This window comes from Coregonus lavaretus, assembly GCF_964263955.1.
Source record: "Coregonus lavaretus genome assembly, chromosome: 6".
NCBI lineage: Eukaryota > Metazoa > Chordata > Actinopteri > Salmoniformes > Salmonidae > Coregonus > Coregonus lavaretus.
Window position 1 is genome coordinate 55226373 of NC_139993.1, and position 60254 is coordinate 55286626.

General features: G+C 44.3%; 3 protein-coding genes and 1 pseudogene across 5 annotated transcripts; 1 reads left to right on the forward strand and 3 right to left on the reverse strand.

Moving 5' to 3' along the window:
- Positions 1-13172: 13172 nt before the first annotated feature.
- Positions 13173-22251, reverse strand: LOC311131081 (annotated as a pseudogene). The gene is made up of 12 exons: positions 22188-22251; positions 21840-22036; positions 21626-21759; positions 21305-21499; positions 20615-20761; positions 16095-16102; positions 15835-16045; positions 15350-15572; positions 14981-15090; positions 14680-14737; positions 13509-13693; positions 13173-13388 (listed from the first exon to the last, which is right to left on the reverse strand). The product of its transcript is annotated as an uncharacterized misc_RNA (transcript).
- Positions 22252-22424: 173 nt separating this feature from the next.
- On the reverse strand, positions 22425-43313 carry LOC311131301 (vasculin-like protein 1). Its single transcript, XM_084164199.1, has 11 exons — positions 43067-43313; positions 41593-42719; positions 41117-41231; positions 28305-28431; positions 27853-28127; positions 27590-27668; positions 27306-27505; positions 26394-26537; positions 25985-26232; positions 24543-24645; positions 22425-24058 (listed from the first exon to the last, which is right to left on the reverse strand). Exons 3-11 carry the CDS (start codon positions 41174-41176, stop codon positions 23891-23893), a joined length of 1404 nt encoding a protein of 467 aa, XP_084020325.1. The 5' UTR covers positions 41177-41231; positions 41593-42719; positions 43067-43313; the 3' UTR covers positions 22425-23890.
- Positions 43314-43515: 202 nt separating this feature from the next.
- LOC311131325 (transmembrane protein 69-like) lies at positions 43516-45543 on the forward strand. Of its 2 annotated transcripts, none has more exons than XM_084164234.1 (3): positions 43516-43617; positions 43817-43866; positions 43971-45031. In XM_084164234.1, the coding sequence occupies exons 2-3, from the start codon at positions 43822-43824 to the stop codon at positions 44676-44678; spliced, it is 753 nt and encodes a 250-aa protein (XP_084020360.1). In that variant the 5' UTR covers positions 43516-43617; positions 43817-43821; the 3' UTR covers positions 44679-45031. The 2 variants fall into 2 exon arrangements, with proteins under 2 accessions (XP_084020360.1, XP_084020359.1); XM_084164233.1 differs by having other exon boundaries at positions 43518-43617; positions 43968-45543.
- On the reverse strand, positions 45031-58136 carry LOC311131324 (mitochondrial adenyl nucleotide antiporter SLC25A24). Its single transcript, XM_084164232.1, has 10 exons — positions 57412-58136; positions 55973-56099; positions 55774-55861; positions 54750-54861; positions 49543-49701; positions 49058-49210; positions 48758-48865; positions 48415-48582; positions 48017-48167; positions 45031-45894 (listed from the first exon to the last, which is right to left on the reverse strand). Exons 1-10 carry the CDS (start codon positions 57589-57591, stop codon positions 45713-45715), a joined length of 1428 nt encoding a protein of 475 aa, XP_084020358.1. The 5' UTR covers positions 57592-58136; the 3' UTR covers positions 45031-45712.
- Positions 58137-60254: the final 2118 nt, after the last annotated feature.

Consider the following 60254-nt stretch of genomic DNA (forward strand, 5'->3'; position numbering starts at 1 on the left):
CAGGCCCGTCTGAAGTTTGCCAATGAACATCTGAATGATTCAGAGGAGAACTGGGTGAAAGTGTTGTGGTCAGATGATACAAAAATTGAGCTCTTTGGCATCAACTCAACTCGCCGTGTTTGGAGGAGGAGGAATGCTGCCTATGACCCCAAGAACACCATCCCCACCGTCAAACATGGAGGTGGAAACATTATGCTAAGGGGGTGTTTTTCTGCTAAGGGGACAGGACAACTTAACTGCATCAAAGGGACGATGGACGGCGCCATGTACCGTCAAATCTTGGGTGAGAACCTCCTTCCCACAGCCAGGGCATTGAAAATGGGTCGTGGATGGGTATTCCAGCATGACAATGACCCAAACACACAGCCAAGGCAACAAAGGAGTGGCTCAAGAAGAAGCACATTAAGGTCCTGGAGTGGCCTAGCCAGTCTCCAGACCTTAATCCCATAGAAAATCTGTGGAGGGAGCTGAAGGTTGGAGTTGCCAAACGTCAGCCTCGAAACCTTAATGACTTGGAGAAGATCTACAAAGAGGAGTGGAACAAAATCCCTCGTGAGATGTGTGCAAACCTGGTGGCCAACTACAAGAAACGTCTGACCTCTGTGATTGTTTTGCAGAGGGGTCAAATACTTATTTCCCTCATTAAAATGCAAATCAATTTATAACATCTTTGATGTGTTTTTCTGGATTTTTTTGTTATTCTGTCTTTCACTGTTCAAATAAACCTACCATTTAAAATTATAGACTGATCATGTCTTTGTCAGTGGGCAAACGTACAAAATCAGCAGGGGATCAAATACTTTTTTCCCTCACTGTATAAACCCCAGTCGTACTTTATCAAATGCCTTTTCGAAGTCTGCTGTGAATAGCAGGCCTGGTTTCCCAGATTTTTCATAGTGTTCTATTGTTTCCAGTACTTGCCTTATTATTTTACTTTTACATTTTAGTCATTTAGCAGACGCTCTTATCCAGAGCGACTTACAGTTAGTGAATACATTATATATTTTTTTATACTGGCCCCCCGTGGGAATCAAACCCACAACCCTGGCGTTGCAAACGCCATGCTCTATCAACTGAGCTACATCCCTGCCGGCCATTCCCTCCCCTACCCTGGACGACGCTGGGCCAATTGTGCGCCGCCCATGAGTCTCCCGGTCGCGGCCGGCTGCGACAGAGCCTGGATTCGAACCAGGATCTCTAGTGGCACAGTTAGCACTGCGATGCAGTGCCTTAGACCAATGTATCTTCCATGTAAAAAACCTGTCTGATTAGAATGAATAATGTCTGACAATACCTTTTTAATTATATGAGCTATACATTTTGCTAGGATTTTTGCATCACAACACTGAAGTGTAAGGGGCCTCCAATTTTTTTAATGGACTGGATCTTTATATTTTCCACTTGTATCCTGTTTCAGTAATAATGAAATCAGACCTTCTTGAGTGTCTGATAATCTACCATTTACATAGAAGTGGTTAAAACATGCTATATCAAAGGTTTGGTGTACCTTGACTGGTATGCCATCCAACCCTGGAGTTTTCCCGGACTTAGTCTTTAATTGCATCCAGAAGTTCCTCCTCTGTAATTTTACCTTCACATGAGTCTTTCTGTATGGCTGTTAATTTTACATTATCAATAGAAAAAAAATCTCTACAATTTAGCTTCAGTTAGAGGAGATGGAGGCGAAATATCCTTCAAAATATCATTTGGTGAATCATGGGTGACTCCATTTGTAACCAGTTTCAGTAAAGATTCCATCCAGTTTGCTTTATTTTTATAATACACTGCTAAAAAAAAATAAAGGGAACACTAAAATAACACATCCTAGATCTGAATGAATGAAATAATCTTATTAAATACTTTTTTCTTTACACAAAAATTATCAATGGGAATCAAATTTATCAACCCATGGAGGTCTGGATTTGGAGTCACCCTCAAAATTAAAGTGGAAAACCACACTACAGGCTGATCCAACTTTGATGTAATGTCCTTAAAACAAGTCAAAATGAGGCTCAGTAGTGTGTGTGGCCTCCACGTGCCTGTATGACCTCCCTACAACGCCTGGGCATGCTCCTGATGAGGTAGCGGATGGTCTCCTGAGGGATCTCCTCCCAGACCTGGACTAAAGCATCCGCCAACTCCTGGACAGTCTGTGGTGCAACGTGGCGTTGGTGGATGGAGCGAGACATGATGTCCCAGATGTGCTCAATTGGATTCAGGTCTGGGGAACGGGCGGGCCAGTCCATAGCATCAATGCCTTCCTCTTGCAGGAACTGCTGACACTCCAGCCACATGAGGTCTAGCATTGTCTTGCATTAGGAGGAACCCAGGGCCAACCGCACCAGCATATGGTCTCACAAGGGGTCTGAGGATCTCATCTCGGTACCTAATGGCAGTCAGGCTACCTCTGGTGAGCACATGGAGGGCTGTGTGGCCCCCCAAAGAAATGCCACTCCACACCATGACTGACCCACCGCCAAACTGGTCATGCTGGAGGATGTTGCAGGCAGCAGAACGTTCTCCACGGCGTCTCCAGACTCTGTCACGTCTGTCACGTGCTCAGTGTGAACCTGCTTTCATCTGTGAAGAGCACAGGGCGCCAGTGGCGAATTTGCCAATCTTGGTGTTCTCTGGCAAATGCCAAACGTCCTGCACGGTGTTGGGCTGTAAGCACAACCCCCACCTGTGGACGTCGGGCCCTCATACCACCCTCATGGAGTCTGTTTCTGACCGTTTGAGCAGACACATGCACATTTGTGGCCTGCTGGAGGTCATTTTGCAGGGCTCTGGCAGTGCTCCTCCTTGCACAAAGGCGGAGGTAGCAGTCCTGCTGCTGGGTTGTTGCCCTCCTACGGCCTCCTCCACGTCTCCTGATGTACTGGCCTGTCTCCTGGTAGCGCCTCCATGCTCTGGACACTACGCTGACAGACACAGCAAACCTTCTTGCCACAGCTCGCATTGATGTGCCATCCTGGATGAGCTGCACTACCTGAGCCACTTGTGTGGGTTGTAGACTCCGTCTCATGCTACCACGAGTGAAAGCACCGCCAGCATTCAAAAGTGACCAAAACATCAGCCAGGAAGCATAGGAACTGAGAAGTGGTCTGTGGTCACCAGCTGCAAAACCAGTCCTTTATTGGGGGTGTCTTGCTAATTGCCTATAATTTTCACCTGTTGTCTATTCCATTTGCACAACAGCATGTGAAATGTATTGTCAATCAGTGTTGCTTCCTAAGTGGACAGTTTGATTTCACAGAAGTGTGATTAACTTGGAGTTACATTGTGTTGTTTCAGTGTTCCCTTTATTTTTTTGAGCAGTGTATATTACACTTGATTTTTCTTGAATAAGTTTCTCCATTTCTTTTAGTTTTTCCTCTAATTTATTCTGAGCCTCTGTTACAGTTTTTATTGCCATCTATCTGTTCTGTTAGACCTTCTATTTCCTTTGTTAGTATGGGAGTCTTCTGACCTAAATTGCTTTTGTTTTCGAGATGAGTACTGAATTGCATGGCCTCTAAAGGCACATTTAAAGGTGTCCCATATAATAAGCGGATTTGCTGTAGCTATGTTATGTCGGAAAAAATCAGTTATAAATTCCTCTGTCCTAGTTAAAAACAAATTATCATCCAATAGGCTTTGATTACATTTTCAATATCCTCGCCCACGTGGAAATTCAGTAAGAGTAATGTAATATTCAATTATATGATGGTGCAACTGCATTCTGTCCCCTATCAACACTTTTTAAACTTTTGGTGCCAACGAGAATGACATAAGAAAGAAGTCAAGACGACTAGCTTGATTGAGTCTCCGCCAAGTATATCTCACTAGATCAGGTTATTTAAGCCTCCATATATCTACTAGTTCTAATGTATCCATGACATCCACGATTTCCTTAAGAGCATGAGGGTGATTGTTTATAGTGTGATTTCCTTTACGGTCCATTGAGCTATTTAAAACGGTATTATAATCTCCCACCATAATAATAGTCTTGAATTGCTTGCAGGGTTGATAATTTATTATATATATTGTCAAAGAAGTGTGGATCATCATTATTTGGTCCGTAATGGTTAATGAGCCATATCTGTTTATGTTCAAATAACATATTTAAAATCATCCATCTACCTTGCGTATCTGTTTGGACAATTTGCACATTCGGATTGGAATTACTGTTAATATCATCACACCTTTTTGAGTTTCTTTGCCCATGAGAGAAGTATATTTTGCCCCCCATTCCTTTTTCCATGCAACTTCATCTAGAATTGTTGAATGAGTTTCCTGTAAACAATAGATATTATATTCCTTCTCTTTGAGCCATGTAAATATTGTTATTATCTGCTAAGCCATTACAATTATAACTGGCTATACTTATTTCACCATATACCATAATGAGATACAAGTTTCAAATCTATGTATCATTATATATGTTTGTAAATTTACCAATAAAAAATACCATAGTGATTGAGTGTTCATGTACCATGATATTTGCATTGCTACTAAGTAACCCTCCAATTGTTCTCCACTAATTCCACCGCTAAAGCCCCTCCCCATCCCAAGTTGGGCCGTCATCCCAGTTATCGGCATACCACCCCCGTCCCTCCAGATCCCTAGGGCCCCGAGAGGCCAGGACCAATCCATCGAAAACAGCACACAGTGCCACCCACAAAACAGAAGCAGGTCAACCGCCAAAAGCATTTCCAATGCCCTCACCTCATATATATATATATACAGGGGCGGCCTGTTCAATAGGGCGATATGGGCGACGCACTGCCAAACGGGAAAAGGAAGGGATTTTTTTTCTAATCAATTATATCACGGCAACAGTAGTTATCAGTGTTGTAATCTATACGTCTGATCTGCCACAGTGCCACACTGCCACTAAATGTCGAATCAGGCTAAAGTCGTGCTTCAAATGGCTCCCCCCCCTTTTGGGGCGATTTCAGTCAGGTTGAAAATCGCCCAGAAGTCTCTCATAGCCTCTAATGTAAAATCTATTTTTTTCAAATTTCAGAGCCTTCAATACAATCTCTATGGGTGTCTGAGGGCTTGCACTTACGCGCTTTCGTCATACGTAACGTAACGTAACCATGAACGTAACTGAGAAAAGAGCGGATTGTGTCTTTGAAAGAAGTTCCTTTTTGTCGGCGAACAAATGAAGATACATTGGCAACGAAACAATTAGGACCTCCCAGACCAAATTTAATAATTCAACAGGTTTCTACTAAAGGCGGAAAGTCCTACACCCGAGGATTTTCCAAAAATTGGTACGAACGGAAAAATAACATTGCCACTCAACTTGATGAGGGATACAGGCTAGCTGTCCGCCGCCACAACGATGAGGTTAGTGTTGATAATCACAAGTTTACTGGAGAACTGAGACCAAGTAGAGACTTTGGACAGGGTGGATATGGTATAATAAAGGCAGTTTATTCAGAGGTAAAGATATCTGGAATCGCGTGCACGGACCCGTTCGTCAAACTCTTAGGGAGCTATAAATTAAGCCCCATTACTTACCATATCAGATAAGAGAAATTGCTGCAGCTACATATATTTTACATCCTGGCCCTACATAGTTCACTATTTGCATCACTTACCAAAATATTACATGTGGTCATATATGCTTGGAAAGTGGAGATGCCATAGAACGTCAAAAAAGTAAACATTGCTGGAGACACATTGCCGTTTTGGAGAAGACATTGCGTTTGCTAGCGAAGAGATTTGTTGTGGCAAATGAACTTGGGCTGGGAATTGCCAGGAACCTCACGATAAGATATATGCATCAGCATTGCGAGTCTCATGATTCTATACGTATTGCGATTCGATACTGTGATTTTATTGCGCACCATATGTCTGTTGCAGAGGGATCAGAAAGCCATGAGAACGAGTTTTGATCAGTCATGGAAATAAAAGTGCTGAAAACAAATTGGCTCCCAATGTGAAAAGATTGAGAACAAGCTATGAAGGAACAATAATGGTGTTTTGGTGCAGGTACAGCCAACTAGCGCTAAAATATTGCGATATTGTCAATACAGTATATCGTAAAGTATCACTATGTAACTCGATTTCTTTCACCCCAATCCCTCAAATTAACGGTAAATAACTGAATTGTTTGCCCCACATTTAGCTAAGATGATTAGCTAGCCAGCTAAAATGTTTTATTTAGTTAGCAGTCGCATCTACAATAGTTTACTGTCAATAACATGTCTCCAAAAATGACGTGGTGTCTCCAATTTTGTTGACATTTTACAATTGCGATGCGCATCCATGAGTATCCACTTTCTGTAGCTCAGCTGGTAGAGCATGGCGCTTGTAACGCCAAGGTAGTGGGTTCGATCCCCGGGACCACCCATACACAAAAATGTATGCACGCATGACTGTAAGTCGCTTTGGATAAAAGCGTCTGCTAAATGGCATATTATTATTATTATTATTATTATCTGAAGAGAGCCCCGAAACATTGTGTGCAGACATTTTATGCAATAAATGAAGTAGGTTGAATCTAGTAGTTCTGATCTTCTGATTGGTCCTGATGAGTTGGGCGAGGTCCCCTCCAGGCTACTGTCACTGTTGCATTGGCTCTGAGTCGGGTTCTCTGTCTTCAAATGTTCAGCCTAAGAGAGGGGATTTTTGTGTGTGTGTGTGTGTTTAACAGTGATGATGTGTGTGTGTGTGTGTGTTTAACAGTGATGATGTGTGTGTGTGTGTGTTTGTGTGTGTGTGTGTGTGTGTCCTCAGAGCAAGAACTCGTGAGTTGGAAGAACTGAGAGGCCTATGGCGTGGGTGTTGTCCTTGGCCACCTGCTGACAAGGCTGACAAGATAGGACCCTTTTGTCCATTGTTATTGGATAGGAACAGAACTTATAACCAGCTCCTGACCTAAATAGATCTTAGCACAACATTTTACTCAACATATCATATTCCATATTCACTATAACAAATATATTTACTACGACATTAGCAAGAACCGCCACATCCTCAGCCGGCTAATCCAGTGTGTGAAGTTTTGCGGAGTGTTTGAGTTAGCTTTGCGAGGCAAAGATGAAACTGAGGGCTCCACCAACCCTGGTAAGCCAACACTTTTGAGATCAGTCAATAAATGCTTCTGGTATTGACTTATATGCTGCCCCTGTCTTCATGTTGTTGCTGGACATATCTTTTTTAAAATGTGTGTAGGTCACCTAAATCATCAGAAAAATTGCCCCCCCTGAGAATTTTTTCAGGAGCCGCCACTGTATATATATATATATATATATATATATATATATATATATATATTCAAATATCTTGCATATCTTATTTTCCATCATCAATTAATATGCGTAATAATGTCGGCAGTTCATGCGTAGGATTTTAACCTATAACCCGGATTGCCATTGTATTACATTACATTTTTGACAAGCAATTATTATTTTAGCAAACAATTATTGTGGTACATCCTATATTCTCCCTAACATCCTTACCCCCTTGCAACAGATGTGGGATAAACACACACGCACATACTCTAACACACTCAACCCCTTTCCTCCACAATCAACCATAAAATCAGATGCTCAACGGTTGTTACATCCCAGAGCCCAACTCAAGAAAGGACCTGATTTACGAATGCAAATACAGTTACAGCTGTTTGAGAAAGCATGCAAGATTTAGCAAAAATTGACAACAATGTGAGATTTGATTAATCTATTTAATCTACAGCTCTGGAAAAAAAGTGAGAGACCACTGCAAAATTATCAGTTTCTCTGGTTTTACTATTTATAGGTATGTGTTTGGGTAAATATAATATTTTTGTCTTATTCAATAAACTACTGACAACATTTCTCCCAAATTCCAAATACAAATATTGTCATTTAGAGCATTTATTTGCAGAAAATGACAACTGGTCAAAAGAACAAAAAAGATGCAGTGTTGTCAGACCTCGAATAATGCAAAGAAAATAAGTTCATGTTCATTTTTAAACAACACAATACTAATGTTTTAACTTAGGAAGAGTTCAGAAATCAATATTTGGTGGAATAACCCTAATTTTCAATCACAGCTTTCATGCATCTTGGCATGCTCTCCACCAGTCTTTCACATTGATTTTGGGTGACTTTATGCCACTCCTGGCGCAAAAGGTCAAGCAGCAAATGGCTTGTGACCATCCATCTTCCTCTTGATCACATTCCAGAAGTTTTCAATGGGGTTCAGGTCTGGAGATTGGGCTGGCCATGACAGGGTCTTGATCTGGTGGTCCTCCATCCACACCTTGATTGACCTGGCTGTGTGGCATGGTGCATTGTCCTGCTGGAAAAACCAATCCTCAGAGTTGGGGAACAATGTCAGAGCAAAAGGAAGCACGTTTTCTTCCAGGACAACCTTGTACGTGGCTTGATTCATGTATCCTTCACAAAGACAAATCTGCCCGATTCCAGCCTTGCTGAAGCACCCCCAGATCATCACCAATCCTCCACCAAATTTCACAGTTGGTGCGAGACACTGTGGCTTGTAGGCCTCTCCAGGTCTCCGTCTAACCATTAGAAGACCAGGTGTTGGGCAAAGCTGAAAATTGGACTCATCAGAGAAGATGACCTTACTCCAGTCTTCTACGGTCCAATCCTTATGGTCTTTTGCAAACCTCAGCCTGGCTCTTCTTTGCTTCTCATTGATGAAGGGCTTTTTTCTAGCTTTGCACAACTTCAGCCCTGCCCCTAGGAGCCTGTTTCAAACCATCCTCGCCGTGCACTTCACCCCAGCTGCCGTTTGCCATTCTTTTTGTAGGTCACTTGATGTCATCCTACGGTTGTTGAGTGACATTCGAATGAGTTGGCGGTCATCCCGGTCAGTAGAGTCGTTTTCGCCCTCTGCAGCTTTGTTGTCCCCAATGTCTGCTGCTTGACCTTGTTCTTATGAACCGCCGTCTTTGAAATTTTAAGGATGGAAGCAACCTGACGCTCACTGTATACCTCTGCCAGTAAAGCCAGAATTGAACCCTTCTTTTCCTCACTCAACTTTCCTTTTCAACTCTTTTGGCATGGTCAATAGTTATTTTTTGATTAATATTACTTTGAGGTACTATTAGCACTGTTTTTGCCATCCAGCTGGTCCTATTGCAAGAGGATAGTGATGACCACAGCAGTGGTTTTTATACTTTTCCTCGTTAAATAAGATTTGGTTCAGGTGACACCTAATCAAATCAAATCAAATCAAATTTTATTGGTCACATGCACCGAATACAACAGGTGCAGACATTACAGTGAAATGCTTACTTACAGCCCTTAACCAACAGTGCATTTATTTTAAACAAAAAAAGTAAGAATAAAACAACAACAAAAAAAAAGTGTTGAGAAAAAAAAGAGCAGAAGTAAAATAAAGTGACAGTAGGGAGGCTATATATACAGGGGGGTACCGTTGCAGAGTCAATGTGCGGGGGCACCGGCTAGTTGAGGTAATATGTACATGTGGGTAGAGTTAAAGTGACTATGCATAAATACTTAACAGAGTAGCAGCAGCGTAAAAAGGATGGGGTGGGGGGGCAGTGCAAATAGTCCGGGTAGCCATGATTAGCTGTTCAGGAGTCTCATGGCTTGGGGGTAGAAGCTGTTGAGAAGTCTTTTGGACCTAGACTTGGCACTCCGGTACTAATCAGTACCTAATTCAGTAGAATGAGGTGTGCCTGTGTTGGAATTCAAGAGACACTGGAATGGAATGGCTGTCATACATGTAGAGATGCTGATTTAAGAAAAATTTGCAATGGTCTCTTAATTTTTTCCACAGCTGTATGTCAAGTCCTAGGTGATGGAGATCAGATCCACCCTCTTCACCTGAGACAAACACTCTGGTCCCCCGTTGTAACCATTTTCCCCAAGCATCTCCGTGCAGTCAGACCTTTGATTATTTTGTGCCACCTGGACCACAATGATAAGCCCCCTCTCTGATTGTCCGAGTGTGACCCCCTCCCCATGGGTTACTGCAGCCAGTGTTGCCAGCACTGCCACTACCTGGGTGGGGGTACCCCACCGGAATCCCCACCGGCTAGGTACAAGGTCGTCAAGGTTCTTATAAGCAGCTTTGAGATGTTCCTTGTATATTATGCTCTCCCATCAGGGGGCTCTGGCTTTGTAGGACCAACCCTGCCAGGCAGGCTCAATCTTGAGGGGGCGGTGCTGCTGAAGTAGGTCTCTGACCACATTTATTTTTCTGTTTTGGCTGCATGTAGGCAACTTACAGCAGGTCCATAAAACAGATGGGGACTTCTCTTTGGTGTATGGGTCGCTCAGGTGGGTGTCTAGGATATAGGGTTGGGGATCGTTCCATCATGATAGGACAATAAAAAAATATATTAGATGTATACTATATTTTAAAATGTATATCCTTCATCTGCACAAAATTGAAAGCTCTCTCTCTCTCACAACCCCTGCTCACAGACACACGTTGGTTCTGGGATATGCAACCATTTCCTTTCTCACTCAACGCCACACTTATTCAAACACAAAAACGCACACCACACCTTCCATCACAATTCATCCACACATACCCAAATACTGTGCCTTCTATGTCTTCTGTTTGCTATGTTATTATCTCAACTATGTTGATTGAGTATGATAAGTTGTGTCAATTCAAATCTGGTATTGGAACAAAAAGAGGTCAATACACGTCTTCTAAAATAGACTAGTATTTTAATTAATGCAAAACACTTCAATGGTAAATATGATGTTTGTATATACGGGTCCACTGAAATACCACACAGGGCACTCAGAGAACTGGTCCATTGTTATAAGTTCTTCTTTAAATACTCTGACAGAGATAGTTCCCGCTCCCTGTTGGCCTATCAGAGTAGAGACTGAGTGTGGTTTAGACTTACTCAGCCTATCGTTGGCGCACAGGCTGGTCCCAGCCCCTTGGCGCTTCACTGTTGCCAGGTGTTTAGTTGTTTTCTCCACAACTTGTCCAGAGAGTCAGCAACCTCAGACATCTTTGTAGCAGAACACATGTCCTTGAGCGTTCTAATAAAGAGGCTGTGTTTGTGTAAGTGAGACACAAGCCTTATCTCAGCCTACCCCCTAATAGTTCCCCACATTAATCACAGCTTGTTATGTTAAACAGTCTATATCAGTACAGCACAAACCTATTATGTTTAATCATTAATGTATTCTTTCTAAGCTAGGCATCACATCTAGTTATAAGAAAATAGATCCCCACAAGTACATGTGTTCTAATTTAGTTGTATTTGAAGATGAATTATTTTGCTTGTTATCTTTTCTTGTAAGACCGTTTTATCCCTTTATAAAATACTATACCTACTATAAATGTGCTTTATTATTACAATCCCTACCATGGCTAGTATTGGGTGTTCTATTATTCGACTCCTCTATTAGAACTTTCAGAATAGCCATGGAGTAGTCTTTGTGTCGCGGAACATTTGGTTGTCAATATACAGTTTATCGACAACAAGAGCAACACACTTCCCTTTTAATCTATTTTCCTTGAAGATTGGGTACAGAACTTTGCGCTGTTCTGCAATCTCCATCGGGAACTGATCATTCATGCCTATTTTCGTGCCAGCAAGTCTTTAACCATTACTTTATCCTTAAAAAAAGAAAATTTGGCAATGATTGGACGCTCATATCTCTGTCCTCTTTGTCCGAAACGGTGTACACGTTCAAGTTGGATTTTGTCGACAGCCTTGAGTGGAATTTGAAGCGCTGTAAGAAAGAAGTCCTTCACATGTTTTTCTGTAATCTCTCCCTCTTTTTCCTGGATACCCGTAAGTACTAGATTTTCTCTCATCGATCTAGTTTCTATGTCTAGTAATGCTTCTCACAGAAAGTTGTTCTCCTTTTTAAGTTCCTTAACGTCCGTTTCCATCCTAGTGACTGTCCCTTTTAGTTTTTTTGTATCGTTCTCCATTATCCCAGCTTTTCAGTCACTCATTTCAAGACTCACCTTCAACTCTTTTACATCATTACTGACCAACTCTAGTATGCCCAGTTTGTCATTTATCGACTTCAACAGGTCGCTTTCCACACATACCAGTCCCAGTGGTGAAAAGCATAAATCATCTGTATCAGTCGAGGAGTCGCGTTTTCTATTGGAGATTGATTCTCCTCGTTTATCTTCCAGCATGTTTGGGTGTTGCGTGTTGTTGTAATATTTGTCGATACATTTCTCTAGCCTTATAATTTGTTTTGTGTTATTATCCAGATTGAATGTTATTACCCTCGAATATATGAAATGTTAATATTTAGTCTAAATATTGAATATCATGTTTTTATCTTGAGGTGATTTGTACCGCTGTGTATTCAATACGCCATCTTGTATACCTGCCCTCTACCGGAAGCTCCCTACCATTCCCAGACATTTTTTGGTACGCTTCCCCAGATCTGTGCCTTGACACAATCCTGTCTCTGAGCTCTACAGACAATTCCTTCGACTTCATGGCTTGGTTTTTGCTCTGACATGCACTGTAAACTGCGGGACCTTATATAGACAGGTGTGTGTGCCTTTCCAAATCATGTCCAATAAATTGAATTTACCACAGGTGGACTCCAATCAAGTTGTAGAAACATCTCAAGGATGATCAATAGAAACAGGATGCACCTAAGCTCAATTTCGAGTCTCATAGCAAAGGGTCTGAATACTTATGTAAATAAGGTATTTCAGTTTTTTTGCAAAAATGTCTAAACCTGTTTTTGCTTTGTCATTATGGGGTATTGTGGGTAGATTGATGAGGAAAATGTTTAATTTAATCAATTTTAGAATAAGGCTGTAACGTAACAAAATGTGTAAAAAGCCAATGGGTCTGAATCCTTTCCAAAAGCACTGTATAAAGTGGGTAAAACAGTATGTAAACATTAAAGTGACCAGTGTCCAATGACTATGTACATAGGGCAGCAGTCTCCGGTGCAGGATAGAGTACCGGGTGGTAGCCCTACAGGTTCATTCATAGGAGCAGATTGAGTGCTGTGGGGGCTTTCAGAATATAGGTTGTCTTTTCTTAGTCTCAGTACAATTGGTTAGTATAATTGAATAACTCACTTATGTTTGACAGGGTTGAATTGAGTAGAAGTTGTTCTCTGTAACATATGGACAGTAAAAAGTTGTATTGTACCCTTCTCACCCAGTCCTCAGATGTGATATGGTCATTACAAAGTGCAGTTCAAGGATGTGACCAGAGCCTAACCCTAGTAGGACTGCGATTAGTAGCCCACCAGAAAGATGAGTCTGGCTACCTTGAATCTGTCTGTCCATTGGGGTGCAGTCAGGCTGCTGCTGGGGTCCGGGTGGAGGATGGGTGTTGGGGGACCTTGGGCCACCCAGCGGGACCCGTGGAAGAATGCTCCAGGGGGGCTGAGGGACCAGAGACCTAGGGTATAGCCTGACCCTGGCAGGTCCAAGGCTCCATCCACAGACACCTGTCACAAAACAGTAACGCATAACTGATACAGAGGCCCAAAGATGGTCTACCAGACATAGTGTAATAATTGATTGATTGATCAATAAAATCAAAGGAACACCAGGTGGAGAAGGCTGACCTGGAAGCAGTCCTTAGAGGGGTAAGAGTGGTTGTGCCTAATCTCCACTGTAGATTTGCAGTCTGGCCACAGCATCATCACCGTATGGCTCAAAGGGATTCCCCAAAGATGAAGTCGCCATATATTATGGAGTAGCATGCTGTGGAAGTGAAGCAGTGTAATCCTGAGTCCCCACACATTAGCACCTGTGAGAGGCAACAATTAGGGGAAATAAAGTCTGATGAGGCTCTCAAACCTGCCTCACAGATAGACATACACTGTCTGACCAGAAGATTGATAGAGACAAATACTTACATAGAGATTAATAATCCCACACCACTACAAACTCCAGCATTTAACACACATAATTCCCCGGGCCTTGGCTCACCTTTCCAGTCCTTTGGCTGTATCCCTTCAGTCGAAGGCTTCCCTCTCCCTGAGGTGCCCCCCTCACCCTGTCCACAATGACACCCAACACTTCTCTACCTCCTCTTCCTCCAAGAAGCAAGGGATCGATCTCACTGGAAATGTGTGTGTTGTGAAAATGTATTAGAGATTAGAGCTAAATTAGATACTACCTGTACTTGAGCTATGTTAACTGTCTTCATCATTACCATAATAGAAAACAAACAATGAAAAATGTATTTATTTGTAAAATGAACAAGACTTCCAGACAACTACTGCCCTATGTACATAGACATGGAATCACTGGTAACTTTAATAATGTTTACATACTGTTTTACTCATTTCATATGTATATATCTACTTTATTCTAGTCAATGCCACGCCGACATTGCTCGTCCTAATATTTATATATTTCTTAATTCCATTATTTTACTTTTAGATTTGTGTGTATTGTTGTGAATTGTTAGATACTACTGCACTGTTGGAGCAAGGAACACAAGCATTTCGCTACACCCACAATAACATTGCTAAATATGTGTATGCAACCAAGAACATTTTATTTGACTTACAACAATCAATGGAAGAGGTCAAATGAAGTCACACAACTCTATGGTCTGAATTAGTATTCCTTTACTGATTACCAAATACTGCAATCATCAAAGTCATCATCATCATCAGAGGTGAGGAAGAGATTCCATCCCACAACATCTCTCTTTTTCACCTCTGATTGTGTTCACGGGGGGATGGTCCTTGTGATCAGTGTAGGGAAGGAGAGAGAGAAAGTAACTGGCTGCTGGCATGGTAAGGGGTGTGTTTCCTTGAAGAGTTGCAGGGAGATTTGAAACCTGGAATGACAGAAGAACTGCTATCAACAGAAGAAACTCTGAAGCTTTATGATGGACTGAACACCCCAGGTCAGCATCTACAGCAGTGATTCCTACCCCAGTCCTCCTGAGCAAATAACTAAGTACTATAGTTCAGACCCATTTTTGGAAGGTTACCACACTCTACTGGCTAACAGTCAGGTTGAAACAGTACAATGATGCGGTCAGAGAAGGTAGAGTATTTGGCAGTATCATGAACCGCACCATGGAGGGGTACTTATACTGGCTGGTGTTGCTAGGGTCAATCTTAGCGAGGGACTGAACGTCCCCGTCCCAAGCATTGACCACCCGTAACACAGCTCCATGTTGCCCATCTAGAGGAGACAAACAGATACACATCTTAGACTTTGACCCCTTCATGTGTGTTTCATCATGTGTGTCACGTTATTTCACATGGGTTTCACAACTCATAACTTCCTAACACATAACAGCATTGCATTTGTTGGATTTTTTTTTATATGTATCCCATGTCATCATTCTTTGTCATTTTAAGCCATCATTACATATAATGGATATTCCAATCCAACTTAATTCTAACCACTAGCAGTCAGCCAGACAGGTGTCTTCCCTCACCTGAGGGACTGAGTTGAGCTGGCCTGGGCTGAGGGAGGGTTTGACGGGGAGGGCACGTACTGGAACCCTCCATTACCCGCTCTGGAACTGGTTGTGCTGGTCGAAGAACTCCAGCCGTGCCCAGCCCTGGGACACCAGCCTCTGGACCTCCTGACCATAGGCGTCCAGACCCCCAGCAGCCTGGAGCTCAACCACCAGAGACAGGGAGGGAGACGGCTGCATCCTGAAGGGAGAGAGTTTTGTCTTAGACAAATGTAACAGAGTGCATTTTGCTCCACCCCGAGTGGACACGAACGGCGAAACCAGCAACCTTCTGAACAATACACACAACTCAAAGTCAACCTGAGCTAACAGAGCAAGAGACAAGTCTGTCACTCTGTGAGTAACAATTGCCTTTTGATCTCAGGGAAGGTGTGATGTCACTGATGTACTCCAGCCATCATGCTATGGTTGAGTTTCACAGTTACTTTTTCTTCTCAGGGTGCCTGGGCATAGGCTGTTTGACTGCCAGTGGGGCATAGTTCCTGAGGGGCACAGTGTGGGAGTAAGGAGAAGCCCCTCCAGGCTGGCACTGCACAGGGAGCAGTGGGGTAGGCCGCCCCACCTCCTGGCCCCCAGAGTAGAGACCAGACGCTAGACGCAGAACCCTCAGCATGGCATCTAACCCCAGCACCAGGTCATAGAAGACCACGAAACCAGCATTAGAAACCAACAGGGTTTAGAGTAGTTTAGAGGTATTTCATACCTGTACACCTGTAGAGAGTTAGAGTTAGAAAAATGTGTTAGAGGTAACAAAATTGTTTCTAATAATTGTAAGTAAAGGTAGGGTTAATACTAATATATAAACTCAAATTGCCTTAAAGACAACATAGATGTCATAATGGACTCACGCAGGGTCATAGGGAGAGGAATGGGGCCTGGGCTGGGTCTGTAACAGGAACATAGGGTGGATATACTATATGGGTCTAATGTCTTCTTTTGTTCACATCATTTTCACTGATCAGAGAGAACTGGATAGATGAAAGCAATATTGATGTCACAGCTTTACCAGGGCTGGAGGAGCATGCATCTGGGCCAAGGGATGATGCATGGCTGGCGGGGCAGGGAACAGGGGTTAAGGTGGAGGTGGAGGGGGTGGGAGCAGCCTCCGGTTCCTGGGGGCTTCTCTGACCCTCTCTACCTCCCTGTGAAGGCTCTCGATCTCAGCCTGGATGCTGGCCATGTGGTGGGTGTGTTCTCTCTGGATCTTATGGAGCTCAGACCCCACTGCTAGTGGATCAGGGGAACATAGAATCCTATCAAATTGCAATGATTCTAGAGTAAAGTAAAAAATAGATAAGTAAAAAATAAAAATAGCAGCAGTAAAATAAAATAACAGTAGGGAGGCTATATACAGGGGGTACCGGTACAGAGTCAATGTGCGGGGGCACCGGTTAGTCGAGGTAATATGTACATGTAGAACCTGTTAAGAAGCCTTTTGGACCTAGACTTGGTGGTCTGGTACCGCTTGCCGTGCGGTAGCAGAGAGAACAGTGTATGACTAGGGTGGCTGAAGTCTTTGACAATTTTTAGGGCCTTCCTCTGACACCGCCTGGTATTGAGGTCCTGGATGGCAGGAAGCTTGGTCTCAGTGATGTACTGGGCCGTACGCACTACCCTCTGTAGTGCCTTGCGGTCGGAGGCCGAGCAGTTGCCATACCAGGCGGTGATGCAACCAGTCAGGATGCTCTCGATGGTGCAACTGTAGAACTTTTTGAGGATCTGAGGACCCATGCCAAATATTTTCAGTCTCCTGTACACCAAGGAACTTGAAGCTCTCAACCTGTTCCACTACAGCCCCGTCGATGAGAATGGGGGCGTGCTCAGTCCTCTTTTTTTTCCTGTAGTCCACAATCATCTCCTTTGTCTTGATCACGTTGAGGGAGAGGTTGTTATCCTGGCACCACACGGCCAGGTCTCTGACCTCCTCCCTATAGGCTGTCTCATCGTTGTCGGTGATCAAGCCTACCACTGTTGTGTCGTCTGCAAACTTAATTATGGTATTGGAGTCGTGCCTGGCCATGCAGTCATGGGTGAACAGGGAGGACAGGAGGGGACAGAGCACGCACCACTGAGGGGCCCCCGTATTGAGGATCAGCGTGGCAGATGTGTTGTTACCTACCCTTACCACCTGGGGGCGGCCCGTCAGGAAGTCCAGGATCCAGTTGCAGAGGGAGGTGTTTAGTCCCAGGGTCCTTAGCTTAGTAATGAGCTATGAGGGCACTATGGTGTTGAACGCTGAGCTGTAGTCAATGAATAGCATTCTGACGTAGGTGTTCCTCTTGTCCAGGTGGGAAAGGGCAGTGTGGAGTGCAATAGAGATTGCATCATCTGTGGATCTGTTGGGGCGGTATGCAAATTGGAGTGGGTCTAGGGTTTCTGGGAGAATGGTGTTGATGTGAGCCATGACCAGTCTTTCAAAGCACTTCATGGCTACAGACGTGAGTGCTACGGGTCGGTAGTCATTTAGGCAGGTTATCTTAGTGTCCTTGGGCACAGGGACTATGGTGGTCTGCTTGAAACATGTTGGTATTACAGACTCAGTCGGGGACATGTTGAAAATGTCAGTGAAGACACTTGCCAGTTAGTCAGCACATACTTGGAGTACACGTCCTGGTAATCCGTCTGGCCCTGCGGCCTTGTGAATGTTGACCTGCTTAAAAGTCTTACTCACATCGGCTACGGAGAGCGTGATCACATAGTCATCCGGAACAGCTGATGCTCTCATGCATGCTTCAGTGTTGCTTGCCTCGAAGCGAGCATAGAAGTGATTTAGCTCGTTTGGTAGGCTTGTGTCACTGGGCAGCTCACGGCTGTGCTTCCCTTTGTAGTCTGTAATAGTTTTCAAGCCCTGCCACATTGGACAAACGTCGGAGCCGGTGTAGTACGATTCAATCTTAGTCCTGTATTGACTCTTTGCCTGTTTAATGGTTTGTCAGAGGGCATAGTGGGATTTCTTATAGGCGTCCGGGTTAGAGTGCCGCTCCTTGAAAGCGGCAGCTCTACCCTTTAGCTCAGTGCGGATGTTGCCTGTAATCCATGGCTTCTGGTTGGGGTATGTACAGTTGAAGTCAGAAGTTTACATACACCTTAGCCAAATAGATTTTAACTCAGTTTTTCACAATTCCTGACATTTAATCCTAGTAAAAATGTGTTAGAATCACCACTCTATTTTAAGAATGTGAAATGTCAGAATAATAGTAGAGAGAATGATTTATTTAAGCTTTTATTTATTTCATCACATTCCCAGTGGGTCAGAAGTTTACATACACTCAATTAGTATTTGGTAGCATTGCCTTTAAATTGTTTAACTTGGGTCAAACGTTTCGGGTAGCCTTCCACAAGCTTCCCACAATAAGTTGGGTTAATTTTGGCCCATTCCTCCTGACAGAGCTGGTGTAACTGAGTCAGGTTTGTAGGCCTCCTTGCTCGCACACGCTTTTTCAGTTCTGCCCACAAATGTTCTATAGGATTGAGGTCAGGGCTTTGAGATGGCCACTCCAATACCTTGACTTTGTTGTCCTTAAGCCATTTTGCCACAACTTTGGAAGTATGCTTGGGGTCATTGTCCATTTGGAAGACCCATTTGCGACCAAGCTTTAACTTCCTGACTGATGTCTTGAGATGTTGCTTCAATATATCCACATAATTTTCCTTCCTCATGATGCCATCTATTTTGTGAAGTGCACCAGTCCCTCCTGCAGCAAAGCACCCCCACAGCATGATGCTGCCACCCCCGTGCTTCACAGTTGGGATGGTGTTCTTCAGCTTGCAAGTTACCGATGGTCATTATGGCCAAACAGTTATATTTTTGTTTAATCAGACCAGAGGACATTTCTCCAAAAAGTACGATCTTTGTCCTCATGTGCAGTTGCAAACCGTAGTCTGGCTTTTTTATGGCGGTCTTGGAGCAGTGGCTTCTTCCTTGCTGAGCGGCCTTTCAGGTTATGTCGATGTAGGACTCGTCTTACTGTGGATATAGATACTTTTGTACCTGTTTCCTCCAGCATCTTCACAAGGTCGTTTGCTGTTGTTCTGGGATTGATTTGTACTTTTCGCACCAAAGTACGTTCATCTCTAGGAGACAGAATACGTCTCCTTCCTGAGCGGTATGATGGCTGCGTGGTCCCATGGTGTTTATACTTGCGTACAGATGAATGTGGTACCTTCAGGCGTTTGGAAATTGCTCCCAAGGATGAACCAGACTTGTGGAGGTCTACAATTTCTTTCTGAGGTCTTGGCTGATTTCTTATGATTTTCCCATGATGTCAAGCAAAGAGGCACTGAGTTTGAAGGTAGGCCTTGAAATACATCCACAGGTACACCTCCAATTGACTCAAATGATGTCAATTAGCCTATCAGAAGCTTCTAAAGCCATGACATAATTTTCTTGTATTTCCCAAGCTGTTTAAAGGCACAGTCAACTTAGTGTATGTAAACTTCTGACCCACTGGAATTGTGATACAGTGAATTATAAGTGAAATAATCTGTTTGTAAACAATTGTTTGACAAATTACTTGTGTCATGCACAAAGTAGATGTCCTAACCGACTTGCCAAAACTATAGTTTGTTAACAAGAAATGTGTGGAGTGGTTGAAAAACGAGTTTTAATGACTCCAACCTAAGTGTATGTAAACTTCCGACTTCAACTGTACGTATGGTCACTGTGGGGATGACGTCATCGATGCCCTTATTAATGAAGCCAGTGACTGATGTGGTGTACTCCTCAATGCTATCGGAAGAATCCCGTGCTAGCAAAACAGTCCTGTAGCTTAGCATCTAACCTCTCACCATTACAATAACAGGGAATGTTAGCATTTTTGAGGGGATATGATATTTGTGTGTCTAACTTTCTCACTAATCATTATTCACGATTCATTCAGGATTATTCTTAACATGGTAGCACCCACATGAATGTAAAAGTGTTTAGAAACATATGTGTGAGTCAGACCTGACCTCTTTGACCCTATGAAGAGCACAGAAGAACATCTTTCTTTCTTTTTCTGACAGACATCTATAACTCATCAGGGTCATGGTCATTAGCCACCAAACAGGAGGTAAATGGACTGAAACAGGGAGGGACTACCTCCATACCCCAATGAGAGACCATGCAGGACTGACACTCACTCTTCCTCCTGCCCCAGGAAACACCCATTTTCGTTTTCCGTTGTGTGCCCTGTTGTTAGAGGGTCCTCTGCTGCCCTCTAGTGGCTATAACTAACTCACCCCGGGTGCAGGGTGGTCATGTGGTCTGAGCTGCTGTAGAACCTCCTCATTCCGCTCCTCGTGATCCCTTAGCTCCAGCAGCAGAGTCTCCAGGTGGGCCGTGCTGCCCTGCCCTGCCCTGCCCTGCCAGGGCCCCAGGCTGCCGCGCTATCTCTGACCAACACACACAAAGTGAACGTCTCCTGAGTGGCGCAGTGGTCTAAGGCACTGCATCGCAGTGCTAACTGTGCCACTAGAGATCCTGGTTCGAATCCAGGCTCTGTCGCAACTGGCCGCGACCGTGAGACTCATGGGTGGCGCACAATTGGCCCAGCGTCGTCCAGGGTAGGGGAGGGAATGGCCGGCAGGGATGTAGCTCAGTTGATAGAGCATGGCGTTTGCAACGCCAGGGTTGTGGGTTCGATTCCCACGGGGGGCCAGTATAAAAATAAAATAAAAAATATGTTTTCACTAACTGTAAGTCGCTCTGGATAAGAGCGTCTGCTAAATGACGAAAATGTAACGTGTGTTGAATTACTCACACTGTTGCTTGCTTTGCATACCGGTGTCTTGTTTTTTTTCTGTGTTGTATGGTGTCAACCTGTCTCCATATTAGCTCATGTTCTACATGGGAGAACAGCAGCATCAGATCAATCTACAGTATTTATTTGTGTGTAAACTCTCTATCACTACGGCCCCTTACTTACCCACTCTCTGTTGCTCCAGGAGGGGGTTGTGGGCCTGTATCTCTGCCAGCTGGCAGTCGTGCTGCTTTGCCATCTTTCTCAGTCTCTCCCTGTGGCCCCACTGCCTCCCTAACACCTTGACCTCCAGACCCTCTGCCTCAGTGGGCCATTTAGGCAGGTTGGGCATGCTCTCCTCAATCGACATCCTCAGCTTGTGAAACTGTAATTTAAAGCATGACATTTGTCTAAGGTCTGTATGTTAATATTCTGTAATATTAAAGGGACTATCAAGGTGACTATGTTGTATTGCATGTCTAGATGGGTGGGATTGAGCGTTGGTAGGCACCTCTTCAGTGAGGTTCCTTAAGGCTAGACTCTCTGACACACTGCCTGTAGGTTGTCTTCTCTCCCAGCCCTCCATACTGTGGCACTGGTCCTCCCCTGCATGTTCTGGAGGGGCATACTGCTCTACTCTCTCAGCTGTCAGAAACAATCAATGTTAGACAGACAGACACACACACACACACTACAAGGGCCACTATAAGAGCCAACGCACTTACCCTTATAAGATCAGGGGTGTGTGCCGGTTCTGGATAGATCCCCGTGCGCTCTGGCTGCCCTTGTCTTAGCACCACGGGATCTCCAATGCTGTTCCCGATACAGAACAATGCTTTATGTTTCTCCAGGAGTCGGAGGGAGCGGAATCCCATACGACACGCCGGACAGCTGAACTCTCCCAATTTCTCCATCACTGCCTCTGTTTAACCAAGTTCACTGGGCAACAACAAAAGCACACACCACGTATCACAAAAGAGTGAAAATTAAATATACTCCTAAATGAGCTCAGCTATTATCATTAATCTATTTACCACTTTCTCCAAATCAACATAGGTATAAGGTTAGCTTACTCTTGTGCATAAAGGATTGGTTATGCTTCTGGTGAGGTCTATGTTTGTTGGTTACAGTCACCATGTTGATGGCTGTGTTGTGGGGGAGTGGAGGGCCTCAACACAGACTTCTCAAATCAGCTCTATAATCTTTGACTACGCAAATTGATTTTACAGGTGTCACTGGATAAATCTAGTACTAAACGAATCACTTGTGGATAATTTTTGATTCTTAGATAGAGAAGCAGACAAATGTTTGGCAAACTGATGCAAAATATTTATTACAATTACATTTTTCCAAGATGCAGTAGTTTATTTCTCATACAGACAGTCCCATTCAGGATACCTTATCTTTAAAAATATGTAAATAATGTTATCAAAATAATCTTACATTTTTCAAAACTCACAATTTGTATTATATATATTTTTACAATCCACCCTGAATATCAAGGCTGCAAGAACAATATGCAAAAAAAAATATATCAATGTGGGATTTACAGCTGTACCAAATTAGAAAATAAAACAAAAACCCAACAAAGAGCCTTAAATCTGTGGTAAAGCCAGCTGAACATTCTACCAGTCAGGAAAATAGCTGCAATTTCAAAATCTGGTAAATGCATAATTTACAAAAGCAGTCCCTTATGTAAGAAAGAAAACCAGGTTGTATCTTAATACAAGTAGGAATATTTGGGGGGCTGTAAGTTTACAGTCTCTATTTTTACATTTTAGTCATTTAGCAGACGCTCTTATCCAGAGCGACTTACAGTTAGTGAGTGCATACATTTTTTCATACTGGCCCCCCGTGGGAAACGAACCCACAACCCTGGCGTTGCAAGCGCCATGCTCTACCAACTGAGCTACAGGGGACTCAACCACAGAACTTGGAATTTTGCACATCTGAAAATGATGGCGGTTGGTGAACTAAGAACAGATAATCAGCTTGAACAGCTACAATGGGATAATTTAGTTTGTCTCCAGAATAAGTTTGGTAAATTGGCATTTCCATTACTTTGAAACTTTGTTTTATTATTCTTTATGCCCTTCCTGGCTACATTCAATCAGTATTGCAATAAAAGTAATGGTGGTCCATGACTGTAAATGACTGTTCTCCTACTGCTTAGGAGAAAATATAATGATGAGCAAACGCATGCCTTACACTGTTCAAATAAGACAAAGACATTACCATTTGTCGGCTTTAAATGGACCAAAACAAAACAAACCTAAATACATCCAGAAGGGTTATTTAGGGGACTGCAATGTCAATATCAACTGCTCACAATGATTGTTTCATCTCAACACAAATGCTACAAATTGTTTAAGCAACAGCAGGTGTCAAAGCCATATTTCAAAAGAATGTATTGATCGATGAAGTCATTTGCAAGTAAAATCATTATTGGTTTGGTTGATGTCATCATGGGTTAGCTTTTTTCATCACAAAATCAAAAGAAAAATGCTGATGGGTTTTGCTTTCAATAATCATTTTAGCTTCTAGTAAAATACCAAACAAACAGGGGTCAAAAGAAAGAAAAAGAAAGGAAAGAAAAAACAGAATGAAAACCAAGCAGAAAGACCCTCAGGCAGGCAGGCAGGCCTCACCTCTGACCTCTCTGTCACCCCAGTGTCTGAATGAACAGTCTCGTGTGAACGAGGAAGTGTAAAACAGACGAGTGCAATGAGCGAGGGAGCGTGACGTGAGGAAGAAGAAGAGGAGGGGTGTCTGCATGTTAGGTGTCTGCGTCGTCTGATGTCTGGCTGCTGCTAGTGCTCTCGGACTCTGAGACCTCTTCTAGTTCAGGCTCAACAGGGTTTCTCCAGGACAGCAGGGGCAGGGGCGCACCCTTGAGAAGAGGCTTCAGGAGAACACCGTTCTGGCCCAGCCCGTTCCTCTTCAGCTAGAACAGACAGCTAGATTAATAACAACACTAACCAGGTTTCCAAACGTTTCATGCAGACCTGACACATAAGAAGTCACGACAGGGCTATTGGAAACAGGAAATGTCGGTCCAAATTCATAAATGTCGACAATTTGTTTGTTCGACATGGTGGGATATGGTGAAATGGAGGTGAAAATGCCTTTATGCGCATATATTGATATAATAGCCATCGTTTTGAAGTAAACTTGGGAGTCACGCCGCAATGATATGTCACATTGTAGGCCTACCACAGTCTATGGCCTTCCACCACGACATGGAAAAGCATGAAAGGTTTATAGGCAGACAAAATAAGTTATGATGAACTTCACATGGTGCTAATTTTTTAATATTTGCTTGAAAATCTGTCGCCAATTGGATGGAAACCTAGCTATAGAGAGAGACCCACGCACAGGCTCACAGTAACACATGTATACACAGATAAATAACTATGTATAGCTTTTACCTTCTCAGTTTTAGCTTGAAATTCTTGGAGCTCGGCATCAGTGATGGGCAAGAAGTTGTCATCATTCTCTGGGTACTCCTGCCAGCCCATAGCTTTGAGCAACCTACCAGAAGAGGAGGAGATCACTGGTTGATATGATGTTTTTATGGTATAATTATTATTTGATACCTGAGAAACTCATCATAACACTGGTCAAACAAGCTTTGAAGTGTCTGTCCTATATCTAGGAGAAAAAAAAAAAAAAAAATGTAATGAAGCTCAGGAAATATTGTTTTTTTTGGACACATATTTAACCCCTTATTTTTGTTGGCACAAAACTACCTCCATACTTCCATTTGTTTGTATGGGTTACCTTCTGACGAGTTCCGTGACTTGTGGGAGTCGTAGAGCAAAACGGAGAACACCATCGTGTTAATGAGTCTCCCCATCCACATTGGGGTCATATTAGTTTGAAGCCCAAACGGTTCGGACGCTACAGACAAAAGTTGGCACATCAGCATTACCGACTTCAGACATGTCCCGTGACACTTGTGGGGGTCGTAGAGCAAAACGGAAACCATTTGGACGCTACATGCGTTTTCGTGAGAACTGATTTTCGGGATGACTCATTGTCTGGCAAACACCGCTGTAGCTCGGCCACCTTCCACTGCAGATGCCTAAGGCCGACATAGGTGGATGCGGTGGATTGAGACGCAGCCCATGCAAAAAACCTGATATCTCTATCTTAAACTAACAGATTTTGATGGGGATTTTGTATTATGTTACTCAGATTCTTAAGTATTAAATCCACTTCAAATAGTGTAGATGAAGGCGAGGAAACAGTTAAAGAAGGATTTTTAAGCCTTTGAGACATGGATTGTGTAGGTGTGCCATTCAGATGGTGAATGGGCAAGGCAAAAGATTTAAGTGCCTTTGAACGGGGTGTGGTAGTAGGTGCCAGGCGCACAAGTTTGAGTGTGTCAAGAACTGCAACGCTGCTGGGTTTTTCATGCTCAACAGTTTCCCGTGTGTATCAAGAATGGTCCACCACCCAAAGGACATCCAGCCAACTTGACACAACTGTGGGAAACATTGGAGTCAACGTGGGCCAGTATCCCTGTGAACGCTTTCGACACCTTGTAGTCCATGCCCCAACGAATTGAGGCTGTTCTGAGGGCAAAAGGGGGTGCAACTCAATATTAGGAAGGTGTCCTTAATGTTTTGTACAGTGTACATGCATATACATAAAGCAACAGCAAAGCCTCCATAGAATTCATTTCATAATAATGTAGGGCTCTCGTTACTTTCACACAAAATAGCTTGGTCGCCCCACCCTGACCCCAGGGGTCAACCGCTCTACAGCGCCCCAACCCAACACACCCCACTCAGCTTCAAGATCTTACTGTTTGAGTCACTGAGGGGTGTGAAGGAAGAGAGGGTATGTACATGTGGGTGCAACTTACCTGTGTTCTGCCTCCAGCGAGCTGGAAAGGTGATCTGTGTCTGAGTCGCTGAGAGTGTGAGGGATCATATTCTCCTGTAAGTCTCCTCTGTTCTCCTTAGGGTCTGAGGGACTGGTAGAGGTGGGCCCATCCCCGTTCCTCTCATCCTTCAGGCCTCGCAGGAACTCACTCTTCCGGTCGGTGCTGCGACGCATCAGCTTCAGACGAGGAAGGGTGACGTCGATGGGAGAGGTGATGCTGGAGGGAGGCTGGGGGGAGAGGGTCATATGAAATAAATTGTAAGTCTTCAGAAATAAATTGTATCATATCAAGGGTGGGTCGGTGGTGGAATGCTAAAGCAGTTTTCAGACTCCCACTCTTGTTGGCTTAAGTAAGTTGCCCTCTGGTCCCTGTCAGAGGTCAGACTCACCTCCTTGGGGGTTCCGTAGGTCGGGGGAGTGACAGGCGTAAGAGGTTTGGTCACAGAGGCAGCAGGACTGGTGAAGGCGGAGTCCCAGCCGGATAAATTAAAACTGCTTTTGGTTTCTCTCCCGCTTGGCTTCCAGGGACCAGCCTGCAAAGGGAAAAAATAAAGTCAAGTAGTGATTCATTATTTTGGCTGAGGATGTGACTAGTGATTATACCCGGTCCTGGTTGAGGAGATGGCAGTAGTGAGGTCCTACCTTGGCTGAGGATGTGACTAGTGATTATACCCTGTCCTGGTTGAAGAGATGGCAGTAGTGAGGTCCTACCTTGGCTGAGGATGTGACTAGTGATTATACCCTGTCCTGGTTGAAGAGATGGCAGTAGTGAGGTCCTACCTTGGCTGGGGATGTGACTAGTGATTATACCCTGTCCTGGTTGAAGAGATGGCAGTAGTGAGGTCCTACCTTGGCTGAGGATGTGACTAGTGATTATACCCTGTCCTGGTTGAAGAGATGGCAGTAGTGAGGTCCTACCTTGGCTGAGGATGTGACTAGTGATTATACCCTGTCCTGGTTGAAGAGATGGCAGTAGTGAGGTCCTACCTTGGCTGAGGATGTGACTAGTGATTATACCCTGTCCTGGTTAAGGAGATGGCAGTAGTGAGGTCCTACCTTGGCTGAGGATGTGACTAGTGATTATACCCGGTCTTGGTTGAAGAGATGGCAGTAGTGAGGTCCTACCTTGGCTGGGGATGTGACTAGTGATTATACCCTGTCCTGGTTGAAGAGATGGCAGTAGTGAGGTCCTACCTTGGCTGAGGATGTGACTAGTGATTATACCCGGTCTTGGTTGAAGAGATGGCAGTAGTGAGGTCCTACCTTGGCTGGGGAGGTGACTATATTTAGGGCTTACCTACCTTGGTTGGGGTGATAGCTGGCTTGGGCACCAGGCTCTTGTAGACACTGGATGAGGAGATAGGGGTTTTGGTGCCGTTGGTTAGGTGGGGTACCGTCGTGTTGGCGAAACCAGCAGAGAAAGCAGCGTTGGGGTCTTCCTTGGAAACCTTCTTGATGACCAACATCTTATTCATGGTCTGCTTGGCACTAGGAGGGTGCTCTGTGGGGGAAGGATCGACCAATCAATCAATCAATCAGGCATGCTCCCCTTCAAAGCCAGTCACTGGCAGAGCTCCGTACTCACCCCAAACTCCTACAGGAGTCCCTACGGCATGAGGCTGGGCCACCGGCTTCCCACTGCTCTCTGATTGGTTGAGTGAGGGCTGAGGAAAAAAGCAAGAACACCCTTAACTTAACAAACGTTGTCTGAAGTAATTTAAACATAGTAATAACCCAGCAGGTCGCTAACAATTTTAAAATTCTCTGCAACAGCCTGATAAACCAAAGCTTTGGAGTTGTTTTAAATTCAAGCAAAGACAATCTAGAGAAAGATGAGAGGGCACCCACAAAATCCTCCTCCACAAACTTCAGCTTGTCCTCATGGCCTCCCTCAACTGGCAGGAAGCCTCCTTTCTGGGGGTGGAAGGTCCCGTTGCGCTGGTGGTGGGGCCCTGGTCGCTTCCTGTCACTCTCCCTATCCCGCACAGGGCGCATGGGGTGGCGCCCATGGTGGGGTCCCTCCTGCCCCCAGAGACCGCTGCCCAGGCCCCCCTGCCCTCCCTTAGCCACGCCTGAGTCCACAGAGTCATGCCGCAGGAGAGAGGGATGGTGCCACCCATCACCTAGCAACCAGAGGAGGGGGAAAGGAAAATCAAGGTTAAGAACTGATTGGACCACATACATCCAACACACACACATACTGGTCAACTCTGCTTTAACATCTGTATATCTGTGGCTAATAAACTTTGATTTGGGTGTTGGGGTCAGGTAGGGTGAGTCCGTGTGTGTATGTGTGCTACCTGCAGGTGCTCTGAGAGGGTTGTTGTTGAAGAAGCCATCCGAGGAGTTATGGCGGCGGCGGCTCACAGCGGGCCGAGAATCACCGCGGGCAAGACTCTCTCCATGCCTCTCAAACGCTGCAAGGGACTGAGAGATACAGAGAGGGAAAGAGAGAGATGTACAGAGAGAGATAGAGAAAGAGACAGACAGAAAGAGAGACAGAGGGGCACATTTATAAGAGCCTCAGTAACCACTCAGAGCAATACCTCACAAGCTATTTCAATATACCAAATAGGGGTGTGAACGTAAACGTTTAAATTAAGTTGGGATCCTTAACGTTAAGAAAAATCCCTAACCGAAAAACAATGTTTTTCTTAATTAAAATCACAGTTCAATTATCACAAAACATATTATTTTCCGTGTTATAACCGATAGGATATAAAGGCCTGGGGAAGTTGTGTAATTAAAATAAAACCACAGAGGAAGAGGCTTTAGGCTACTTGAATTTGCAAGGTATGCAAAACAAGACATTGCGAGATGCAGATTACCAAAACATACAGTGGGGAAAAAAAGTATTTAGTCAGCCACCAATTGTGCAAGTTCTCCCACTTAAAAAGATGAGAGAGGCCTGTAATTTTCATCATAGGTACACGTCAACTATGACAGACAAATTGAGAAAAAAAATCCAGAAAATCACATTGTAGGATTTTTAATGAATTTATTTGCAAATTATGGTGGAAAATAAGTATTTGGTCACCTACAAACAAGCAAGATTTCTGGCTCTCACAGACCTGTAACTTCTTCTTTAAGAGGCTCCTCTGTCCTCCACTCGTTACCTGTATTAATGGCACCTGTTTGAACTTGTTATCAGTATAAAAGACACCTGTCCACAACCTCAAACAGTCACACTCCAAACTCCACTATGGCCAAGACCAAAGAGCTGTCAAAGGACACCAGAAACAAAATTGTAGACCTGCACCAGGCTGGGAAGACTGAATCTGCAATAGGTAAGCAGCTTGGTTTGAAGAAATCAACTGTGGGAGCAATTATTAGGAAATGGAAGACATACAAGACCACTGATAATCTCCCTCGATCTGGGGCTCCACGCAAGATCTCACCCCGTGGGGTCAAAATGATCACAAGAACGGTGAGCAAAAATCCCAGAACCACACGGGGGGACCTAGTGAATGACCTACAGAGAGCTGGGACCAAAGTAACAAAGCCTACCATCAGTAACACACTACGCCGCCAGGGACTCAAATCCTGCAGTGCCAGACGTGTCCCCCTGCTTAAGCCAGTACATGTCCAGGCCCGTCTGAAGTTTGCTAGAGTGCATTTGCATGATCCAGAAGAGGATTGGGAGAATGTCAGATTAAACCAAAATAGAACTTTTTGGTAAAAACTCAACTCGTCGTGTTTGGAGGACAAAGAATGCTGAGTTGCATCCAAAGAACACCATACCTACTGTGAAGCATGGGGGTGGAAACATCATTTTTTCTGCAAAGGGACCAGGACGACTGATCCGTGTAAAGGAAAGAATTAATGGGGCCATGTATCGTGAGATTTTGAGTAGAAACCTCCTTCCATCAGCAAGGGCATTGAAGATTAAACGTGGCTGGGTCTTTCAGCATGACAATGATCCCAAACACACCGCCCGGGCAACGAAGGAGTGGCTTCGTAAGAAGCATTTCAAGGTGCTGGAGTGGCCTAGCCAGTCTCCAGATCTCAACCCCATAGAAAATCTTTGGAGGGAGTTGAAAGTCTGTGTTGCCCAGCGACAGCCCCAAAACATCACTGCTCTAGAGGAGATCTGCATGGAGGAATGGGCCAAAATACCAGCAAGACTTACAGAAAACGTTTGACCTGTGTCATTGCCAACAAAGGGTATATAACAAAGTATTGAGAAACTTTTGTTATTGACCAAATACTTATTTTCCACCATAATTTGCAAATAAATTCATAAAAAATCCTACAATGTGATTTTCTGGATCTTTTTTTCTCATTTTGTCTGTCATAGTTGATGTGTACCTATGATAAATTACAGGCCTCTCTCATCTTTTTAAGTGGGAGAACTTGCACAATTGGTGGCTGACTAAATACTTTTTTTCCCCACTGTATGAGCAGGCTTCTGCCTCTCTCTCCCTCACGCTGGCCTGCCTGCTCTGTCTCTTCACTAATGATGCAAGTGTGTGTTCAGTCTTCGGTCTGTTGCGTGTAGAATATCCTAGCCTATTCATGGAACCGATGTCTTCGGGCCAGTCTTGCGAGCCTACTTTTCGTTTTACCCTCATATTAAATTACAGTAGCCTGTATCGATAATGTTTTTCAGACATAATGGAATGTGTCCCCTTGAAAGCGACTCAGGCTACGGCATGTTTGTTAGTCTGTCTATTAGGGTAGACTACACTACATTTTTTAAAATGACGACACGAAACCTTATCTGGTGATATGAACAGACATTTTCACTTGTGTGTAATGAAGGTTTGCCGCTTCTGAAACCTGACAAAAATCCATCACTAGGCAACCAGAAGTGTCAATCAAATAATCTCGAGCTGCTGCAAGCAGGCCACTCTCTCCTAGAAAAGTACTTTAAAGTTTGTTAAATACCGTGACTTACCAAGACAATTTGTAGAAATAAAACACATCTAGCTACCTTCCAATTAAAAAATATATATACAAAAACAACATAGCTGCACATCAATCAGCAACGTGTATTGTTGTCAGGGAAAAAATACATTACATTTTACCCCGGAGCAGAATTCTACTGTCTGAAAAGGTACAGACCTGATGCGTAACTTTATTTGATTTGTCTGAAAAGTTAACAATTGTCGCTATCGACATGTTACTGTAGATGCGTTCTATGTCTGTTTAGGGTTACGGTAGACATACACCACATGGCCAAAAGTATGTGGACACCGGCCCGTCAAACATTTCATTCCAAAATCATGGGCATTAAAATGGTCCCTCCTTTGCTGCTATAACAGCCTCCACTCTTCTGGGAAGGCTTTCCACTAGATGTTGGAACACTGCTGTGGGTACTTGCTTACATTCATCCACAAGAGCATTAGTGAGGTCGGGCACTGATGTTGGGCGATTAGGCCTGGCACGCAGTCGGTGTTCCAATTCATCCCAATGGTGTTTGATGGGGTTGAGGTCAGGGCTCTGTGCAGGCCAGTCAAGTTCTTCCACACCGATCGACAAACCATTTCTATATGGACCTTCTGCTGAAACAGAAAGGGCCTTCCCCAAACTGTTGCCACAAAGTTGGAAGCATAGAATCGTCTAGAATGTCATTGTATGCTGTAGCGTTAAGATTCTCCTTCACTGGAACTAAGGGGCCTAGCCCTAACCATGAAAAACAGCTCCAGACCATTATTCCTCCTCCACCAAACTTTACAGTTGGCACTATGCATTTGGGAAGGTAGCGTTCTCCTGGCATCTGCCAAACCCAGATTCGTCCGTCGGACTGCCAGATGGTGAAGTGTGATTCATCACTCCAGAGAACGCGTTTCCACTGCTCTAGAGTCCAATGTTGGCGAGCTTTACACCACTCCAGCTGACGCTTAGCATTGCGCATGGTGAAATTAGGCTTGTGTGCTGCTGCATGGCAACGTAAACCCATTTCATTAATTATTATTCTTCAGTGGGGTTTATCGGCGGTTGGCATCCAACGTTATGGTGCATTACCGCCACCTACTGGAGTGTAGGCCAGAGACAGGGAGAAAGTAAATCCTACCTGCCTGCCCCGGTGCTCTTAAAAAAGATAACAAAATATTTGAGACTATATCTAATGACGTTCTACTCAATATACTCTTTAAACTAATTTATTGTATCCCCTTCTCCCTCATACTAGATCTCATCCTCTCTCTTTCCCTCTGATACTGCCCACACTGTAGCAATACATGCTCCACGGTCTCTGTTCCCGGGCAATAATCACACTTTCCTGTTGGACGCTTTCCTATCACGTTTAATGTCTTATTCAACTGGCTGTGTCCCACCCTTAATCTTGTAAAAATAGCCTCCTCTCTTCTGTTGCTTCCTGCCGACCTACCCTCGCCGACTTTCCTCTGTACTTGAAATAAATGCCTGCCCTTAGTATCTCTATTCCACTGCTCCTGCCATCTCTGCACCCTCACTGTCCATATCAGGCTTTTTGCCTCTGCCTTGCTCATTGAAACTACAACATCAACATCCCCACTACTAAGTGCTTGTTTAGCCAGTACATCAACTGCCTCGTTCCCCTCCACCCCCACATGGGCTGGGACCCAAGTAAATCTTATCTGTATACCCATCTGTTTAATCCTGCCATGGGTTTGTAGCACCTCATAAAACAGGTCTTGTCTGCTATGTGAGCTTAAGGACTAGAGACTCATTAACACTGCACATGAATCAGAGCAAATAACTACTCTGTCTGGCTTGACTTCCTCCACCCACTGCAAGGCCAACAGTATGGCCATCAGCTCCGCCGTAGATACAGCCAGATGTAATTTCCTGACTTCCACCCCACATTCCTGCACTGCAAATGCTGACCCAGTACGTCCTGTCCTTAGATCTTTTGAACCATCTGTGTAAATGGCCACAAAATCCTGATACACAGTATCCAGACGTCTCTTAAAGAAATCAGATGGATCAACCCCCTCCCTATCTTTCTGTAGTCTCTCCAACACTTCTAGATCAACTACTGGAGGCGGGAGTAGCCATGGTGGATTTACAGGAATAACTACCGTTGGACTAAACTCCCTTCCATACAGCCCCATCTCCTTTGCCTGGGTATTACCCACCCACCCAAAGCTCGTGTTCTGTCTTCGCTCATGTTCCCAGCATGCCTGTAAAATCCCTTTCGCAGGATGAGACACCCCATGTCCCTGTAGGTTGACCCAATAATTCATTGCCAGCTGCTGTCTCCTAATCTGCAATGGCATATCCCCCATCTCCACCTGTAATGCAGCCACTGGGGACGTCCGAAACGCCCCACTACATATTCTGAGTCCTTGCCCCTGTATGACATCTAGCCTTTGCAATGCGGTCCGGGCTGCCGAACCATACACTATACTGCCATAGTCTATTACAGATCGGATCAATGCAGCATTCATGGTCCTCCATGAGGAATGCCCAGCCCCCCACTCCTTCCCGTCAGACAGCGCATCTCATTTAGCATCTTCTTACACTTTCCCACCCCTCTCTCAATGTGTTCTGCCCAGATCAGTCTACTGTCAAAGTATACCCCAAGGAACCTGAAGGCCCCCACCCTCTCCAAGTTTCTCCCATATAACCTCAAGCATACCTCATCCCCCACCTTCCTCCTGCTTTATCTTGGCCAGGTCGCAGTTGTAAATGAGAACTTGTTCTCAACTGGCTTACCTGGTTAAATAAAGGTGAAATAAAATAAAATAAAAATAAAAAAAGAACACTGTCTGAGTTCTCTACAGAGAACCTGAATCCCCACATTAATGCCCACCGCTCTACCTCATCAACTGCTTCCTGTACCTTCCTGACTATGTATGGCACATTTCTTCCCCTCTTCCATAAGGCCCCATCATCTGCAAATAACGACCTGCCAATATCCGGCTGTACCTGAGAGTAAACATCATTGATCATGATTGAGAACAACAGAGGACTAATCATGCTCCCCTGTGGTGTACTGTTACCCACCAGGTATCTGCCTGATAGAGACTTCCCCACCCTCACCTGGATAGACCTTCCAAACAGGAAATCCTTAATCCAGTTTTACGTTCTTCCACCAACATAATATCAAGCTTGATTAACAATCCCTCCTTCCACATCATATCATACGCCTTCTCCACATCAAAAAAGACAGCTACAACAGTCTCCTTGCTCACCTGAGCCTTCCTGAACTGCTTCTAAGCAGAGCACTGGGTCCATAGTTCCCCTACCCTTCCTGAACCCACTCTGATGTGGCGATACTAGCCCTCTGCTCTCCAGGAAGTAAATTAGCCTCTCCGTAATCATACGTTCCATAATCTTACATACATGTGATGTTAAAGCTATTGGCCGATAGCTTGTTGGCCTCGTTGGGTCCTTCCCGGGCTTCCGGATTGGTACCACTACTGCCTCCTTCCAACTGCCTGGTAGTTTCCCCTCCTCCCACACTCTGTTGTACAACGCCAATACCTTATCCAGTGCCTCATCACTAAGATGGGCCAACATAACATAGCACACCTCATCTTTCCCAGGTGAAGTTAACCCAGCCTTTCCTATTGCTCTTTTCACCTCTGCCATGGTAAATGGTGCATTCAACGCATCATTTACATCCTCCCTCCTATCCAGCACTCCAGGATGCTCGTCTCTCGTGCTCTCTCTCCCCCTCTGCCAAATTTGCCGAGCTATGCACTTGGACAAACACTTTGGCCATCATCTCTGCCTTCTCCTCATCTGCTACTACCACATCCTCCCCACTCATCAACACTGGATAATCCCACTCCCTTCTGACCCCACTCATCCTCTTAATCATCCCCCACACTTGTCGCCCTTCCAATGGTGTCACAGAACCGATGCCAACATGACCTCTTTGCCTGACGGATAGTTCTCCTCACCAGGGCCTGGGCCTGCTTATACGGAATCAGATGTTGGAAGTTATGCGTCCTTTTCTGTACTCTAAATGCCCTGTTCCTACTCCTCACCATTGTCCCACACTCCTCCGTCCACCATGGGACTGCTTTCCTCCTCCTCCCTGAACTCTTAGGTATAGCCTCAGTAGCTGCCCCCACTAACGCTGTTCTCACCCAGTTATTCATACTATCCACATCCCCTCTCATATCCACCCGAGCCATCATCTGCTCACTGAGCTCCTGAAACTGATCCCACTTTGCCCTTCCAAACACCCACCTGCCTACTCCATCCACTAACACCTCCTCCTCCCTCCAGCCTGCTGTACATACTATGGGGTAATGATCACTCCCTACTGTCAAATCCCATACCTCCCACTCACATATTCCTGCCATCGCACTAGATACCAGAGTGAGGTCCAAGGCAGACTCTTTCCCTGTGGCTACATCAATCTTGGTCCCTCGGCCATCATTCAGGCACACCAGATCTTTCATTTCTACCAGATTTTCCATCACTTGGCCATTTCCATCCATCCGTTTCCCCCACAAAGTGTGTTGTGGGCATTAAATTCCCCACACCACATTACTTCTTTCCCCATTTCATGAAGCTCCCAACAAACAGTTATTATAATGACGTTGCTTCCCGAGGCAGTTTGGGACTCGGTAGTGAGTGTTGCAACCGAGAACAGCTGGGCGGTACCATTCTGTGAGCTTGTGTGGCCTACCATTTCGCGGCTGAGCCGTTGTTGCGTCTAGACGTTTCCACTTCAAAATAACAGCACTTACAGTTGACCGGGGCAGCTCTAGCAGGGCATACATTTGGTTAACTGACTTGTTGGAAAGGTGGCATCCTATGACGGTGCCATGTTGAAAGTCACTGAGCTCTTCAGTAAGGCCATTCTACTGCCAATGTTTGTCTATGGAGATTGCATGGCAGTGTGCTCGATTTTATACACTTGTCAGCAACGTGTTGCTGAAATGGCCGAATCCACTAATTTGAAGGTGTGTCCACATACTTTTGGATATATAGTGTAACTTCATTGCCGGCCCTAGGGGTCATATATACACTCCCCAAAACACTTAAACAACACAATGTAACTCCAAGTCAATCACACTTCTGTGAAATCAAACTGTCCACTTAGGAAGCAACACTGATTGACAATAAATGTCACATGCTGTTGTGCAAATGGAATAGACAACAGGTGGAAATTATAGGCAATTAGCAAGACACCCCCAATAAAGGACTGGTTTTGCAGGTGGTGACAACAGACCACTTCTCAGTTCCTATGCTTCCTGGCTGATGTTTTGGTCACTTTTGAATGCTGGCGGTGCTTTCACTCTAGTGGTAGCATGAGACGGAGTCTACAACCCACACAAGTGGCTCAGGTAGTGCAGCTCATCCAGGATGGCACATCAATGCGAGCTGTGGCAAGAAGGTTTGCTGTGTCTGTCAGCGTAGTGTCCAGAGCATGGAGGCGCTACCAGGAGACAGGCCAGTACATCAGGAGACGTGGAGGAGGCCGTAGGAGGGCAACAACCCAGCAGCAGGACTGCTACCTCCGCCTTTGTGCAAGGAGGAGCACTGCCAGAGCCCTGCAAAATGACCTCCAGCAGGCCACAAATGTGCATGTGTCTGCTCAAACGGTCAGAAACAGACTCCATGAGGGTGGTATGAGGGCCCGACGTCCACAGGTGGGGGTTGTGCTTACAGCCCAACACCGTGCAGGACGTTTGGCATTTGCCAGAGAACATCAAGATTGGCAAATTCGCCACTGGCGCCCTGTGCTCTTCACAGATGAATGCAGGTTCACACTGAGCACATGTGACAGACGTGACAGAGTCTGGAGACGCCGTGGAGATCGTTCTGCTCCCTGCAACATCCTCCAGCATGACCGGTTTGGCGGTGGGTCAGTCATGGTGTGGGGTGGAATTTCTTTGGGGGGGCCGCACAGCCCTCCATGTGCTCGCCAGAGGTAGCCTGACTGCCATTAGGTACCGAGATGAGATCCTCAGACCCCTTGTGAGACCATATGCTGGTACGGTTAGCCCTGGGTTCCTCCTAATGCAAGACAATGCTAGACCTCATGTGGCTGGAGTGTGTCAGCAGTTCCTGCAAGAGGAAGGCATTGATGCTATGGACCGCCCGTTCCCCAGACCTGAATCCAATTGAGCACATCTGGGACATCATGTCTCGCTCCATCCACCAACGCCACGTTGCACCACAGACTGTCCAGGAGTTGGCAGATGCTTTAGTCCAGGTCTGGGAGGAGATCCCTCAGGAGACCATCCGCCACCTCATCAGGAGCATGCCCAGGCGTTGTAGGGAGGTCATACAGGCACGTGGAGGCCACACACACTACTGAGCCTCATTTTGACTTGTTTTAAGGACATTACATCAAAGTTGGATCAGCCTGTAGTGTGGTTTTCCACTTTAATTTTGAGGCTGACTCCAAATCCAGACCTCCATGGGTTGATACATTTGATTTCCATTGATCATTTTTGTGTGATTTTGTTGTCAGCACATTCAACTATGTAAAGAAAAAAGTATTTAATAAGATTATTTCATTCATTAAGATCTAGGATGTGTTATTTTAGTGTTCCCTTTATTTTTTTGAGCAGTGTACGTAATACGACCATTATTCTGCATTTTAAATTGACGTGGAATTTTTTCTTATCGTTTTAACGGAACACCAATAAAAGAAAATGGCAGTTTAAACGTTAAGCAAAATTGTCCATTTGTCACATCCCTAATACCAAAATCAACATACTACATGGCACCATGACGACACAACCAACAACACCAAATGACCAAACCAAATGCCACTGAAATCTGATAAAATCCTGCCCTGACATACAGTATTAATGCACTGGATGGCCCACCCCCAGCTGCACTAAGACATCAAATTCTTTAAACTTCTTAAATCTCCAAAAAATAAACAACTGTCTACACTGTCATCCATATTACTTTGAACCATGATTTGAACAGCTACAGCATTCCGACAAGTGCTACTAGAAAGAAGTGATACAACTGGAAAGTAGTGATAAAGACTATAGTGTATCCTCCTCTACATGTCTCCCGAGTGGCGCAGTGGTCTAAGGCACTGCATCGCAGTGTTAGCTGTGCCACTAGAGATCCTGGTTCGAATCCAGGCTCTGCCGCGACCGGGAGACCCATGGGGTGGCGCGCAATTGGCCCAGCATCTGCCACGGTAGGGGAGGGAATGGCCGGCAGGGATGTAGCTCAGTTTCGATTCCCATAGGGGGTAGGAAAAAAATAATGTATGCATTCACTAACTGTAGTCGCTCTGGATAAGAGCGTCTGCTAAATGACTAAAATGAAAATGTAACAGAGACAGGCAGCCATGACTACCTGGGTCATTCAAGACCACAACATATCTTTGGTGTCAAAGTTCAACCAGGCACAGCAGGGCAAACAAAGCTTGGTCTGTAGTAGGAATTATAGGATGCCTGTCCTGTCCTAACCCCCAGCAGCGGCCTAGGGCGAGCCGGCCCTGTAAGAGAGACCTAGAGAGGTTCTGGAACATTTCCCGAGCTAAACAGACCAAGACGAACATCCAACAACACATATACCTTACATAATTCGGCCCAAAAACAATGAACATTTATCTCACCCAGTGGCATATGGGCTATTTAGGTGAGCGCTGAGGCTGCCCCGTGTAGTACCCAGGGTGCTGTTGGAGAGACGCACCGCTGAGGCACTCCACCAACGTTTCGTCAAAAAATAATCTAACATACAGTGCCTTCAGAAAGTATTCACACACCTTGACTTTTTCCACATTTTGTTGTGTTACAAATTGGGAATAAAATTGATTTAATTGTAATTTTTTGTCAACAATCTACACAAAATACTCTAATGTCAAAGTGGTAGAAAGATTCTAACATTTGTATAACATTTATGAAAAATAAAACACTATACCTTGATTAGATAAGTATTCAACCACCTGAGTCAATACATGTTAGAATCACCTTTGGCAGCGATTACAGCTGTGAGTCTTTCTGGGTAAGTCTCTAAGAGATTTTCATATCTGGATTGTACAATATTTGAAATGGTGAAATGGTGAAATCCCTGAGCAGTTTCCTTCCTCTCCGGCAACTGAATTAGGAAGTGACTGGTTGTATTGACACACCATCCAAAATGTAATTAATAACTTCACCATGCTCAAAGGGATATTCAATGTCAGCTGTTTTTTTAAAATCTACCAATACGTGCCCTTTGTAAGGCAGTGGACAACCTATGATTGAATCTGTGTGAAATTCCCTGCTCGACTGAGGCACCTTACAGATAATTGTATGTGTGGGGTACAGAGATGAGGTAGCCTTTCAAAAATCATGTTAAACACTTATTACACACAGAGTGAGTCCATGCAACTTATTACGTGACTTGTCAAGCAAATTATTACTTCTGAACTTATTTAGGCTTGCCATAACAAGTGGTGGTCCTCTGTAGCTCAATTGGTAGAGCATGGCGCTTGTAACGCCAGGGTAGTGGGTTCGATCCCTGGGACCACCCATACGTAAAAATGTATGCGCACATGACTGTAAGTCGCTTTGGATAAAAGCGTCTGCTAAATGGCATATTATTATTATTTATAACAAAGGGGTTGAATACTTATTGACTCAAGACGTTTCAGTGTTTCCTTTTTTATGCATTTGTCAACATTTCGAAAAACATAATTCCACTTTGACATTATGGGGTATTGTGTGTAGGCCAGTTACCAAAAATCTCAATTTAATACATTTTTAATTCAGGTTGTAACACAACAGACTGTGGAAAAAGTCAAGGGGTTTGAATACTTTCTGAAGGCATTGTAAATGATGTAGCCTATAGCCTACGGTAGAAAGAGTGGTGTTTTCTGTAGCCTACAGGCTGGAGATCAACTTTATGACAATGTAATGAGACACTTTTTACATCATGCACCTTTTTCCCATCAAATAGCCTAACCCACAGGTGTCAAACTCATTCCACGGAGGGCAGAGTGTCTGTGGGTTTTCGCTCCTCCCTCGTACTTGATTGATGAATTAAGTTTGACACCCCTGGCCTAACCTAAATGGCGTTCAATCAATTAAAATGTTGAATATGACATGTTAACAAACAATACAGTATATCCTAAAAACAGGACAGGTCAAAGTAAAATGGACAATATCTGGAATGGAAAATCAGGCTACTCACAACTGCTGTCTAGGAGTTTCACCCAGTGGGCTAAATTGTCATGATAATCAGTGATTTCAAGTTTGTATTCGTACATTTTTGACGAGCTGCATCACAGCGAAAAAGAAAAGACTTCTGCATTTCCGCTGGATAAACACATGGATTCTCATTGCAAATAGGCTCAAGATAACTCCTGATAAAGGTTGAAAAGTGATATTCCAAGTATAAATACTGTAAAGTACACATACTAATGCCGGGTGTACAACACACAACTTTCAAAATCCTAACATCGCCGAGCCGCTCACATTAAACGACTGTCTTTCCTGTTGTTTGTTGTCTTGCCAACTTAGTGGTGCGCTCACTAAACGATGTGGCACAGACGGGGGTCACACACTACAAGATTCTTCACTTGGTCGTGAGGATTCTCCATACCACGCTGTCCCGTGATGATGTGAATAGATTGTTAACGCAGCCTCATTCCCGCTTGCCATACAGAGTTGAAATATCTAGCCAACATTTTGAATTAAATAACATTGCTTGTGAACTTCAGAGTTGACATGATTTGACACTGACTTTGGTTAAAGTGACTTTGGCAAGTACAAACGCAAGTAGTCATCGCTCCAGCTCAAGTCTACACATTCTGGGTGATTCAAAACAACGTCATCTCACTGGCGAGCTCTCATTGGCTATTGCTGATCACTGTTCTCAAAACTTGTCATTGCACATGTTACACTACAAGAGCATTGCAGGTTTTGTGCCGATAAAATCAAACGTTTGAAAATATTGGGACGTCTGGGACTGCTCAAAGACGGGATCGGTAGCACTCAGATTGCGTCTCTGACCAGCTCACACACCATGAGAGGGCAACGACAGGGGGATTTTGTCTCCAATCTCAAAAACTTGTCTGGGACAGCTAAATCGTGTAGTGTACACCTGGCTTAAAGGGTGTAAAAAAAAAAAACTTTTTCAGCAAAATAGTGTTTTTTAGACAACTGCAAACTTCAAGGTTTTGATGGGAAGTCGTGATGTCATCAGCCTTCCCCCTTGCTTGAGGAGCAACATACTAGGACAGCCAGTACCGGTCTTGCTCACTTACCTTGGCGGGCTGGGGAGTGGAGAAGTTAAGCCAGGCTGGAACAAAGTCATGCTGCGCCATTTAGGTCCAGTGTCTCCCGTCAGTAGAGCGTGGCATCAAACCTCATGGCCAAGATCTGGAGAGGCAAGGAAAGAGGGATATCACTGCCAGACCTCCAATAACAGACATCAGACAGAAATGAGTGTGAATCGGTATTACTTCAGAGGAGTTGGTGTTTCATGCAAGATAATCTCAGGCTGCTTATGCCAGACAATTTATGGTAGTCTTTATCCATCTTTACCCAAATAATGAAAATGAATGATTTGAATGAATTAGGATTTACATCGATCATCATTGCAGTTTCTTTGAGTGTGTGCAAATGTAAACTCTGCCAAATCACTTGGTAGTTAGTGTCATTTCACTTCAGTATAAAGAGAGGACACTGATTGTACCCACTGACAGCTTGACCAGAATGACATAACAAATCACCTTCTTACCCAGAGTAGTCAGCTCTGTAGTCCAGTGGCCCTTCTCTCTGTCAGTGTGGTATGTGTTCCGCTTGGTACCGCTGGCCCAGCCCTGGTGTGTTAAGCTGAGGCAGACCAGGAGGGAGGACCACTCTTCAGCCTGAGAGAGACAGAGCCCCTGGCAGAGAGAAACTCCAGTTTCCAGGGTGAGGCGATGAGTGAAGAAGGGTGGTAAGGAGACTGGCACAGTTATTGGTACTGCAGGTCTTGGCCGGTGTCAAGATGATTCGATTGAATCAGTCAGACATGAATGAAAAGCACGCATATGTAGTAGGGATCTGTGTCTGTGTGAGTCAGTGAGGAAAGTCAACTCAACTGTTCTATGTTCTCAAAAGGTGTATGGAAGCAGCACTTTGTGCCGGCCGGGCCCTGACACTGATTCCTCCTCACCAACACATCCTGTCTCCAGAAGTGGACACTCTCTGAAAAATGAAAATCTACCTCACAGTGCTGCTTCAAGGAGAAAACAGCGAAAAGCCTGTGTTCACCTCATCCACACAGCCTGAGGGCTACGACAGAGAGAAACGGGGGGTCACGGTTCAGTCACATAACAAAACCCAAGGGGGCCTATAGCTATGATGTGACTAGCATTGTGTTAGTTAGTAGTATCAATCAACACACACTAAATCCTGACTCTTCTGGGAAGGGGTGTGAGAAGGAGCCTGACATTCTCATTAACTCGCTATTGTAGAGGTTGTATCACTAGAGAATGTACTGGAGATTTGGTTCTGTGCACACTTGCATTTATCTTACCCTCAGACACGCAAAACCTAGGCTGTTGTGTTGGTCAGATACACCATTCATTCAAAGCACATACTCATGTAAACTGACTCACTTCTTAGCTGTAAAATTATACTCGAGTCATACAGAGGCAACTCTCCTTAATAAAAGGTCACTCATATAATTTTCAAAGTATATCTAACAACTGTCTGCCTTTTACTAGATTGTACAATCCTGACTTTGCTGTAGCATCTGGCAGAAGAGATTGTTGCTGAAGTTGTGTTGTAAGGCTTGGCATTTAACAAAACGAAGTGTTCTTCTTTACTTCTCAGCCGTCTTTTCAAATTACTTCTTCACACCTTTGCAGCAGATCAACACTGTTAAGAAACAACATTTAGGCAAGAGAATGGCAATGGGCAGTTAAGAGTTATGTAATATAGCTAGCAGCTAGCAAACTAGTTAGCAGGCTCGGTTGTAAACAAGCATTACGTACAAGCTAACGTTACTGCTAGTAGGCCATTGAATGAGTGAGACTCGCCAACAACGAACGATTACGCATGGTGCAACTTTCAATAGTATTATATTAGCTAGCTACATAAAATACAATACATGCATTACTTGACGTGATGACAAATGAAACTCAAAAAGTGTAACTGTCAACGGCCATAGATGATAAATGGAGCTAGCAGCAGACGAAATCAACGGTGTCAAAATGGCCACCTACCTAGTATAGAGATCAATGGCTCGAGCCTCACACATACCACTGTGATCGCTTGTCTCTGTCAGCTAATATCCGATATATACGTGTAAACGGAACATGCCTGTCTTGTAATTGCAAAAATATAATTTGAGGTATCGTAGTTAGTACATTTGGGTTGTGAGATCCCGCTTTATCAGACTTTCGTTTGGACTAGATAACAGTAGCTATCCTAGCTTGCTACTTGTTCCTGTTTGTCCTAGACATACTAATCGATGGAAGAGCACATGTCCGCGCGTTATAACAAGTTTATAAACAGTGGTCTCCGCTGTGCCTGTAACATGTGGTCTATTGTCTGTCAGTTTATTGGTTTAATCCAAATGATGTAGAACATATATCCACCACATTTAATTGAACAATTCATCGATACTGTTGTGGAACCAGACTGCTCATAGGTCACTGTACGGACGGAATACATATCCGTGCGCACACAAGCCAGCCGGGAGCATATCTGACATACGGGACAGCGGCTTTTTACTTATTTATGACAAACATTTTAATTCCGATTTGAAAAACAAGTAAGAATACAATAATCCGAGATAGTATAGAAATGTTCTCTGCGCAGAGACAGTGATTTGAATGAGACATTAACAATATATGACTTTCTACACAAGCAACTACGTGCGTTAGTTTTTAGCATGCAGAGATTTCAGACATTCAGATAGCACTATGCTATTCGGATTTTGGCCTATTTATTAAAATGTTCTATCTTTTCAGATAAGATGTTGGCTGGTATATTTAGAAGACACATCCTTATTGCTCACAAGGTGAGTTTACCTGTAAGAGGAGACTATAAACATTGTTTCATGTCCATCTACTGATCTTATTTAATCTCTATTTCCATGGATGGCATTGGGGCTCTCCACAGCAGATGTCCTGCCTGTCTGCTGCTGCCTCAGCCAGGGTGTCTGATGCCTCCTATGGTTCCTGTCCCCTGTGGCCTTGCAGGGGCTCCTCGGCCAGGCTGCTCCCTAAAATAAGTGATGCTGTTGGACTTGGTCTATTGAGGACCCAGTACTTCCACAGCTCTGCTGCGAGGCTGAAGAAACGACAACAACCAGAGCCTCCACCCAGAGAGTTGGACCTGCTCCGTTATGACATGAGAGACCTGGGAAAGAGCCCCAAACCAGCGCTGTACCTGGGCCTCTCCGGCCTCATCCCTTTCATCTCTGCTCCGTTCGTCATGGCTGTGACCGAGACCTACATGCCAGAGGTGGCCTTCGCCCAGGTGGCCTATGGAGCATCTATCTTGTCTTTCCTGGGTGGGGCGCGTTGGGGCTTTGCCATCCCAGAGACTAGCCCGGCCAAGCCAGACTGGATCAACCTGGCCAATAGCGTGGTTCCGTCCCTGTTTGCCTGGCTGGCCATGCTGTTCAGCGACACTATTACCCCAGCAGCTATGATGGTCATCATGGGGCTAGGTATCTCCCTACACTATGACCTGTCTCTGCTGCCCACTTACCCCAGCTGGTTCAAAGCCCTGCGTACTATACTGTCGGTGGTGGCCTTCCTCTCACTGGTGGCCACACTGGTTCTCAAGGGAGTCTACCCAGAGAAGAAGATATTCTCAGAGCAATGAATTCATGCTACAGAGTATAGACACATTTGTAATTGAACATATTTTAAGTGTGAATGGAAAGATATCTAAAAGGGCAAAGAGTGTGTTTGTGATGGCATATGTTTGATTGTGTTATTTATGGTTCTTAAAAAAGGCTGACTGATACTGAAAGTGTATCCTTTAGGCTCTGGTTCTGGCAAAACTGTAATGAGCAGGTGGTACGTTTCAGACATCTGCTTTATATCGATGTGGTGTGTCAGTGTCATGCATTATTATTGCAGATAATAAAACAACGGCGTGGCGGCGTGACCAGCCTCAGCCTACAATGAATTAATGTGTGAAAGGCTTGAAAGAATGGACTCAGCACATCTTTGTATTAAAATATTTATTTTATTTTACACAGGAGTATCTAATTTAACAAAACTTTGGAAAAAAGGCAAGACAAATTGGATGGATGGACAGGCCCACAGGTCAGAGATCTGAACAAATCACACAATAAGGCACATACTCCTTTTTCATGGACCCAAAATGTGCAAAACAACATTTGCATGACTCTGCCTTCCAACAAGACAGGAGCCATCTTCTATTTCACCCTGACACTCAAATTTAGAACGCAACCCTAATTCCCCCAGAATGTTTTATTTTATTTCTCCAGTAACTGACCTTGTCTAGTGTGTTATGTAAAAATAATATATAACTATCTCAGGTTTGTGCATCTCAGGTGAAACATCTTACCTCTATCTTTCTTTGGTAACTGGGTATACTTGGGGAAACTTGGAATACGTAAACCACCATAGTGTTTGACTGATGACCATTCAGACTGCCTTGGGAAGTTTGTGTGCGTGGTTGTAATAAAAAAGGTCCCAAGACAATGGACTAACACCCTAGCAACAGCTAGATTGAGTCCAGGTTTTGGTGGAACAGGTAAACAGTTATTTTTATTTCACATGCAATTTCCAACAACAAATGTCACTGAAAATATGGAGGGAAATGGTTTCAAATAATCTGACTGACACACATATGTGAACCCACACACACTAATACAATTCCACTCCTCACTTAGAGATGCCCAGCCCAGTCCTCATGTACTCGTACACCACATAGCTGATACTGACAGCTGGGATGACTTTCATGAAGTTGGGCAGGATTCCACGGTACAGTCCAAAGAATCCTTCTTTCTCCAAGATCTTCTTCACCAGATGATTCATGGTCATCTGCTCCGAGCCCTCGATGGATGCTGAGAGAAAAGGGAAAGATAGGGAGGAAATTAAGTTGGTATTACCATGGACTAATTTGACATGTTAAATCAATCAGGAGTTGTTGCTACAGTTATATATTTTGAAGACTTCGGTTTAGTGGATATAATTCAGTCAGTCATCTTGGCCATGATAATACATCATGTTTGAGACCGGAGTGGGATTTGGTTTTTCTCTCAACGTGGTCTCAGAGTATTTCGTTTTCTGTACATAAATCCGAAACACTCCATTTAGTATGATATTTTACGTTTCGTATGGTATGGTATGTATTAATTTGTGGATGTCCTGTTCCGAATTTAAATTCGTACAATATGTTATGAATTCCAATTTGAGGCTAACGTTAGCTAGGCTAGGGGTTAGGGTTAAGACGTTGATATGAAGAGTGTTTGATCCAATATTATAAAGATTGTAAATTGTATGTGAAAGCGAGGAAAGCCATGTGTTCGTAGTATCACGAGTGAGTACTAGAGGGTCGGTGTGCCAAGATAGATTGGGGGGCCACTGGTGCTAATCTTAGGAATGGTGCGTGATGAAATGTCATGACTAGTGTGCCACACGAAACCAAGGATAGGAATGATATGGGCGTAGTTGAGTGACAACTCAATTATGGTTAGCAACTGGATAAGACAAAAGTAGACTGGAAGAGCACTATATAGGCTGAGAGAGAGTCTATGTAATTCCGTTACATGATAAGAGGCAAAGCACATTCATCTTATTATGTGATCCAGTACTGAATAAATGTAGAGTCAAACTTCCATCTGAGTGTCTGCTGCTTTCTCTTACATCCTGTACTTATTCATACCCGAAACTCATCATAACAGACGTCCGCATGTTTTCTAGCTGAAACAGTTTGGAAGTGTTTCTGCAGATATTATGACGACATGTTGATGTTTTTATTCGTTTTGGACTTCGGTAAGTGATTTTTCGGCTGTTCGGGCACACACATTTTTTTTCTCAAGGCCAGCCGAAGTTCAGGAGTTTAAGTGTACGCCCCTTCGTCCGTCAACTGTAGGGATTCTTTGTTGTCATTCAACGAGAGACAACTCGTTTTCATGCACATTTTTAAATAGAGAAATACTGCACCAAACATCTTAGTTAGATGTAAAATTGCGCAACTAAGATCTCCTTTGCCAAAAAGTCCAAATTAATGACAGATTTCTTGAGTTATCTTAGATTAATTCTGACTATTTTGAGGAAGTGTATACTGGCTATGGCATCTCAAAATGGCCAAACAGTACTATTGCCGCTTTGTTCTCATTTTTTTAAGCGAAGGTCTTTTAAGGGAGTATGCGAGCACACTCGTTCGGTTCGCCTAGCCGACTTCGGCTAGCTGCCAGCCGAACTGAAGCTTGCTGATGCTTTTAGGGGTTAAGGATAGGTTTAAGGTTAGGAGTTAGGTTAAAAGGTTAGGGTTAGGTTCAAGGGTTAGGGGAAGGGTTAGCTAACATGCTAAGTAAATTAGTTGCAAACCAACTACAAGTAGTAACTAGTTTAAAAGTTGCTAATTAGCTAAAATGCTAAAGTTGTCCATGATGAGATTCAAACACGCAACCTTTGGGTTGCTAGACATTTGCGTTATCCATCCATCCATCCATCCATCCATCCATCCATCCATCCATCCATCCATCCATCCATCCATCCATCCATCCATCCATCCATCCATCCATCCATCCATCCATCCATCCATCCATCCATCCATCCATCCTCCTTTGCTTTTGCCTTAAGTAACCTTCTGTCTTATGTAACCATACCATAGGAGCGTTGGGCCAGTAACCGAAAGGTTGCTGGATCGAATCCCCGAGCTGACAAGGTAAAACTCTGTCGTTCTGCCCGAGCAAGGCAGTTAACCCACTGTTCCACGGGTGCCAAAGACGTGGATGTCGATTAAGGCAGCCCTCCGCACCTCTCTGATTCAGAGGGGTTGGGTTAAATGTGGAAGACACATTTCAGTTGAATGCATTCAGTTGTACAACTGACTAGGTATCCCCCTTTCCCTTACTATGTTACGTCTAGTCTATGAGACCAGTCTGTTTCAATATGTGACAGTGTTGTAACACTTTGTGCAGTCACAGGTTTGGGTTTTGAGTGATCTCTGAGGTTTACCTGCTGCCTGCATCCTGGTTCGGATCAGAGCCAGGGGATAACTGGCCAGCTGGCCACAGGTGCTGGAGATGGTACCACAGGCCAACAGCACCAGGATCCCAGGATTAGCTGTGTCTTTGGCATAACGGGCCAGCCACGCATTCTTCAGACTCTGAGGTAAGAAGGGGTAGAGTAGAGCACAAAGAGAGAGTCAGGAATCATGATTAGGCCAAGAGGTCACAATCACCTACATTTACTGGTAAAACTGGGTTGACATCTTCAAAGGTTTCTGCTGTATAACCAACAACCAAAGAAGTACAACACCATACAGCACACATAGATCTGGGACCAGACTACATCAATGACTTGTCCAAACCCTTAAAAAACGGTTTTATCCAGTTAGAAATGTTTGGACACACCTCGTACACTGCCAGGTCTATCCCAGCATATGGAATGATGCCCAGGATGTTTGGAACGTAGCCCTTATAGAAGGCCTTCACTCCCTCCTTCTTCAGGATCTTCTTGGCACAGTCAAACATTCCTGAGTACTGTCCAGTCTTCCTCAGCGTAAGCCTTGTCTTCATTACCTAAAAGGACAAAGTAAAAAGAGACTTTAGCTGGTTATAAAACTACACCGAATATATTCTCTCTCTGCGCTCCCCTCTTCTCCTTCCCGCTCATGTTTATCCCCATTTCTTTATCTCTCTACTCCCCTCCACTTCTCTCCCCTCCCATTCCCTTTCACTCGCATCCTCTCCTCACCTCCATGGGGTAGATGGCCGTCTGAGCGGAGGCCCCGGCCAGTGATCCAGCAATGAACCTCTCGTGGGTCTGGACCTTCCCTCCCTCTGACGACAGCATCTTCTTATACTGCCAAGAGGAACAGAGCCAGCAAAGTGAAACTGTGCTGATGGCCCAGAGACATACAGAATACAATTACAGTAGACATAATGCCCGGTCTATGTGGCTACATGGTTAACCAGATAAGAAAAAAGTAACTCGAAATAGATCTGATCCACAGGTCTTAAAAACAACAAAGATAGAATTTTGATTGTTTCTCACCTGTTCGTAGGCCATGAACTTGATGGCAGTCTCAGGGGCGATCTTCAGGACGTTGGTCCCGTTGCCCCTCCACAGGGAGCTGACACCCCCCTCCTTTATCATCTGCTTGAAGCCCCCTACCAGACTGATCTTATTGGTCTTGGAACCGTGCACCTGAGAAAGAGAAATCACAGATAATCAGGGTTCGAATTACACATTGACTCTTGTGGGTGCCAAATACCTCTTGGTGCCTGTTGTCGGTATCATTTGTGGGGGGCACATTGATATTTCAATTATTGTGAGGGCCACCTCCTTAGCTCCCTGTAATTCGATCCCTGCAGGTAGGATCTCCCCATGTCCTCCAAGCATCACAAGAAAGGTAAATTAATTTGATATGGTCTTCACATTTACTGTATACTGCATCTAACTTTACCAAGAAGGACATACACAATACATTTCTTGGACTATGCTTAATAGAGTTAGGCATGTTGGCCCACAGTACATACCTGCATGAACACCTTCATCCTGTCCAGAGGGGCGGTGCCTGTGCGAGAGACCGCCCCAGCCATGGCGCCGGCTGCCAGCTGTTTCCACCACACACCGGTTGTCTTCTCCTCCTCTGTGAACTCATCAGGGATGGTGAGGCTGTCCCCAATATCCAGCACCTATCACAATACACAGAAACACATGCATACTGTTAACGAATATAGCCAACATTTTGAAACACTGAGTTTGCCCCCAATAAAGTCTTAGCACGCTTGTTCTCACGCACCCCCAATCAATACTATTGATTTGCAGGTCGAAGAAATAAGTAGTTCATTCAAAAACATTTTTTACCAGTAGCCTACACAAAAATGCAATTATACATCGCATAAAATGCATATTAATGCATAAAACTATAGAAGCGCGTGACGTGGAACAGGTTTAATTCTAGGCCGACAACAACATTGAGTGGAAAGACGGTTGCGCCTCCATACTAAACTTGATTCGATCCATTTTGGTTCAAAGTGTGCTGAAATATTCTAGTAGCGAATTAAAATATATGTGGGTCTGGGAGTAGCAGAGCGCATTGGTCGGAAAAGCGCGAAAAAAAAGAACGCACATCGAAAGAGCGCCAAGCAGAACAAATGCTGATAACATTTGATTATGAATATTTTGATGAATGATGAGACGATGGAGGATCAGTTATGAGCAGCAAGATCAGCTTCATCAAAAGCAACAGGGTGACCCACATGTAAAGGAGATGGGGCCTATTTGATCACATCTCACTAAGATCTTTAAGTCCCACTCCCTAATTACATCCGTCCTTCACCAGAGACCTGAACCCCACAACACCAGCACTGCACAGCAACAAACCCTTTCACCTCCCAAGACCTGTGACATAACACCAGAGGGGTATACTAGCAGGATGAATGAATTAGTCAGCTAACTTTGATGAACAACCTGAAATAACTATAGATTTTTTGGTTCAGTAGAAAGCTAAACTTGGATATGTGTTTGTGGTTGTTGAGACAATGAGAATATGCCCATTTCAAGCTTATCTTTCTAAAAATTCAGAACATGTAGGAAAGTTAGCTGGCTAACTCCTTGATCCAGCTTTGTAGTATACCTCTCAGTACTGCCCAAACACCCTGACCAATCATAACCTCACGCCAACCTTGAACCTAATCCTACCGAACCCTTGATGTTTTACCTTGGCCTAATTCTCACTTTATGTAACATGGTGTGTCTATGTGTGTGTCTACATGGATGCCACTGATGCCAATTACAGCGTATTAGCTCAACATTGCAAAACACTCATTTAACAAAATGGTACAACGGAAACAAATGTCCCATTTCAACAATTACATACCAGTATATTATTACTGTGGTATAATTGTGTTATTATCGTGACAGCAGATTGCTCCAATTTTCGAAGACAAAAATGACTGCCTTCAATGTAATGCAAATTCAATACACTATTTTCAATACAACAACAAAAACAAAACAACTCAGAAGACAACTCTGGATGCAGTAATAAACATAATCAACAGATGTCTATGGGCTTCCATAAGTAAAGGCATCTCACTATAATAATAATTTGCCACCAAAAACATATACAAACCAAATAATTCATCGGCATACTGACTTCCAGGTCCAATACGATCTCCTCAGTGCTCAGTGTTGGTAAAGAAAGATACTTTATCATGGACAAAATAAAGTCTAAATTCACTTAATAGAGGACGGAGGAGTGAACCTACCATAGAATTAGGAATTTGTAATTTAATAGGATCTCTATGGAACCTACCACCTCAATCTCCACCTCACAGATATTTCCATCATCCTCAAAATCAATAATGAACCACTTTTCTTTGGGATGCTGCAGCAGTGCCATGTCGCCCCAGCCCGAATCTGAGCCGTGATACTGATCCTGGTACTGGTCGGTCTGTCGGTTCAGAGCCATGCAATAGCCAGTTGTATGTACTGGGCCAGCCAGTCAATGTCCCAGTGGCACTGTAGCCTACTTCCGCCCCAATAACAACCAGATAAAACCCTCCTCTGGTCCTATCCCGCCCAGACTCACATCACATTGACTTCCTTACCTCCCACACCGTCCCAAGCCACTAACAAGCTAATCCCCTCCTAGGACAGCCTTAAATTAGCTTACCGTAGCCTAGCTTAGCTAAGTCATGCAGGTTTATTCAACATCTCTCTCTTGGGTGGATGAATGGGCAGAGGATCCAATGTCAAAGGTTACCAGTCACTGGCATTGACCGGATCTGTTTGAGTGTTGTTGTGTTGGCTTACATGCAATGCATCAGTATTACATTTCATTAAGGAAAATTGTATTAATTGATTGGTACAGTGCACTTTGACAGTTTGCAGGTGCTTCCCAATAAAATATAAAATTGGCAGATTCAATAACCTATTCAATCTAAATAACAGCTATAAAACTTGACAGTGTGAATTGACTATGAGGTTCTTGGAGTGGTTGATGTTCTTATTGTTCAGGAAGTCCTAGTTTCAGAACTTTGGTCGAGAATCCAGATTCTAGGACAGGGCTCTCCAACCCTGTTCCTGGAGAGTTACCCTCCTGTAGGGTTTCGCTGCAACCCCAGTTGTAACTAACCTGATTCAGCTTATCAACCAGCTAATTATTAGAATCATGTGCGCTAGATTAGGGTTGGAACAAAATCCTACAAGACGGTAGCATTCAAGGAACAGGGTTGGAGAGCCCTGTTGTAGGACATGAGGATATCAAAATATTCAGCAATAAAAACTGCACCCCCAGGTTGCACTGCCACATGACCTGTCAGTTTGTTGACTGTTCCTTCCTCTACTGTGACTGGCTAGTTCTCTCCACATCACTGTCTGTCTTTCATTCAGGAGCCAAAACTCCCCTATACATGAGCGTATAAACAGAAGACAAAGCCTATTACTTCACCTCTATCTCTCCTTCTCTCCCTCCCTCTCTCCTTCCCTCCCTCCCTCCCTCCTTTGCCTGTTTCTTGACTGACTCTTGACTCCGTCTGATTCCATTGACATAAAGAGGAACCATGTCATTACACAAGTCCTGGGACATCTCCAGAACCAGCAGGGAAGGAACTCTTATGCACAACTCTCCCCTCTACTGTCTGTCAAACGGTTGTGAAGGGCAGACATTGCACTGTCCTTATGTAATGACAGTTGTAGCACTGTTACAACAATAGTTACTCTATTCAAGCAAGTGTTGTTACAAGTTGAGCTTGTATGCAAGGTGCAAAATTGTCACCACCAATCTTTTGATATCTGATTGTGATATTGTTGAGCTCATTTGTCACATGCGCCGACTACAACAGGTGTAGACTTTACTGTGAAATGCTTTCTTACGAGCCCTTTCCCAGCAATGCAGTTAAAAAGTAAGTAAGTTAGCAAATAAAAATAGAAAAATAGTAACACAATAAAAACAATAACGAGGCTATATACCAGGAGTACAGGTACCGAGTCAATGTGCAGGGGTATGAGGTAGTTGAGGTAATATGTACATGTAGGTAGGGGTAAAAGTGACTAGGCAATCAGGATAGATAATAAACAGAGTAGCTGCAGCATATTTGAAGAGTGTGAAAGTGTGTGTATGTGTGTGGCGTCAATATGCATGTGTGAGTGTGTTTTGTGTGTGTGAGCATGTGTAGTGTGTGTGTGTGTGTGTGTGTGTAGGAGTGTCAGTGTAAGTATGTGTGAGTGTGTTGGTAGAGTCCAGTGAGTGTGCATTAGAGTCTGTGTAAGGGAGTCAGTGCAAAAAATGGTCAATGCAAATAGTCCGGGTAGCCATTTGATTAACTGTTCAGCAGGGGTAGAAGCTGTTCAGGTGCCTTTTGGTCCCAGACTTGGCACTCCGGTACCGCTTGCCATGCGGTAGCAGAGAGAACAGTCTATGGCTTGGGTGGCTGGGGTCTTTGACAATTTTCCGGGCCTTCCTCTGACACCGTCTGGTATAGAGATCCTGGATGGTAGGGAGCTCGGCCCCAATGATGTACTGGGCCGTCCGCACCACCCTCTGTAGCACCTTGCGATCGAGGGCGGTGCAGTTGCCATACCAAGCGATGATGCAGCCAGTTAAGATGCTCTCAATGGTGCAGTTGTAGTTTTAAGGATCTTTTCAACATTCTGAGGGGGAAGAGGCACTGTCGCGGCTTCTTCACGACTGAGCTGGTGTGAGAGGACCATGTTAAGTCTTTGGTGATGTGGACACCGAGGAACTTGGAGCTCTCGACCCGCTCCAGTACAGCCCCACTGATGTTTCCTGTAGTCCACGATCAGCTCCTTTGTCTTGCTAATGTTGAAGGATAGGTTATTGTCCTGGCACCACACGGCCAGGTCTCTGACCTCCTCCCTGTAGGTCTACCACCGTTGTGTCGTCAGCAAACTTAATAATGGTTTTGGAGTCGTGCGTGGCCACACAGTCGTTGGTGAACAGGGAGTACAGGAGGGGACTAAGCACACACCCCTGAGGGGCCCCCGTGTTGAGGGTAGCGTGGCAGATGTGTTGTTCCCTACCCTCACCACCTGGAGATGTGAGTGCTACGGGATGATAGTCGTTTAGGCAGGTTACCTTTGAGTTCTTGGTGGTCTGCTTGAAACATGTTGGGATTACAGATTGGCACAAGGAGATGCTGAAAATGTCTGTGAAGACACTTGCCAGCTGGTCTGGGCATGCTCTGAGAATGTGCCCTGGTATTATGTCTGGCCCAGCGGCCTTGCGAGTGTTAACCTGTTTAAAAGTCTTACTCACATCGGCCATGGAGAGCGAGATCAAACAGTCGTCCGGGACAGCAGGGGCTCTCATGCCTGGCTCAGTGTTGTTTGCCTCGACGCGAGCATAGAAGGCATTCAAGCTCGTCTGGGAGGTTTGCGTCACTGGGCAACTCACGGCTGCGTTTCCCTTTGTAATCCGTAATAGTCTGCAAACCCTGCCACATCTGACGAGGGTTAGAGCCGGTGTAGTATAATTCTATCTTTGTCCTATATTGACCTTTTCCATGTTTGATGGCTCGTCGGAGGTCGTAGCAGGCTTTCTTGCAAGCGTACATGTCCCGTTCCTTGAAAGCGACCCTACTGTTGACTCCGATGTAACAGGTTGTAGTGATGTGTAGGACAACTCAGCAAGTACACACTCCCAAACAGAGACAAACAAACTCAGTCACACAAACATGCAATCCCTGTCTCTCTCTTTCACACACACACACACACTCACCGTGGAGTGCTTCCAATAGCGGATAATGTCCTGCAGGTTGGTGGCAGTGTTGAAGAGGAAGTGTTCCCTCCATTCATTCCAGTCCACAGTCATGGTTCCATCCACATCAATTCTGCAGGACAGAGAGACAGAAGGGAGACACTGTCATTGGGTCAGTACAATGGGGAAAAATAACAATAATGGTGCAGCAAATAGAGGACATTCAAGTATTGGTTGTGTATTTTGGATTTACTCCAACAAAGTGTAAGAAGGAGAGTGAACATTTTTGTTTTATTTTGCAGACTGCAAAACAACTAGTGGATTTAGGATAGAAAATGACACTGATATATCTCAGTTGCCATCTCAAATCCCAACCTGGTTTAACTCCTGATAAGTTCACGGCTGCACTTCCGCTGAGAGCAGACAGCAGCCACAATAATCAATAAGTAAATGAGATTACTGATCCATGCTGTACTTTACTGGAGACCTGCTCTCCCTGCCCATCCCTCTCTCTCCTTCCACTTATCTCTCCAGTATTCATTAGACAAAAAGTGTGTCAGTCTATCTGACTGCTTTGGTTATGGAAATTAACACTCTCTGTCGTGCCCTGTCCTGTAGTAACCCTTCCAACTCAAATATAATCTATTTAAATAATATAATATTAATGATGTCAACACAGCAAAGAAACTACACATACATGTAATGGCTACTTTCTGATTTTCATTCTAGGTGTTTATTATCCCCCCTCCCCCAGTCAGGGGCTGTATTAATGTTATCAGCTCCACCGCAGCAGGAGGCTAGAGTGAAACCATGCAGGGGTCCCCGCCCATCACAACCAGAGGATAGTGAAAGTGCCAGGCCCAACATAAACATTCAATGACTGAGAACAACCACAGAGTGAGCTCAGCTAACATGCTGGAGTGGATATACTGTATCATCAAAATAAATATATGCCCAATGTGGGTTGTTTAACAGCTGATGTCGCCATGACACCAGACAACAAACGTGATACATGTGACAGTGAGATATATGACTGAGGGCTTACGTCTGAAGGATCTTCTCGGCCTCTTCCTTGCTGATGTCCATCCCCAGGTCGGCAAGGGACTGCTTTATCTCCATATAGTCAATGCGTCCTGTAGGAAAAAACAATGCCATGAGATAAAATATAGAATAATTTACATTGAATCAAATAATTTACTGTATTTTAAGTATTGATATATTGTAGTGGGGGTAGCCTAATATACCGTCATTGTTTTTATCCAGGCTCTTGAACGTCAGCATCAGTTTCTTCTCATGTTCCTTCAGGTACTTGGAGAACTCATTGATGTCAAGACCCTCGTCGTTGTCCTGGTCTCCAGATGAAACTATTTTCTGGGAATAATAAAACAAAAACACATTTACAATCCACCACCATTGTACATTTTCTTAGTGTAGACATTCCTAGCTTGAAATAATAATTGTAAAATCTCTCCAAAACCTTTACATTAAACACTTTCAATGGAGAGTGGCAGTTGGCTGCTCGACCTTCAGCTGGACTATTGTGCCACCTACTGTTTTCTTTATAGAAAACATTGAGGATTCATTGGATTTACAGGGATGGTGTACTGTAGACTGTATGACCAAATCAATGTAATGGGGTCAAAGTGTAATGGGGTCAAAGTGCATTGGTGTGTTGCCTCACCCAGGGATGGGCTACCTGACTTGAAATTATGCTTGTAGGCTATACAGGCACTGAGCAGATTATCTAATCTATATGTCATCTCAACTCCCATACAACAGGGGATAGGGCATTCATATCATTATGTATCAAGGATGAACTGATGCTGACCCTCGTGAATGAGTGTTTTAGGAGTTGCCTTTCACTTTTCTGTGCAAACAGATAAATGAAAAGTCATAAGGCTGTGACTGGGAGCAAACTAAGGATCGCAGGAATGCCATATTTGACCTTTAAAGGTGTGGCCTTATCCTTAGTCGCACCCTGACAATAAAGCCTTGCCTTTCCTGTTTCAACTTTTGAAGCTACAGGCAAAATTCCCTCTAACGATTCCCTTTCCTTGCAGCGTTCAGCAGGCTACCTGGTACTATATGACAGGTTCAGGTGTTATCTATATGTATATGGAAATAAATATGGAAATGTTAAGATACTGAGTCTTATCAAGAACCAACCTCCTCAGTCATATCTAGCAAAATTATGACATGGGATGCCCATGTGCTTTGCTCTCTTTATGATATAAGATAGGTGTAATACAGTAAACGGATTGTTTAATGGTAATCCAAGATGCAAGATATGCAGTACTTCAAGTAAGCTACCTGCTGCCCCTAGTGGTTAGAGTGTTGGTCCAATAACCAAAAGGTTGCTGGTTCGAATCCCGAGCCGACACTTAACACTAATTGCTCCTGTAAGTCGCTCTGGATAAGAGCATCTGCTATATGACAACAACAAAAATGACTAGACTAGAATACATTTCAATTTGTATAGCTTAGTAATTAAAACCTGTCACTGGTTGCAATGCCACATTTGCTTGGCATCTGTCAACACTATTAGCCCATGGGAGGGGCTACAGCCATCATATTGTGTAGATCTATAAATTGCTCTACACAATAATGTCATTTTGACACTAAAATAACACTTTTTTTTTGTCATATAGACAGTCTATCTGATCACATGTAAAATGCTATTTACCTGCGCGTCTCCTTTCCCGAAAGCAATGCCCAAAGCAGAGAGGCCCTCCTTGAGTTCTGCAACATCCACTTTCCCATCTTTGTTGGCATCTAATTTCTCAAATAATTCTTCATAAGTCTTCGCAGCGTCACTGGCACAATATGAATCTGTAAACACGAGTTTTCTTATGACTTGATACATTATTGCAGTTGTCCAAAAATCGGCAGTATCCAAAAATCAACGGAGATACTCGAAAAACTCGACAGGATAATGAATACAGGAGACTGCGGAGAAAAACTGGAAGAGCAATTGCGTGCCACTGCCAACTATGGTTTGAGCCTGAGACGGAAGAGGAAGCGAGACATCTAACTCCCTCATTTTTTCTAGTTACATTACAGTCAATGAACTAAGCGGCAGACCCAGCTGCTATTGCATTGATGTCTGAGGGAGAACCACCCCGTTAAGCAGACCGGAACTTACAGTTTCTTTCAACGGTAAACGGCCTGAGTGAACTGTCTTCAATAATCCACCATCTTTGTTTGAGCTTCAAGAGGACTTCCGCGATTTGCAGCCTAGAAAATACTTGTCATAATTCAGTAGCATTCACTGATCAACAATAATGTATGTTAACATCTATTTAACTACTTTCAGATAGAATAACTCCTGGTAGGGTAAACTGTCTGGAAAAAACGGTGGGACTTGAGACTGCTTCTTTCATTTCATTTTGGATGGACACACCCTAGTGTAAACAAGTAGGCTAGTCTATTCTAGCAGTGTGTCTTCCCCAAGTCTACATTACTCCCTGCTGCTTGTGCCCCTCTGGAAGCGTGTGGATTCCACAGTAAAGCCTACAGATATGCTGTTTTACTCTGCCATTTTACTCTGCCATAGCAATAGGAAGGAAAGTTCGACAAATTAGTTTGTTTACGGTCTCTGAATTCCCCTCCTTATAAACCACCCTCCTCCCCCATCGCCACGTTTCTATTAGTCATCTGAATAATAATATGCCCAACTCTGACAGCTGAGTATGCAGTGTATGGTCTGTAAATTCTATGATCTTCCTGTAACTCACTGGCTGCTACATAATGTATTTATAACTTATATAACGAATTATCTGTGTGTGCGTGTGTAAGTAAGTCTAACTAACTTTAAGCATCAGTTGTCAGAGCATCTTACCGATCACTGCACCTGTACACAGCCCATCTGAAATTAGCCCACCCAACTACCTCATCCCCATATTGTTATTTATTTTGCTCATTTGCACCCCAGTGTCTCTATTTGCACATCATCTCTTGCACATCTATCATTCCAGTGGTAATACTAATTGTAATTATTTTGCACTATGGCCTATTTATTGCCTTACCTCCATAACTTGCTACATGTCTCCGGAAGGTGGTGAGTGACTCCGCTGTCCTGGCGTCGTGAGGGAGCTTGTTCCACCATTGGGGTGCCAGAGCAGCGAACAGTTTTGACTGGGCTGAGCAGGAACTATGCTTCCGCAGAGGAAGGGGAGCCAGCAGGCCAGAGGTGGATGAACGCAATGCCCTCGTTTGGGTGTAGGGACTGATCAGAGCCTGAAGGTACGGAGGTGCCGTTCCCCTCACTGCTCCATAGGCAAGCACCATGGTCTTGTAACGGATGCGAGCTTCAACTGGAAGCCAGTGGAGTGTGCGGAGGAGGGGGGTGACGTGAGAGAACATGGGAAGGTTGAACACCAGACGGGCTGCGGCATTCTGGATGAGTTGTAGGGGTTTAATGGCACAGGCAGGGAGCCCAGCCAACAGCGAGTTGCAGTAATCCAGACGGGAGATGACAAGTGCCTGGATTAGGACCTGTGCCGCTTCCTGTGTAAGGCAGGGTCGTACTCTCCGAATGTTGTAGAGCATGAACCTGCAGGATCGGGTCACCGCCTTGATGTTAGCGGAGAACGACAGGATGTTGTCCAGGGTCACGCCAAGGCTCTTCGCACTCTGGGAGGAGGACACAACGGAGTTGTCAACCGTGATGGCGAGATCATGGAACGGGCAGTCCTTCCCCGGGAGGAAGAGCAGCTCCGTCTTGCCAGGGTTCAGCTTGAGGTGGTGATCCGTCATCCATACTGATATGTCGGCCAGACATGCAGAGATGCGATTCGCCACCTGGTTATCAGAAGGGGGAAAGGAGAAGATTAGTTGTGTATCGTCAGCGTAGCAATGATAGGAGAGGCCATGTGAGGATATGACAGAGCCAAGTGACTTGGTGTATAGGGAGAAAAGGAGAGGGCCTATAACTGAGCCCTGGGGGACACCAGTGGTGAGAGCACGTGGTGCGGAGACAGCTTCTCGCCACGCCACTTGGTAGGAGCGACCGGTCAGGTAGGACGCAATCCAGGAGTGAGCCGCGCCGGAGATGCCCAGCTCGGAGAGGGTGGAGAGGAGGATCTGATGGTTCACAGTATCAAAGGCAGCAGACAGGTCTAGAAGGACAAGAGCAGAGGAGAGAGAGTTAGCTTTAGCAGTGCGGAGAGCCTCCGTGACACAGAGAAGAGCAGTCTCAGTTGAATGACCAGTCCTGAAATTATACAGAAATATTTTCTGTTGTATTTTTGACTTTATGTTTTGTTTTACCCCATATGTAACTCTGTGTTGTTGTTGTTTTTATCGCACTGCTTTGCTTTATCTTGGCCAGGTCGCAGTTGTAAATGAGAACTTGTTCTCAACTGGCTTACCTGGTTAAATAAAAAATTTTATAAAAAAAAGTCCGCTCATTTGCCACAAGATGGTGACAAAGTACTGCTGCCTTTTTCATTCAGACTACACCGATACACTGTACTATTAAGGACGGGATACACTCCTCTTTCCCTCTTGAAATGTTTTCTTTAATGT

Bases quoted from the DNA above. Each gene is read 5' to 3' on its own strand.
- LOC311131301 (XM_084164199.1), bottom strand. From the start codon at position 41,176: ATGGCGCAGCATGACTTTGTTCCAGCCTGGCTTAACTTCTCCACTCCC. The intron at 28,128-28,304 runs GTAGCACACATA...TCTGGTTGCTAG, and splicing joins CCCTCTCAGAGCACCTGCAG to GTGATGGGTGGCACCATCCC. The intron at 27,669-27,852 runs GTGGGTGCCCTC...TTTTTTCCTCAG, and splicing joins AGTTTGTGGAGGAGGATTTT to CCCTCACTCAACCAATCAGA.
- LOC311131325 (XM_084164233.1), top strand. From the start codon at position 43,822: ATGTTGGCTGGTATATTTAGAAGACACATCCTTATTGCTCACAAG. The intron at 43,867-43,967 runs GTGAGTTTACCT...GGCTCTCCACAG, and splicing joins ACATCCTTATTGCTCACAAG to CAGATGTCCTGCCTGTCTGC.
- LOC311131324 (XM_084164232.1), bottom strand. From the start codon at position 57,591: ATGTATCAAGTCATAAGAAAACTCGTGTTTACAGATTCATATTGTGCC. The intron at 55,862-55,972 runs GTATATTAGGCT...TTTTTCCTACAG, and splicing joins CCTGGATAAAAACAATGACG to GACGCATTGACTATATGGAG. The intron at 45,895-48,016 runs GTAAACCTCAGA...CTTTTCTCTCAG, and splicing joins AACCAGGATGCAGGCAGCAG to CATCCATCGAGGGCTCGGAG.